This window comes from Sapajus apella, unplaced genomic scaffold, assembly GCF_009761245.1.
Source record: "Sapajus apella isolate SASKATOON/1434 unplaced genomic scaffold, GSC_monkey_1.0 scaffold40, whole genome shotgun sequence".
Taxonomy (NCBI): Eukaryota; Metazoa; Chordata; class Mammalia; order Primates; family Cebidae; genus Sapajus; species Sapajus apella.
In genome coordinates this window covers 22,031,726-22,103,814 of record NW_022436980.1, presented here as the reverse complement: position 1 = coordinate 22,103,814, position 72,089 = coordinate 22,031,726, and the positions used below count along the sequence as shown (strand labels likewise).

At 37.5% G+C, this 72,089-nt stretch overlaps 1 protein-coding gene and 1 pseudogene across 1 annotated transcript; both read left to right on the top strand.

Moving 5' to 3' along the window:
- The first annotated feature begins 39,582 nt into the window (after positions 1–39,582).
- LOC116565381 lies at positions 39,583–40,495 on the top strand (annotated as a pseudogene).
- A 15,704-nt stretch (positions 40,496–56,199) lies between these two features.
- Positions 56,200–57,171, top strand: LOC116565356 (olfactory receptor 5K3). Its single transcript, XM_032298911.1, has one exon. It carries the CDS (start codon positions 56,200–56,202, stop codon positions 57,169–57,171), a length of 972 nt encoding a protein of 323 aa, XP_032154802.1.
- The last annotated feature ends 14,918 nt before the right edge of the window (positions 57,172–72,089 follow it).

Below are 72,089 nucleotides of genomic sequence, written 5' to 3'. Positions count from 1 at the left end.
GCAGAAAGCAGAAAGTAGACCCCTTCCTGACACCTTACACTAAAATTAACTCCAGATGGATTAAAGACTTAAACATAAGACCTAACACCATAAAAACCCTAGAAGAAAATCTAAGCAAAACCATTCAGGACATAGGTGTAGGTAAGGAATATATGACCAAAACACCAAAAACATTGGCAACAAAAGCCAAAATAGACAAATGGGACCTAATCAAACTCCACAGCTTCTGCACAGCAAAAGAAACAGTCATTAGAGCGAATTGGCAACCAGCAGAATGAGAAAAAATTTTTGAAGTTTACTCATCTGTCAAAGGGCTGATATCCAGAATTTACAAAGAACTAAAACAGATTTACAAGAAAAAAACAAACAAGCCCATTCAAAAGTGGGCAAAGGACATGAACAGACACTTTACAAAAGAAGACATACATGAGGCCATCAAACATATGAAAAAATGCTCATCATCACTGGTCATCAGAGAAATGCAAATCAAAACTACACTGAGATACCATCTCACGCCAGTTAGAATGGTGATCATTAAAAAATCTGGAGACAACAGATGCTGGAGAGGATGTGGAAAAATAGGAACACTACTGCACTGTTGGTGGGATTGTAAATTAGTTCAACCGTGTGGAAGACAGTGTGGCAATTCCTCAAGGACCTAGAAATAGAAATTCTATTTGACCCAGCAATCCCATTACTGGGTATATATCCAAAGGATTACAAATCGTTCTACTATAAGGACACATGCACACGAATGTTCATTGCAGCACTGTTTACAATAGCAAAGACCTGGAACCAACCCAAATGCCCATCGACGATAGACTGGATAGGGAAAATGTGGCACATATACACCATGGAATATTATGCAGCCATTAAAAACGATGAGTTTGTGTCCTTTGTAGGGACATGGATGAACCTGGAAACCATCATTCTCAGCAAACTGACAGAAGAGCAGAAGATCAAACACCGCATGTTCTCACTCATAGGTGGGTGTTGAACAATGAGAACACATGAAACCAGGGAGGGGAGCACTACACACTGGGGTCAGTTGGGGGGAAATAGGGGAGGGACGGTGTTGGCTTGGGAGCTGCGGAGAGATAGCAAGGGGAGAAATGCCAGATGTAGGTGATGGGGAGGAAGGCAGCAAATCAGACTGCCACGTGTGTACCTATGCAACAACCTTGCATGTTCTTCACATGTACCCCAAAACCTAAAATGCAATAAAATAAATAAATGGGGGGAAAAAATAAAATAAAATAAATAAATAAAAGCATGGAGGTCTGTGAGGACCCTGACCAGAAAAAAAAAGAAAGAATATCAATATATCGAAGAGATATCTACACTCCCATGTTTATTGCTGCACTATTTACAATCACCAAGATTTGGCAGCAACCTAAGTGTCCATGAACAGACAACTGTATAAAACAAATGTGCTACATATACATAATGGAGTACTATTCAGCCATTAAAATGTGTGCTCTGGGGCTGCACATGGTGGCTCATGCCTGTAATCCCAGCACTTTGGGAGGCCGAGGCAGGCAGATCACAAGGTCAACAGATCGAGACCATCCTGGCCAACATGGTGAAACCCCGTCTCTACTAAAAATACAAAAAAATTAAGCAGGTATGGTGGCACCAACCTGTGGTTCCAGCTACTTGGGAGGCTGAGACCAAAGAATCGCTTGAACCCAGCAGGCAGAGGTTGCAGTGAGCCGAGATTGTACCACTACACTCCAGATTGACAACAGAGCAAGACTCCATCTCAAAAAAAAAAAAAAAATCCTTTTATTTGCAACAACATGGATGAAACTGGAGGTCATCATGTTAAGTAAAATAAGCCAAGCACAGACAGCCAGGCACAGATGAAACTGGAAGTCATTATGTAAAGCAAAATAAGCCAGGCACAGAAAGACAAACTTTCCATGTTCTCACTTATTTGTGGGAGCTAAAAATTAAAACATTGAACTAATGCAGATAAAGCAGAAGAATGATTACCAGAGGCTGGTAGGGATAGTAGGCAAAAAGAAGTGGTTATGGTTAATGCGTACATAAATACACTTAGGTAGAATAAATAAGATGTAGTATTTGATACCCCAACATTTGACTACAGTCAACAATAACTTATTGTACATTTAAAAATAACAAAGTGTAGAGCATCTGTACAGCAAAAGAAACCATCATTAGAGTGAATCAGCAACCAACAGAATGGGAAAACATTTTTGTAATCTACCCATATGACAAAGGGCTAATATCCAGAATCTACAAAGAACTAAAACAAATTTACAAGAAAAAAGCAAACAACCCCATTCAAAAGTGGGCAAAGGATATGAACAGACACTTTTCAAAAGAAGACATATATGAGGCCAACAAACATATGAAAAAATGCTCATCATCACTGGTCATCAGAGAAATGCAAATCAAAACTACATTGAGATACCATCTCACGCCAGTTAGAATGGCTATCATTAAAAAATCTGGAGACAACAGATGCTGGAGAGGATGTGGAGAAATAGGAACACTTTTACACTGTTGGTGGGAGTGTAAATTAGTTCAACCATTGTGGAAGAAGTGTGGCGATTCCTCAAGGACCTAGAAATAGAAATTCCATTTGACCCAGCAATCCCATTACTGGGTATACATCCAAAGGATTATAAGTCGTTCTATTGTAAGGACATGTGCACACGAATGTTCATTGCAGCACTGTTTACAATAGCAAAGACCTGGAACCAACCCAAATGCCCATCGATGATAGACTGGACAGGGAAAATGTGGCACATATACACCATGGAATATTATGCAGCCATCAAAAACGATGAGTTTGGGTTCTTTGTAGGGACATGGATGAACCTGGAAACCATCATTCTCAGCAAACTGACAGAAGAGCAGAAGATCAAACACCGCATGTTCTCACTCATAGGCGGGTGTTGAACAGTGAGAACACATGGACACAGGGAGGGGAGCACTACACACTGGGGTCAGTTGGAAGGAAATAGGGGAGGGGCGGTGGGGGGTGGGGAGTAGGGGAGAGATAGCAAGGGGAGAGATGCCAGATGTAGGTGATGGGGAGGAAGGCAGCAAATCACACTCCCACATGTGTACCTATGCAACAACCTTGCATGTTCTTCACATGTACCCCAAAACCTAAAATGCAATAAAATAAATAAATGGAAAAAAAAAAGCTGAGTTTAAAGCCTTGGGTCCTGATGCTTCTTACATGGAAATCTTTCTGATGATTTTATAAGAAAGACTCATTCTGTATCATAAATCACAACTCTGGTTAACACTTTTAGCTAAGTCATTTAAATATTAACTCTCCTATCCTCCCATCTGCTTCTTACTATTATTTTATTGATTATTTAATATATAGTGGAAATATGCAGAAAATACACCTTCACTACTCCAATACTATTTCCAGTACTTATGATATAATAAGTAACCCCAAACAAAATGAATTAAAGAATTCTCAATTATTTACTGATTTGGGATTATATGGAAGAAAACCTATTCCAAATAAAAATACATTTAACAACTGGAATTATCAGTACTGCTTATTATGTCCTGAGTAAGATTCAAAGATTTGGCTCAATTTTATTTTGCTAATAAAAATGGGGGCGAGAAAAAGTTGCTTTCAAGCAAAACCAGCAGAATTACTAGATAAAGTCTGTTCTAATTACTAATTACAATGATATCACAGTGGTAAATTACCTTTTAAATATGGAAAGAAGTTTCAGATAATGATAATAATAAACAACTGGCAGCTTGTAAAGTAAAATTTAAAGTCAGATCTCTCTTTCATACACAAATTCTGTCAGAAAATAAACCTTTGAATTAAAAAAGAATATTTCCAGAGTTGACACTTTAACACCAAATTTAATGATACAGGAGCTATAAAGAAATGATTTAGGCAGATAGTGCGGGTAAAGGAGTTCTCAGCAAGGCTTCTCTTTTAATAAAAAACAGCCCCCAAATAATTTGTTTTCCTTTTTTTTTTCTTTGAACATGAAGAAAAGGAGATCACTTAGACTGTATCCCCTTTATTCAGTGATTTCTTTTTTTTTTTTTTTTTTTTTAAGGCAAAAAAAAAAATTAAAAAAAAAAGAAAAAGAAAAAAAAAGAATAAAGGAAAGGAAGAAAGAGGAAGAGGAAGAGGGAGAGAGAACAGGGGTGTTGCTTCATTGCCTGGGCTGAAATGCAATCCAAAAATGGGTATGCCTGTAATTATGTTTAATAATAGAGACAGGAAGAAAATAATTAACAAGCAGCCAACCAATATTTCATTTAAACCTGTAAATACATGTGATGTAGTACTGATAAGAGTGTATGTTTTGTGTATTTAAAGTGGAGAGTTCTATGAATGTTAATTAAGTCTACTTGTTCCGGATCTGAGTTCAAGTCCTGCATATCGATGTTAACTTTCTGTCTCATTGATCTGTAAGTCTCCCACTATTATTGTGTGGGAGTCCAAGTCTCTTTATAAGTCTTATATATCTGGGTATTTTTGTATTGGGTGCATATAATTTGTTTTCCAACAAAGAGCAGCCTGAAGTATCAAGGTGCAAACATAGATAAGCAGCTTGGAAGCCTGCACAGGTCAATGCTGGCAGCTGTGCCAACAGGAATAGGCCACCTGGGGGCCAGGCATGTTCAACGTGGAGGCTCCATCTTCCCTTTTCTTTGCTTTTCTTTGTCACCGTGAACTCTGTAGTCAGGGAGTAGGCACTTTGTCACTTGACTCAAGCAGTCAGGGAATAGGCAGCATGGTGTCAGCCAGGTAGAGAATCTATTCACATAGTGAAAGATTAGGATGGGGCAGCCAGCTTCTTCGTGGGCTCTCCAAACAAAAAGCACACCTTGTCTGACCAGTCTCTGGTGCCCTGTGTAAATCAGACACTGCCTCCTCAAGCTCGTGTATCAAACTCTGTGCAGTTAACCACGAAACTGGCAACCCATTTTTCTTCGGGACCCCTCTCTGTGCAGAGAGCTCTTCTCTTCCTTTTGCCTATTAAACTTCTGCCCTTAACTTCACTTTGGTGTGTCCGCATCCTTGATTTTCTTGGCATGAGCCAAGGAACCTCAGTTATTACCCCAAACAAACAACACTGCCTCATTAGGATAAATATTTGTCACCAAGCCTTTGAGCCATCCCCTTTTTCCACTTCAGTCCTTCTTTGACACTTTCTCTCTCCCTCTCTGGCTTGTCTTTCCTGCACTTTTCCTTTTATGAGCCCACAAATTCTCTGCTGATTTCTCTTTTCTCTGCCTTGTTTTTCTTTTTACCTACCCAATTTCCCTATCCGCTTTTCTGTCCTCTTTCTCCTTTGGCTATGTTCCTCTCCTCTCTTCTGTTTTGAAAACTTTTATTAAATTGTTCTGTAGGAAATTCTTTTTCACATTTGTCTATGGACAGTAAAAAAAAAAGAATGCCAACTATCCTTCACATGTCTTGGAGCCTTCTGTTGCATTCTCCACTGTCTCTCATTTACTTTGAATGGTTCTCTGACCTTAACTCAAGTGCTCTCACTAACATCGCGAAAACTCTTTTAGTTTTCACACTCAGCGATCTCTGCTCACTCCTTGTCTTGCTATGACATTTCTTTTTTTTCTTTCTTTCTTTTTTTTTTTTTTTTTTTTTTTTTTTGGCATTTAGCCCTGTACTTTACTTTGTTCTTCTTGAGTATCCTTCCATCTTTATGTCTACAACTCTCGGCTTTCCGGTTTCCCTCCTGCTTTTCTGATCACTTCCTTCCGTATCCTTTCCTGGTCTCTTTCATGTCTCTCTTTTGTTTGAGCCAGGATTCTCAGTTACAACAGGAAATGAATTTATTATATGGAAATCTGTCCTAAATAGAAATGGTAAGGAATTTGGAGGACTGGCTGGAAAAGTAGGCAGAAACAGAAGGAAGCAAGACAGCCAGTCAATAGCTAAAATCATGTTCTAACACCTGCTGGATGAGGGCTGTTCTTACTGCTGCTGAACTTGGTGGCCTCCACTGCCGATGCCACCATTGCCAAAGTCAAGGAAGCATTAGCTGGAGTCTTGTCATTGCTGCCTTTGCTACCAAATTCTCTTTTGTTCCTGTACCTTTATCTTCTCTCTCCAAATTACAAAACTATGGAGGGTTAGTTTTTAAACCGCCTTTGCAGAAATTATAACAGTAAGAAAATTATAGCAGTGAAAGAGATCTGATCTGACCCACCTCCCATCAAGCTTTTCCCTTAATTATTCCTGGGCTTTTGGGCTGAACTAACTTTGACAGACATTTAGTTTATAGGTTAAATAATAATAGGCCTTCTCAAAAACTCAACAACCTTTGTAAATCTAAGGAAAGGCCGCCAGATTAGGGAAGAAGAGGAATCTGAATTCTTCTAAGGCGTAGACATAAATGACTCGAGATATCTTTTCAGGTTTTTTGCATGTCTGACACCCACGTCTCCACCTGGACTCACCAACCCCTCTCCTGTGGCCCCACCAGAAGTGATTCAATGCACAGGAAGGCAGCTTCGAACCCCCATGATCTCATCTCTGACCCTACAAATCAGCAGTAAACACCCATTACCTGGCCACCCCCACTCAGTACCCCCAAACTGCCTTTGAAAAACCCCTACCTATAGGCCTTGGGGAAAACTAATCTGGGTATTAACTTTGTCTCCCATGTGGTGCAGCTGGCCTTGTGTCTATTAAACTCTTCCTTTACTGCAACACCATTATCTCTTTGAATTGATTTTGTCTGTGCAGCAAGCAGGAAGAATTCCTCTGGCGGTTACAGTTTGATCAGCCAAACTCAGATCAAGTGTTTCACTCTAGGTGCAGGATAAATGTGAAAGTGTGTTTCTAGCTCTTTGATTTCTAGAACAGGTGGTAACTTCTGCCCACCACCAAGACACATGTAGAAGAAAAAGGGGTGGCTAATAATTCTAATAAATGAGGCATACACGTATTATCACCTCTTTAATACAACTTTCTTGAGTTTTTCCTTGTTCTTCTCTCTTCTTCGTGTACTCTCCAATTGCTAGGTCCTCCATAATGATGACTTCAACTACTCCAAACCAAGTCATCATTTCTAGTATGTTCTAGCAGACTCATACTACTAAGTTCATCTGACCTGGATATTCAGACGATTCTCCTTCCACAAATTAGCCAACGTATCTGAGCTCTCAATCAGCATTTTCAATGACCATCTCCCCTGCCCATGTAATTCTATTCTTCTTCATTGGTCACCCCTTATATATCCAAAATGTAATTAAGTCCTTAAGACACGACATTTTAAATTCTTTTGAATCTGTTGTCTTCTCCTCCTTATCACTCCTACAGTCATATCACACAAGGACTAAGCACTTTGCATGCATTTGAATTACTCGGGGAGCATGTTAAAAATGAAGACTTTTAGGCCTCATTATTGAACTACTGTTTTGACAGTAGTACCTCATAATCTATATTTTGCACAAAAAAGTTTCCATTTTATTCTGATATGTAGTCTTGTTTGAGACAATTGAACAGTAACTAACTTTCCTTGTTAGTATTCCTGATTCCAGTTTCCCCTTCCTAAAGCCTATTTGGCACAGTAAAAGGCATTTAATTTTTAAAAATTTAGGTTTTACCAAGGTAGCCAACTAGATGCAGCTGAAGTGCTGCTCCCACAGGAAGAGACAATGATTTCAACTACACCAACATAATTTGAACAGATATTTGCAGAGAAAATGACAAATGTGGATAGAAAAAAGACACAGTTGCTAAGCCTAAGAAGGGGAACTCCTCATGGGATGCCTGAACACTATAGCTGGTTCCCAGCCCAGAACAGCACCTGAGGAAGGGGTGAGTGAAGGGGCTGGCGCACTGCCCACTCTCACCATAGACCTCTGGGATCCTACTACAGGGGACCCCCATGCCCCCAAGGTGTGTGAGCTGAACAAGGGGGACCTCTCAGAGATTTAGATGGAGCAGGGCACAGGTTAGCTCCAGCAGAACCCAGCCATAAAAGCCCACCAGCCAGAGCTGCCTGTCTGCCTCTGAGAAAGTCTATCCCCAGGTAACCATTGAGAGAAGGCAGGCCCCGCTTCCCCATGGGCCTGGGGCACATCTGTTCTGCCTCCCAGGGCCCCTGCCTGGCTGCCCTGCAGGAGCATGTACACAGTGCAACCTCCGCTACCCAGCCTGGATCCTTTGCTCCACCTGAGTTCGTTCCAGCTGGGAGCCCTTGCCATGCCACACTTGGAATACAACCCTGAGCACCTAGAGGAGGGAGCTGAGAACAGGTCCTGGCACCCAAGGATGTGACGTGTGGCTCACACATGGCAAGTTGGACCCTGTGCTTTGCACTTGAATGGAGGAGGATCCCACACACTCTCAGAGACTGAGAGGGCTGAGTTGCACAGATTGGAAGGCTGGTGTGGGACCTAGCTGTGTCTGCCTCCACAGGGCTGGCCTGTCTCCCTACTTGGCCTCTCCCTAAGGGAGCCCCATGGCCTAAAAGACTTGACAACAACGAAAATCACGGGCACAGTGCCAGCAGTCGGAGGTGACTCCCCAAGGCTCATGAGCAGACCCGGTAAGGGGATCAGAGCCCTCCCCTTGCGCCACAGAACAGGTGCAAAACGTGAAGATACACGAGGAAACTGCCGGCCGGAGGCTATTTACTGTCTAGTGCCCTCGGGCGCCATCTGCTGGTTCACGTCACTAGCCACACCGCCAAAAATCATGACTAATTCTCCCCTCCCGAGGAACTAAGAGGAAGAATTCAACAACAGACGCCCTGTACAGAACCTTAGCCCTCTGAAAACTTCCAGAAACTAAGCAAACTGACTAATTCAGTTTATACCAAAATTAAAGGAATATCAGCACTTCCAGATGATAAAGAATTAGTGCATGAACTCTGGCAATTCAAAGAGCCAGAATGTCCCCTTACCTCCAAATGACATTACTATCTCCCCAGCAATGATTCTTATTCTGGTCTAAATGGTCTGAAATGACATACATGGAATTTAGCATCTGAGTGGCAAGGAAGCTCATCTAGATTGAGAGAACATTAAAACTCAATCCAAAGAAGCCAAGCAATCCAGATTCAAGAGCTGGATGATGAAATCCCCATTTTAAGAAGGACACAAAGTAAACTTCTGGAGCTGAAAATTTTACTATGAGAGTTTAATAATATAACTGAAAGTATTAACAGCGAAACAGATCAAGCTGAGGAAAGAATCTCAGAGCCCAAAGACTGTGTCTTTGAATCAACTCAGTCGGACAAAAATAAAGGAAAAATAATTAAGAAATATGAACAAGCTGGGCGCAGTGGCTCAAGCCTGTAATCCCAGCACTTTGGGAGGCCGAGGCGGGTGGATCGCGAGGTCAAGAGATCGAGACCATCCTGGTCAACACGGTGAAACCCCGTCTCTACTAAAAATACAAAAAATCAGCTGGGCATGGTGGCGTGTGCCTGTAATCCCAGCTACTCAGGAGGCTGAGGCAGGAGAATTGCCTGAACCCAGGAAGCGGAGGTTGCAGTGAGCCGAGATCGCGCCATTGCACTCCAGCCTGGGTAACAAGAGCGAAACTCCGTCCCAAAAAAAAAAAAAAAAAAAAAAAAGAAATAAAATCCTCTCTGACAAGCAAATACTGAGGTAATACGTTTAAACTAGACCAGCCCTACAAGAGATCGTTAAGCAAGCTGTAAACATGGATTTGAAAGAATGACACCTGTTACCACAAAAGCACACTTAAACACATAGCCCACAGGCACTGTAAATCAACTGCACAATAAAGTTAAATAGCAATCAGCTAACAACACAATGATAGGTTCAAAATCACACGTACCAATACTAACCTCAAATATAAATGTACTAAACACTCCACTTAAAAGACACAGAGTGGCAGGTTGAATTAAAAATCAGAATCCAACGCCTCTTGTCTTCAAGAGACCCACATCACAAGCAATGACACCAAAGGCTCACATTAAAAGGGCAGAGTAAGATATACCATGCAAACAGAAAACAAAAACAGAGCAGGAGTTGCTATTCTTATATCACGTAAAACAGACTTTAAACTGATAAAAATTAAGAAAGAGAACAAAGGGCATTGCATAATGATGAAGGGTACAAACCAATGAGAATTCTCACCTATTCAAAATATGTACACATCCAACATTGGAGTGCCTAGATTCATAAAAATCTTCTCCTTGGCCTCCAAAAGGCTTCAAAAATCACACAGCAACAGTGGGAAACTTCAGTACCCCCACTGAAAGTGTTAGATCATCAAGGCAAAAAGCAAATAAAGAAACTCTGGATTTAAACTCAAAACTTGACCAATTAGACCTAGCAGACATCTACAGAATACTACACCCAAAAACCACAGAATATACATTCTTCTCATCTGCACAGGGGACATATTGTAAGATCAACTATATACTCTGTCATAATACAAACCTCAATAAACTAAAAAAGAAATCATACAAAGTGCACTCCTGGACAACGATGCCATAAAAATATAAATCAATACTAAAAAGATCACTCAAAACTACACAAATACATGGAAGTTAAACAACTTAATCCTGAAAAACTACTGGGTGAACATCAAAATTAAAGCAGAAATAAGAAGTTCTTTAAAATAAACTAAAATAGGGACACAACTTACCAAAATCCCTGGGATGCATCCAAAAAGTTTATAACCTTAAATGCCTTCATCAAGAAGTCAGAAAGATTTCAAATTAACAATCTAACTTTGCATCTAACAGAATTAGAAAAACAAGAACAAGCCAACTCCAAAGACTGCACAAGAAAAGAAATAAGTAAAATTAGAGAACTTAATGAAATTTGAATGCAAAAATCCACACAAAAGATCAATGAAACCAAGAGTTCATTATTCAGATAAACAAATAAGCTTGATAGACGCCTAGCTAGATTAACAAAAAGACAGAGAAGATCTAAATAAGTACAATCAGAAACAACAAAGGTGATATTACAACTAATCCCACAGAAATACGAAAGACCCTCAGAGACTACCGTAAACAGCCCTATGTATGCAAATTAGAAAATCTAGAGGAAATGAGTAAATTCCTGACAGCACACAATCACTGAAGATTGAATCAGAAAAGACTGAAACCCTGAATAGACCAATATCAACTTCCAAAATTGAACAATAATAAAGAACCCACAAACCAAAAAAAAAGTCCTGGACCAGGTGGATTCACAGTGAAATTTACCAGATGTACAAAGAACTAATATCAATTCTACTTAAACTATTCCAAAAAAATGAGGAGGAAAGTCTCCTGTCTAACTCATTCTATGAACCCAACATCAGCCTGATACCAAAACCTTTCAGAGACACGATGAAAAAACAAAGCTTCAGACCAACCTCTCTCAAGAACATAGACACAAAAATTCTCAACAAAACACTAGCAAGCCAAATCCAGCAGCATATCAAAAAGTTAATACAACACAATTGAGTAGGCTTTATTTTTGGAATGCAAGTTTGGCTCAATATATGCCATTTAATAAATGCAATTCACCACATAAACAGAACCAAAAGCAAAAACCATATGATCATCTCAATAAATACAGAAAAAGCTTTCAATAAAATCCAACATCTCTTCATAATAAAAACCCTCAGCATATTTGGCAGGAAAGGAACGTACCTCAAAATGATAAGACTCATCTGTGAGAAACCCATAGCCAACATCATATTGAGTATGCAAAAGCTGAAACCATTCCCCTTAAAAACTGGAACAAGATAACAATGCCCACTCTCACCATTCCTATTCAACATTGTACTTGAAGTCCTAGAACAATCAAGCAAGAGAAAGAAATAAAAGATATTCAAATAGGAAAAGAAGTCAATATGTTTGCTGATGATGTGATTCCTTACCTAGAAAATCCTAAAGACTCTGCCAAAAGGCTTCTAGAATTGATCAATGACTTTACTAAAGTTTCAGGATACAAAATCCATGTACCAAAATCATAGCCCTTCTACACATCAACAACGTTGTGCTCTTGATTTCAGTTGTGTTCAGTAATATCAAGAACACAATTTCACTTATAATAGCCATATAGAAAATGAAATACCCAGGAATACAGCTAACCAAGGAGGTGAAAGATCTCTGCAAGGAGAACTACAATACACTGCTGAAAGAAATCAGAGATGACACAAATGGAAAAACATTCCATGCTTATGTATTGGAGGAATCAATGTCATAAAAATGGCCAAACTGCCCAAAGCAATTTACAAATTCGATGTTATTCCTATCAAACTACAAATGTTATTCTTCACAGAATTAGAAAAAAACCACTCAAAAATTCATATGGAACCAAGAAATAGCCCACGTGCTAAAGCAATCTTAAGCAAAGAGAACGAACTACTCAACTTCAAACTATGCTATAAACCAAAACAGTATCATTCTGTTACAAAAACAGGGACAGATCCATAGAACAGAATAGAAAATGCAGAAATAAAGCCAGACACCTACAACTATCTGATCTTTCTTTGACAAGACCCACAAAAAGCAATGGAGAAAAGATTACTGTTCAATAAATGGTGATGGGCCAGAGACATGCAGAAGATTGAAGCTGGAACCTTACCTTTCACTATATACAAAAATTAACTCAAAATGGATTAAGGATTAATGTAAGACCTCAAACTATAGAAATCCTGGAAGACAACCCAATAAGTAGTCTTCTTCACATAGGCCTTAGCAACCTCAATCCTGAAGCTATAGAGGATAAGGGTCTCCTTCAGGGCACACACAGAGCCTCAGCTCATTTATAGGATGCCTGAACTAGCAATTTGAATCCCTGAGCTCATTCTTTACTTTTACCACTCTCCAGTTGCGTTAGGAGAAAACAACCAATGTCATTGTATTTTGTTTATTTTCTAAAAATGTTTGAATGCATTGCATATACAGTCACACAGATCCTTGCTTCTTATGAAGGTTTGATTAGCCATATCCAATGTAGATATTTTGGGTATCTTTATTACTGGTTCACATCATGGTCTATCAATACTCTCCTTACTACTGGATATAAGGTAATTAGCACATGTAAATCTAACCAAATTAGAGAGCCGATTTTAGAACTCCCAAAGCAATTCAAAAACTCAGCCTTAAAGTTTTGTTCTTCTACAACCACTCTTGGTACCAAAATCTGTATTAGGTTTCTCCAGAGAAACAAAACTAATAGGACGGATGGATCAATAGAGGTATACTAGATAGATGGATGGATGGATGAATAGATAGATGATAGATAGATATATAGATAGATAGATAGATGGATGATAGACAGTTTTATTATAAGGTTTTGGCTAATGCAATTATGGAAGGTAAAATGTCCAGTGATCTGCTGTCTGCAATCTGGAGGCCCAGGAAAGCTAGTGGTGTAGTTTAAAGGCCTGACAGTTGGAGAGCCAATGGTGTTGATTCCAGTCCAGGTCTGATGGCCTGAAAACCAGGAGCACCAAGAGCAAGAGAAAATAGTCTCAACTCAAACAGCTGGACAGAATGAGTTCAACCTTCTGTCTTTTTGTTCCATTCAGCCCCGCGGTGAATTATACAATGATCACCCACATTGGGGAGAGCCAAGGGCTTTACTTAGTCTACCAATGCAAATGTGTCTTCTGTAAACGCTTTCACAGACACACCTAAAAATAATGTTTAATCAGATATCTCCACATTGCAGGGCCCAGTCATGTTCACACATAAAATTAACCATCACAGTGTTAAAGAGACTTCAAAGTGTCTGAGTTCATAATATTGGACAAGAAAGCAAAGCACAACTGTGTGCTGTGTACAAGAAGCTTTAAATGTAAAGAATAGGTTGAAAGTAAAAGAATGTGAAAAATTACGTTACCTAAACACTTAAAAAGAAATAAAGAAAACTAGAGTGGCTATATTATTAGCCAACTTTATGTAATGACATTTATAAAACATTCCACTCAATTACACCAAAACACATCATATTTTAAAGTACATAAGAAATATTTATTAAAATATAATAAATAATTGGATTTGGTGTGTTACTTGGGTGTACTTCTTTCATTTGAAATATTCCACTTCACTGCATTCTCTGTGGCACAAACTAAATTGGAGATATTTTTTAAAGCATGCAAGAAAATTTTAATTTGTTATTCCAATTCTTTCTCAAGAAAGAATCTCAAATTCATTATCCTCACTACAGAACAATAAATGACAAAAGTCAAGTTATTTCTCCCAAAGAAATTTACCTATTATCTTTTTTACTAATCAATGCTTTTAAACAAATAGTTTGTTGACTGCTGTATTCATTCTTTCTTTTTCCTTCCTTTTTTCTTTCCCTTTCTCTCCCCCCTTTTTTCCTATAAGCAGTTGCTACAAAGCTAACAAATTTATTTATACAGACTATTTGATAACTAGAGTTTTATACATTAATCAGATTCTTTTAATTGCATGTACTCATGCAACATTTGAAAACAAAACATGGAAGATTCCATCTTTCTCTCACAGTACAGGTGAATATAAAGACTTAGAAATTTCACAAAGATAAAAGGGTCTTGAATTTTTAGTGGATTTATATCCCACCCTGTAGCATACAAATGTCTTACCAACAAGTCTAGAGCAGTTGTTACTTCTTGTTTCCTATGACTAGTGAGTATATCATCAGTATAATAGGGAAAGGATATGAAAAGGTGCTTGCCATCACTGATCATCAGATAAATGCAAATTAAAGGCACATGTAATACCAGTCAGAAGGACTATTATTAATTAATCTATTGATAGATATACAGTGGAATACAATTTGGCTATAAAAAAGCATGACATCATGTCTTTTGTAGCAATATGGATGATACTGGAGACCATTACCTTAAGTGAAACAACTCAGACGAAGAAAGACAAATACTACATGCTCTCACAGGTAAGTGGAAGCTGAATAATGTGCACACATGGAATGTGTGGTGTGATAGACAGTGGATACTCAGAACTATGGGATAATCTTAGGGAAGTGGGTGACTAGAAATTATTTAATGAGTGCAATGTACATTATCCTGGTGATTTTTTTCTTTTTTTTTTTTTTTGAGACAGAGCTTTGCTCTTGTTGCTTAGGCTAGAGTGCAATGGCACAGTCTCGGGTCTTGACTCACTGCAGCCTCCACTCCCCAGGTTCGAGCAATTCTCCTGTCTCAGGCTCCTGAGTAGCTGGGATTACAGGCACCCAACATCACATCCAGCTAATTTTTTTTTTTTATTAGAGATGGGGTTTCACCATGTTAGCCAGGCTGGTCTCAAACTCCTGACCTCAAGTGTTCAACCCACCTCAGTCTTCCAAAGTGCTGGGATTACAGGTGTGAGCCACCACACCAGACACCATCCTGATTATCTTTACACACAACGCCTTGACTTTTCCACTACACAATTTATGCATGTAAAAAATTACACTTTTAACCCACAAATGTATACAAATAATAATAATAATAAAAAAGAACGAGACCTACAGCTAAAATCTAAAGCCACAATACCTCTAGAGGTAAGCAAGAGACTATCTTTAAGAACTGGGATTAAGTAAAAGTGTTTAGGCAGGACACAGAAAGCAATATCAATAAAAAAATAGATCATCAAAATGAAAATTTCTGTCTAGCAAAGCACTATTAAGAAAATGAATATTCAGGCCACAGATTGAGAAGAAATATTTGTAAAGCTATATCTGAGAAAAAAGATAGGTAAACAAAATATATCAATCAGGCAAGAAAAAGAAATAAAGGATATTCAATTAGTAAAAAAGGAAGTCAAATTTTCTCTATTTGCAGACGACAGGAAATCTGGTAGATAACTTTCGCATTAATAAGTAAGACATTGTTAGAGAAATAGGAATGCTTTTACACTGTTGGTGGGAATGTAAATTAGTTCAACCATTGTGGAAGACAGTGTGGTGATTCCTCAAAGATCTAGAAATAGAAATACCATTTGACCCAGCAATCCTATTACTGGGTGTATATCCAAAGGATTATAAATTATTCTACTATAAAGACACATGCACACCTATGTTTACTGTGGCACTGTTTACAATAGCAAAGACTTGAAACCAACCCAAATGGCCATCAGTGATAGACTGGATAAGAAAATGTGGCACATATATGCCAAGGAATACTATGCAGCCATAAAAAGGATGAGTTCATGTCCTTTACAGGGACATGGATGAAGCTGGAAACCACCATTCTCAGCAAACTGACACAAGAACAGAAAATCAAACACCACATGTTCTCACTCATAAGCGGTAGTTGAACAATGAGAACACATGGACACAGGAAGGGGAACAACACACACCATGGACTGTCAGGGAGTGGAGGACCAGGGGAGGAGTAGCAGGGGTTAGGGGAGGAATAGCACTAGGAGAAAACCTAATGTAGATGATGGGGTGATGATGTAGCAAACGACCATGGCATGTGTATACCTGTGCAACAAACCTGCAGGTTCTGGACATGTACCCCAAAACTTAAAGTACAATACAAAAAATAAATTTTAAAAAAGAAAAGAGTCATAGTCACTTTCTAATGCTTTTTACCCGCTAAAGATCCCTACTACGTTAAAAGTGAAAAGAAATCAAGGCTTTCATTCATGAAATTAAGAATAAAGTCTTCTTCCAGTTTCTTTCAATCTATTTATTATCTCAATGTTGGCTGTTAGAAGCTAGTTCCTATTTAATACTGATTTTTCATGTATTCTAAATATAAATAATAGCTTCAACAAACCTGATACAGAGAACACAGAGATTCTTATTTTATTATGAAATGAACGGGAGGGGCATCTTCATTTTAGGATACTGTTTCATTGAGAAATATTTTCGTCATTTCTGACTAAAATGACTAAATCACTAAAATATATTTTTTTGAGATTATCATCATTAGTCTTTGAAAAAGAATCCATTCACTGAGCGTCACTGGGGACAGTATCTCATTCACCTGTTAACCCAGGACATACACAGAAAATTGTATGTTCAAAATATCAGAGTGAATCTGGGAGTCTTCGCTAGAGACCTTATTAAAAGTTTGATGCTTAGAGACTGGGAATTAGGAAACTTCTGTAATTGTAAATATGTATTCATAATTTACATGCAATACTCAGCAGACATTGTTAGGGAATCAGTAGGGATTTCTTAGCAAAGGTAACTCTGCTATCATCAAACGAGAACACCATTTAAGTAATACTGATGAGACCCATGAGTCAATCTTGGCATGAAGGAAATAGGATTTCTTCTCTACTTGGGCACTATGCCAGACTGAATGCACATCCACACACCTTCCTCTGCTATCAAGCTCATTAGAGCAAGATGCTAGCGGTAATGGCTGTTCTCTGAAATTTCTTCTAACTCTACTCTGTTCATTCTAATTCTTAGCACTTATTCTTTTCCCCCACAATATCCAGCTCCATGCTCTATTGCACCCCTTGCTGGAGATCCTTTAGATGTGGTCGGGGATCCAACCAAATCTCCAGAGGAGTGGTCTCATTTTCCTTATCTGAATCCAAAGCTGATCACAGAGTACATTAATCGAAACGTGTATCAGTTCATTCTCAGTTACACCCCCACGTCCCAATCTTCCTGAACTAATTACATGCAAGAAATGGGCAGGGAAGCTGAATCCTCAATTACCAACTATGGCAAAATAGAGTGCTGAAGTACATAAACTTTAGGCCTAAACTCCTGGGTTTTGAAGTCTGACTCTGCCGCTCACTAACCACATAACCTTGGCCAAATCAGAAACTCTCTGTTCCTCTTTCTTCATTCGTAAATGGGGAGGGGGTGAGAATAATGCCATTAGCTGTAGAGTTCTGCTATGAAGATATACAAGGGTAACCGTTGTGAAATACTTAGCACAGAGTCTGGCAAATAAAGCCCAGTAAATGCTGGTCAGAACACTCTAATATTCTTAACAATACTGAAGCCTTCTTAAAAGCACACACCTATTCCAGGTCAGAGAAGAGGCTAATGACACATGTGCTTGGACTTACAGAATCTTTCATTACATAAAGATATTGAATGCCCTGGTGCATAAGCAGGTTCTTTTATGACTTTCTAGAACGTTGGAGCACTTTTTAAAATTTCAACTTTTATTTTATATACAGGAGGTACAAGTGCAGGTTTGCTACCTGTGGATATTATGCGATGCTGAGGTTCGGGGTATGAATCCCGTCACCTAGGTAGTGAGAAAGCACCTGATAGGTTAGCTTTTCAAATCATACGCCTCTCCTTCCCTCCCCCCAACACTGTTTTATTACTTGGATGGCATTTTGTCCATTTACCTGACAGCCCTGTTCTTCAGTGAGCCCTAGGTTCAGGTCGTCCCAAATGGGTTATAGCAGTGCCATCTCCAAGTCACTCTCAATAAATAAAATGTAATTTCCATTTAATATAAAAAATAAAAATTGTAAATATGATGCATACAAAACATATGTAAACAAAAAAACATAGCTTGGTGAATTATTAGAAAGTGAAAACTTATGTAATAATCTTAAATATCAAGACATGGAACATTTGGTGCCCTCTAAAACTGTGTGTATTTTTCAATTGCAGTTTCATTCCTCGCCTGATTATCTGCCAATAATTACATTTTTCTTTTCTCACTTCTGATTCTTACACATTTTACTTATTTTTCTTTTTTTCTTTTTGTCTTATTGAATTGACTAGAATGCTTAACACTGAAGTAATAAAAGCAGGCATCCTTGTGTCATTCCTGATCTCAAAAGGAAAAATTCAAAGTTTTACTATTCGGATGATATTTCCTGTAAGTCTTTCGTACTTAATTTTTGTTAAATAATTTATTTTCTATTAGAAGTTATTAACAATTATATCATGAAAGGTTATTAAGTGTCCAGTACGTTTTTGCTTGTTTTTTTTTTAAATTTATTAATAAGGCAAAGTATAGTAATATATTGTCAAACGCCAAAGCAGCCGTGGAAGAAACCATGTTGGTCATACTTTAGTTTTTGTATAATGCAAGATTCAGTTTGCTGATTTTTAAGTATTTTATGTTAATAAATGAGACTTTCTTGTAAATTTTCTCTCTCATGCCAGGTTTTGGAAACCTCAAAAAATTTGGGGGACTCTATTCTCTTTTTGCATTTCTGTTTCTGCCAGTTTCAGTTTTACAGTCTATGGAAAAAGGATTATAGATTTTCAAATGGCATCATGTTTCTCAGTTTAGAGATTTGCATTAGTAATTAAATTAGCTTGTTTTGCCTTGGTGGAGAGGGAATCATAGAGTTTACACCTTTCAGAAATTGATATTGACATCTGTTTTAGAGCTTCTATCGGCAGCCCCAAAGGCAAGGCTGCAAACCCCTCAGACATACAATATATTCCTCTAGAGATGACCAATGTCCTTTTGTCAGTGATCTATTCTTACTGGAATGTGTCCTGGACGTTATCCATTATAAAACAGGCATTTGAGGTGTTAGAATTATTTGATTTATTTTAGTGGTGAAAGCTGAATCCACCAAAGTACACTAACAGACTACTCATTTTCTCCTGAAGGAACTGTATCTAGCTTCAGTAGACTTATGAATCCAAAATCACACTAGATAAAAGGGTACAGCTCAATTATAGAGCATTTGATTGCAAAATCACACTGGTCAATGCTGAAAGCTGGGGGACATTGAGAGTCAGCATAAACATTTTGCCAAAGCCTCTAGTCTGCATGTACTGGGTTACTTTCCTTACAAAGTCATTTTGTATTAGGATCATATGGCCTAACAGGTTTTTGTTCTATGCTCAATTTAAATATAGATTTATGTTTGCTCCCTCTATGTATCTAAACTAATAAGAACCTCATATGTACTAACATATCCATGTACTAATGCAAAAATTCAAATAGTCACACAAAACATATGGCCCTTTTTATCAGTAAGGTTGCTAATAGTGAATTTGAAAGGTATCTCATGATTTCAGCCCTTAACTAATTGAGCTGGATTTTATATTTGAACTGGATTGAGAGATGATTTTCAGTTACTCAATTTATATATCAGGTTTGAAATCTAGTACTATCTTTAGGCCAAAGCTAGACAAAGACATCACGGGAAAGAAAAACTAAGGACCAATATTTACATTGGACATAATCACAAAAATCTTTCACAAAATACTAAGAAATTAAATCCAGCACTATTTACAGTACAAAACACCATGATGAACTGAGGCTTATCCCGGAAATGCAAGAACATTTAATATCTCAAAATCAAATCAATTAACATAATATACTAGTAAAATAAAGGCAAGAGACTATATTAATATCTTAGTAGATGCATTAAAGAGTATGTGACAAAATTCAACATATATTTATAATAAAAATTCTTAGCAAACTAAGAATAGAAGAAAACTATTCCTATAAAAAATATACAGCCAAGACCATACTTAATAGTAAAAAAGCAAATGATTTCTACCTAAGGTCAGAAATACGCTCATTACTTTTATTCACTACTGTACTCAAGATTCTAGTTAGTGCTGTAAGGCAAGGAAGAGGAACAAATATAGATTGAAAAGAAAAAAGTAAAACTATCTTTATTCACATATTACATAATTGCTTAAGTAGAAATTGTATAAGACATAATATATAAAACAAGTTTATGTCACAATACAGCATAAATGAAAAATCAACTATTTCTACATATTAGCAATAGAAAATGAAATTTAAAATAGAACTCTGTTTACAATATCATATAAAAGTAGAAGACATATTAGTATATTTAATAATAGATGTGCAAAACCTGGTACACTAAAAAGTACAAAAATTATTTATGAAAATCAAGTAATATCAAAATGAAAACTTTGAAAGACTTAATATTGTTGGCATGGCAGTTCTTGTGAAATTGATCTGTAGATTCAATGCATCCTGGCCAAATACCCAATGAGCTTTCTACAGAAGTAGAAAAACTGAATCTAAAATTTATATTCTATTTGATTTTAAGACTTACTCTAGAATTACAATTATCTTTGCTACTGCAATAAGTAAAAACACACCTTTCTTTATTGTACTTTAAGTTATGGGGTACATGTGCAGATCTTGCAGGATTGTTGCATAGGTACCCACATGCCATGGTGATTTGCTGGCTCCATCCCCATATCAGCTACATCAGGTATTTTTCCCAGTGTTTTCTCTCCCCAGCCTCCCAGCCCCATGCTGTCCATCCCCTAGCCCCTTGCCCCCAACCAGACCCCAGTGTGTGATGCTCCCTTCCTTGTGCCCATGTGTTCTCATTGTTCAACACCCACCTACAAGTGAGAAATGCGGTGTTTGGTTTTCTGTTCTTGTGTCAGTTTGCTGAGAATGATGGCTGCCAGATTCTTTCATGGCCCTGCAAAGGACAGGAATTCATCCTTTTTTATGGCTGCATAGTATTCCGTGGTGTATATGTGTCACATTTTCTTTGTCCAGTCTATCCTTGATGGGCATTTGACTTGGTTCCAGGTCTTTGCTATTATAAAGAATGCTGCAACGAACTTACATGCACTTATGTCTTTATGACAGAATGATTTATAATCCTTTGGATATATACCCAGTAATGGGATTGCTGGGTCAAATGTAATTTCTATTTCTAGGTCCTTGAGGAATCACCACACTGTCTCCCACAATGGTTGAACTAATTTACACTCCCACCAATGGTATAAAAGTGTTCCTATTTCTCCACATCCTCTCCAACATCTGTTGTCTCCAGATTTTTTAATGATTGCCATTCTAACAGGCATGAGATGGTATCTCAATGTGGTTTTGATTTGTATTTCTCTAATGATCAGTGATGATGGGCATTTTTTCATGTTTCTTGGCTGCATAAATGTCTTCTTTTGAAAGTGTCTTTTGATATCCATCACCCACTTTTGAATGGGTTTGTTTTTTCTGGTAAATCTGCTTTAGTTCTTTGTAGATTCTGGATATTAGCCCTTTGTCAGATGGGTAGATTGCAAAAAATTTTTCCCATTCTGTTGGTTGCTGGTTCACTCTAATGATTGTTTCTTTTGTCGTGCAGAAACTCTAGAGTTGTCTATTTTGGGTTTTGTTGCCAATGCTTTTGGTGTTTTAGTCATGAAGTCCTTGTCTATGCCTATGTCCTGAATGATATTGCCTAGGATTTCTTCTAGGGTTTTTATGGGAATCACACAAGGTTTTGAATGGAATACAATACCTTCCTGAAATAAATATACATTTACATTGTCAATTAATTTTTGACAAAGGCATCATGATAATTCAATAGAGAAAGGATACGTATTCCAATAAGTAGTACTGGGATAACTGAATATTCAGCTGGAAAAAAACAACTAACCTTGAAATTTTACTCGCCTCTGACCAAAAATGAATTCAAAATGGATAATGTTACCCTCATCTGATCACTATACATTGTATATATCAAATCATCACTATGTACTCCATAAATATGTACAATTACCAAGTGAAAAGCAAAAAAATAAATAATGAATGATAAATTCAAAAAACGTAGGAGCCCAAATCATAAAACTTTTAGAAGGCAATATAGTAGAATATCTTTGTGATGTTGTTAAGAAAATATTTTAAATAGGACATAAAAACATAAAAGAGAAGAGAAAAAATGTCAAGTTGGGTTAAATTGGACTTCATCAAAATAAAGCATTTTGTTGAAAGATTATGCTAAGCATATAAAAAATATAAAAAGTCAAGTCACAGATTCCAAAACATATATCTGACAATGAGCTCGTAACCCAATATATAGAAAATCTTTATAATCCAATAACAGAAGGCCAAATAAACAAAAACACATGAGCAAAAGAGTTGAACAGAAAAAATTCTTCATAAAAGAAGATAGATGAGAAGCCAAAAAGCACTTGAAAGTATCCTCAACACCTTGTTCATTAGGACTATGAAAAATTAGAACCACAATTAGATATCACTGTACACCCACCACAATGGCTAAAATTAAGGTTTGATGATAACAAGTGCTGACACTAATGTGGAGAAACTGAAATCTTCATACAATTCTGGAAATGCAAAAATAGGACAGCTACTTTGTAAAACAACTAGTCACTTAAGATGTATACTAGTCATGTACCACACAAACCAGCAATCCCACTTTTTGATGTGTTGCCAAGAAGAATGAAAGATTATTTCCACACAAAACCTTGCATCTATATGCAGATAATAGTCTTATTCATAGTAGCCCCAAATTAAAAACAACCAAAATATTCTTTCACCGGTAAGTGGATAAGCAAATTGTAGCATGCCACACATAGAATGGAATACTACTGTGGTAGTCAGAATCCAGTCAGGGCAGAGGAACCTCGCAGTAATTTTAATAGGGCATTTTTGCTAAGAAGAATCCCTAACTGATAACAGGAGGTTAACCTTTAAGAGAGGATAAAAGAGAATGCTTAAAAAATACCCTAGGGCTGTGGGACAGTTCCCAAGAGAGGAACAAACTTGGAAAGGATCTTCCTCAAGGCTGTGGATCTGGTCTCTCTGGAGAGTGTATGTCTGCTACCTACTGGATGGTGAAGAAGTTTGCTGGATTGTGCAGATCAGAGATTGTCAGCAACCTGTAATTGAGGCTAATGTGTCAAGAATTGCAGGCTAAGACCAGGAATGAGGAACCTTTCTTCCAGGGAGCTGGTGAACCAAAGAACCATACCTTGTGAGAAGGATATCACAGGCAAGGTTGACAACAAATGTTTCTGGATGGTGAGTGTAATTGCATGTCCATCATGCATGTCCCTGGAAAGTGTGCCATGGGAGCAAAAGCAGTAGCTCTGTATGCAGATAATAGTCCTTTTCATAATAGCCCCAAATTAAAAACAACCAAAGTATTCTTTCACTGGTACATGGATAAGCAAATTGTAGCATGCCACATACAATGGAATACTACTGTGGTAGTCAGAATCCAGTCAGAGCAGAGGAACCTACATCCAGTAAGAGAAGTCCTTTTCTCCTAGAGCATATTTAAAGTGTATTTTACTGGTAAAACTTAAGATTTTGCCAGCTGAGAAAGGAATGTTGACAGGGTTCAGCTCTAGTGTCACAAAACAGAGAAATTAAGGCAGAATTTGAAACTGAAAGGCCTAGTCCATGACTTTGGGTATTCGGCTTCCACGTGCACGTTACTATATGCATTTGGACAACTGTACAGCAATAAAGCAACACTGTATCTCTGCCTGACAAAATAGGAGAAGAGGTACCATCCCAAAAGTCATTGTATTTGTTGCCAGCTTTATTACTTACTCTTCAAATTCAATCATGGTCCCACTGAATATTCTTTTGCCTAAAGACTAAATGGGAAAGTTTTCTTCTAGCAACTTCTATGTAAAAGATCAATAAGAAAAACAGAAAGAAAATGATTAGCATATACAAATAAACACATAGGTAGAACACTGATATGGTTTGGCTGTGTCCCCACCCAAATCTCATATTGAATTCCCATGTGTTGTGGGAGGAACCTGATGGGAGGTGACTGAATCATGGAGGCAGGTCTTTCCCATGCAGTTCTCATGGTAATAAATAAGTCTCATGAGATCGGATGGTGTTAAAGAGAGGTGTTCCCCTGCACAATCTCTCTCATTTTTTGCCAGCCGCCATCCACGTATGATGTGATTTTCTCCTTGCCTTCTGCCATGATTGTGAGACTTTCCCAGCCACTTGAAGCTGTAAGTGCAATTAAACCTCTTTCTTTTGTAAATTGCTCATTCTGGCATACATCTTTCTCAGCAGCATGAAAACAACTAATACAAAACCTAGAGAGAAAATGGGTAAAGATATTAGCCTTCATTTCCGTCATTGGTCATGAGACTGAAGTTTATATCTACAGCCTTTTCCTTTCACTAACCATTCTAAGTCTCCCTTGCCATCAAACAAAACCTCAGCGAGTTGGAATTCTTTTCCTGGTGGAGTATTGTAAACCTTAATTTCTAAGGGGTCTAAGTCTTTAATAGCCATTCATTTATTTGGTCGCTGTAATATCACATTAAAATTTACTATAAGGAAGGAAATGCTATGAGCAGCCCCAGAGAATCCCATGTGTTTCAAAATGGCTATCTCTGTCTCCATGGCAGAGTAGCAATCCAATTTTCACTACTAAACAGGATCAATTGTTGAAGTCAGTAAAATAACCCTTTCAAGCCGGGCGCGGTGGCTCACGCCTATAATCCCAGCACTTTGGGAGGCCGAGGCGGGTGGATCACGAGGTCAAGAGATCGAGACCATCCGGGTCAACATGGTGAAACCCCGTCTCTACTAAAAATACAAAAAATTAGCTGGGCATGGTGGTGCGTGCCTGTAATCCTAGCTACTCAGGAGGCTGAGGCAGGAGAATTGCCTGAACCCAGGAGGCGGAGGTTGCGGTGAGCCGAGATCGTGCCATTGCACTCCAGCCTGGGTAACAAGAGCGAAACTCTGTCTCAAAAAAAAAAAAAATAACCCTTTCATTTACTTGTTTGTTCAGTAGCATGAGGAATCCAAAACTGTCAGTGTCTCAATTTCTAGTTCAATGGAAACACGAACTTCATCCCTGATGGAAGCATTTCCTTCTTGGAGACCAAGACCTCCAAATAGCAGAGCTTAGTTGCCAGAACAAAAATCCAAAATTCTCTGAGTAGCTTATTTGGGAAACCAGTGCAAAGACCTGCCCATTTGTGGTTCTATCCAATTATTTCTGGACTCATGTATTCTTGCTATGGGGAAATTGCACTATACAACAGAATTTAATTCAAAGAATGTAATCAATCATGTAAGACAGAATGTCATACTTTGAGGGTATTGTCTCCAATTTATTATGTAACTACATCTTCAGAATGAGTTAAATCTTTCATGTAGATCACTTGCTTCCAGGTAATGGAATAAAACAAGTTAATTTTATGGTAATGAGCCCCTTTCTATACTTCCTTGGAATTGCTTAATCATAAGAGGCTGTGGAGAAGAGGGAATGCTTACACACTGCTGGTGGGAATACATTAGTTCAGCCACTGTGGAAAGCAGTTTGGAGATTTCTCAAAGAACTTAAAACAGAACCTGCCATTTGACCAGCAAATCCCATTGAGGGGTATATCCCCAAAAGAAAAAAAAATAGGTCTACCAAAAAGACATATGCACTCATATGTTCATCACAGCACTATTCACAATAGCAAAGGCATAGATGCAACCTAGGCACCCACCAACAATGGATTGATAAGGAAAATGTACATATATACCATGGAATACTACACAGCTGTAAAAAATAACAAAATCGTGTATTTGCAGCAATGTGGATGTAACTGGAGGCCTCAGCATCAGACAGTATACCCACTTAACAAACCTGCATATGAATCCCCTGAATCAAAATAAAAGTTGAAATTATAAAAATAAATAAATAAAATAAAAATACAAAAAAATAGCATGCTTGTTTTACAACATTCAAATTATACAAACAGGTATAGACTAAAAACAGAAGGCTCTTCTTATATCTCCACATCTCCTTCTAACTCTATGGACAAAATTACTGTTAACATTATACTTTTCCAAATTTTGTATTATGTAGATAAATATATGATTTTATATTATTTATGTATATATTGTATGCATGTGTGCATGTGTATATATACATATATATATATATGTATATGTATATATATACACACACACACACCCCTTTAAACCCAAATTGGATCATATGCTATTGTTCAGTAGCTTGCTTTACTTACTGAACAGTACATCAAATATATCTTTCCAAGTGAGTTTATATAAATACTTTCATTTTATCTTTTATTGTAATAAATAAATATATTTAGTATTTTGAGGAATCCTCATACTGTTTTTCATAGTGGCTGCACCATTTTCAATTTCCACCAACCGTGCAAAAGTGTTTCCTTTATCTTCACATTCTTGCCAATACTTAAAAAACAGTCATCCTAAAAGGTTTAAGGTAATAGTGCAGTTTCGATTTTCATTTCCTTGAAATTGAGGACATTTTTATCTACCTGTTGGCCATTTGTATGTCCTCTTTGGAGAAATATGTTATTTCTCAATATTTTAAACAGGTTATTTGTTTTCTTCTGTTTTTGAGTTGAAGGAATTCCTTCAACCGATAGTTTGGATACTAACCCCTTATCTCTTATATGGTTCACAAATATTTCCTCCCATTCTGTAGGTTGACTTTTTATTCTTTTAATTGCTTGTTTTGATATGCAGAAACTTTTTTTTTAGTTTGATGTAGTCTCACTTTATTTTTGCTTTAGTTGTCTGTGCTTTCGGTGTCATAGCTAAGAAATCATTGCCAAGACCAATGTCATGAAGTTTTCCTGTGTTTTCTACTAGGAATTTTATAGTTTCTGGTCTTACATCTAAGTCCTAAATTCATTTTGAGTTGATTTTTGTGGATGGTTTAAGTTAATTGTTTTCTTAGTTGGGTTGTTTTTCAGAAAACCAACACTTAGTGCCTCAACCAGCACCCAGAAAAATCAGAAAATTGAACATGTAGTATGGTTCTTTTCTTCCTTCCCCAGGGAAAACCTGGGAGCTGGAGGCTTCTCCTTAATCATAATGCTGTTCCAGGGGCAGGAATTATGGCAAGAGGCTGCCTCAAACTTTCCTACTGGCTTCAATGTGGCAGTTTCATGCTTGCCTGGGCTACAGAAACCTCTCAACTAACATCATACTCAGTGGTGAAAAGTTATTCTTCTAATATTGGGAAAAAGAAAAGGATGCCCACTCTCTCGTCTTTTATTCAATATAGTATTAGTCCTAGTCAGAGCAATTAGGCAAGAAAAAGAAATAAAAAGCATCCCAATTAGAAAAGAAGTAAAATTACCTTTGTTTGCAGATGACATAATTATATAGTACAAAATCCTAAAGATGCTACTAAAAACCTTTTAGAGCTAATAAATGAACCCAGCAATCCCATTACTGGGTATATTTTCAAAGGGTTATAAAGCATTCTATTGGAAGGACGCATGTACACGAATGCTCATTATGTTCATTGCAGGCAATCCCATTACCGGGTATATATCCAAAGGATTATAAAGCATTCTGTTGTAAGGACACATGCACACGAATGTTCATTGCAGCGCTGTTTATAATAGCAAAGACTTGGAACCAACCCAAATGCCTATCGATGATAGGCTGGACAGGGAAAATGTGGCACATATACACCATAGAATACTATGCAGCCATAAAAACTGATAAGTTCATTTCCTTTGTAGGGACATGGATGAGCCTGGAAACCATCATTCTCAGCAAACTGACACAAGAGCAGAAAATCAAACACCACATGTTCTCACTCACAGGCAGGTGTTGAACAATGAGAACACATGGACACAGGGAGGGAAGCATCACACACTGGGGTCTATGGGGGGGGATCTAGGGGAGGGAAAGCAGGGAGTGGGGAGTTGGGGAGGGATAACATGGGGAGAAATGCCAGATATAGGTGATGGGAGGAAGGCAGCAAACCACACTGCCATGTGTGTACCTATGCAACAATCTTACATGTTCTTCAAATGTACCCCAAAACCAAAAATGCGATTATATATATATATATATATATATATATATGTATATATGAACTAATAAATGAATTCAGAAAGTGGCAGATTACGAAATCTACATAAAACATCAGCTGTATTTCTCTACACTAACAATAAACTATCTGAAAGGGAGATTCATAAATCTCTGGATTTCTTACAATGGAAATTAGTCTGTGTGTTGTTGCTGAATCGGAGTGTCCATGTGGAGGGTCTAGGGCTTCCTATTGTGCCCTCTTGCTGACATCCCATCAGACTGTGATTTCATTTAAGAGGCAAAGTCCTGTATATGCCAATTTATTTCCGAAAGCACTTTAGTGCACTCAGAATCTGTCTCACACCACAGTCTTTGAAGACACTATTGGCCAAATGAACTAGCCAGTTGGGTTTCCAAGGCACATGCTTCAGTTGCTACTAAAGGCGTTCACCTGATTAACTGTGCTATGAATTATCAGCCAGGCACAGTGAGTCATGCCTGTAGTCCCAGCACTTTGGGAAACTGAGGCAGGCAGATCTCCTGAGGTCAGGAATTCAAGACCAGCCTGGACAACATGGTGAAACCCATCTCTACCAAAAAGACAAGAATTAGCTGGGTGTCACCACAGGTAGTTCGGTGACTAGAGCAGAGAGAGGAAGTGCAAGAAAACTAGAGAAGCTCCATTGTCCTGCATTGTCTCTCTGGCGCCCTCTACTGTCAGAGCATATCATGGTGCCATCCAAAAAAGAAGATGTTTTCCCTGGCGCCAACTCCAACAAATTTGGTTGATAAAAGATAGTCGGACCAGGCAAGGAAAAATAACAAGCTGCTGATACATTCTACAGTATGGATGATTTTAAATGGGTAAGCTAAATAAGTAGCCAGACACAAGAGACTAAGAATCGTATGTTTCCATTTTTGTAAAATTCTAGAAAAGGCAAACCTATAGTGATAGACATGATTAACGGATGCCTGGAACCAGGTTAGGAGCAGAGACTGACTGCAAAGAGGCATTTGAGAGCTTTTTGAGATGATTTAAATTGTCCTAAAGTTTGTGGTAGTGGCGCAGCTACACACACAGTTTCTAAAACTTACCAAACTGTACTCTTAAGATGTTCAAATTTACTACACATAAATTATATCTCATTAAAGCCTCAAAAATAATTTCTAGTGCTTTTTGGTCTTCCCTAAGCTGCCTTATTTCTTTAAACTCTTCAGACTCATTAATTTCATTCTTTAAAATTTGACATGGCTGTTAATCTTTTCACCTGTCAGATTTGTTTACCAGCCTGTGTGCTCTCTAATAAGGATTAACTGTAAGACATCTACAAGCCTACCAGGGCCAATTCCTTTTTTTTTTTAAACATAAAGAATTTTAGAAATCAGACTCACTGATTAAAATCAGACTGCAGTTGCTACCAAAGGAGTTACTTTTTTATCCTCTAAGAATACACCACCAACACTGTCTTTCTATAATCAGATGGCCTGCCAGTGCTTTCCAGTGCAAAGTGTTTATTTTGTTGATATTCTCTGGTCTTTCCATGTATATAAAGCAAATCTTCTGGTTACTCATATTTTACTGAGAACCTGAATTGATAATTTACCAGGACATATATAACACACTTACAGACTAGCATGGCTTTTTTGACTGTAAGAGTCCTAAGTAAGAGAAAGATCCCAAATATTTATTGGCCAGGCAAGACAATAACTGATGCCTAGATGGAAAATTTGGAAAAAGTGTTGCTATAAGTTAGTCAGCTAGGTAAGATCCAACTGATTATTTTTGGTTAATCACATTTATTCATGAGACTTATTCTCTAGGTTATGCCTAAGCTAGATACAAAGTAGATTCCAAATGTCTCCTAGCATTAGTGATTGTCCTATGGAAATAAAAACTAAATGAGAAAGGCAACGGCTATATATTCACAGCTTGCTGTAGCAAGTGAGTCAACTACCATCACTTGTGCTTTGGCAGAGACTCAAATGCAGATAGAGCGGTGGAGAAAAGGGACTATTTCATGTGTGGCTTGATATGAGGCTGTTGCCATGGGAAAGCTGTAGCCATGTTAACTAGATTGGGGCAGCGTATATAATGTGACTGTTGAGGGGTGCATATTTAGTATTCTCTGGATCATCCTAAATTGGAAGTGGAAACAAAAATTAGAAAGCTGATATTTATTAATTAAGTCCTAGTCATTTCCAGGTGATCATTACAGAAGTTATTGTGTAGCTTCCTGAATTGTTACTAAAAATAGCAATCTAGTTTCCTGCCAGTCTGACTTATGGCTGGGTGACTTTCTAGGTTGTTTATTATAGCAAGGGGTTGGTTTCCTAGAAAGGTGACTGTAGGTTCAGGGTCAGAGTTCTATTTAACAAAAAATAACATATTATAGTGCTTAAGAGCACAGACTCTGGACTCTAGAATAAAACCCACTGGGTTCAAATACTGTTTTTTTCACTTACTAGGTAAGGAGCCTGAGGTAGTTTCTGAACATCTGTGTGCATTTGCTTCCTCATCTATAGAACTCAAATATAACAAAATATTTGTTATATTTTATATATTTATATATGTAATATATGTTATATTTTATATTTGTTATATTTCTATATATACAACATTTATATATATAATATATGTTATATTTTATATTTGTTATATTTCTATATATACATATATATATATATATAACATAGAACTCAAATATAACTTAAGCTTACTAACTCATTTAACCTTTATAGTAGTCCTGTAAAGGTTAAATGAGTTAGTAAGTTTAAGTTAGTACAAGAGTGCCTAGAGAAATGTAACTGTTTAATAAATGCCAACTATCATTATGTTCTACTCATTTATGATTTTACAAATTTAATTTAACTAAATGATAAAACGTTAAGAAGCCTAGGAGGGGCTTCATAACGACTGACTGAAGGCACCAGTCAGCAGCCTCTTTCAAAACAAATAACTAAAATAGCGAGTAGATAATTGCACTTCAAATCGTATATCTAAGAGATAATGCTGGAATTCAGCATGGAAGTGACCGGAAACACTTAAGGCACCAAAGAAGAGGGAGGCAAGGCAGTCAGCTTTGTCTGGAGAGGCCATGTATGACAGGTCCACAGCTAACATCATACTGAATGGGAAAAAGCTGAAAGTCTTTCCTCTAAGACCTGCAACAAGATAAGGATGTTCATTTTCAGTATTCCTCTTTAACATAATACTAAGACAAGCACATGTATCCAGGAACTTAAAATAAAAACTAAAATTAAAATTTTTTTAGAAACCCATGATACCAGAAGTCCTAGCCAGAGCAATAAGGCAAGAAAATGAAATAAAAGGCATCTATATTGGAAAAGAGGATGTCAAGCTGGCCTTCTTTGCAGATCACAGGATCTCATATTTAGAAAACCCTAAGACTTCACCAAAAGACACTTAGATGTGATAAAAAGTTCAGTGAAGTTGTAGGATACAAACTCAACAGACAAAAATTAGTAGCATTTCTATATACCAATAACAAACTAACTGAAAAAATATCAAGGGGGGAATATCATATACAATAGCTACAAAAAAACATAAAATACCTAGGAATAAATTTAACCAAGGAGACAAAAGATCTCTACAAAGAAAACCACAAAATACTGATGAAAGAAATTGAACAGTTCACAAGCAAATGAAAAGACACCTCATACTCATGGATTTTAAAAAACTAGTTATTATTAAAAATTACCATACTGCCAAAGCAAGCCACAAGTTAAATGCAATTCCTGTCAAAACACCAATAACATTTTTCATGAAAATAGAAAAAAAATCCTAAAATTTGTATGGAAGCAAAAAGAGCCCATATAGCCAAAGCAATCCTGAGACACACACACACACACACACACACACACACACACACACACACACACAATGTAAAACCTGGAGGCATCACATTACCAGACTTCAAAATATATTACAAGGCTACCATGTCTAAAGAACATGATATTGGTGTAAAAAGAAAAAAAAGAAAAAAGAAAAAAAAATAACAGACATACGGATGAATGGAGCGCCAAGAACATGCACTGGGAAAAGCACACCCTCTTCAATAAATGGTCCTGCGAAAACTGGATATCCATATTCAGGGGAATGAAAGTAAACCCCTCTCTCTCATCATATGCAAAAGTCAACTCAAAATGCATTAAAAACTTAAAGATAACACAAAGAAGAAAGCAAAGAAAAAACACTCCAGATCTAGGCTGAGATTTTTATGGCCAAAGCCCCAAAAGCACAGACAGTAAAACCAAAAATGGACAAATAGGTCACATCAAAGTGAAAAGCTTCTTTACAGCAAAGGAACCAATCAACGAAGTGAAGAGATAACCTGTTGAATGGGAGAATATATTTGCAAACTATTTATCCAACAAATAACTAATATCCAGAATGTACAAGAAACTAAAACAACCCTACAGAAATAAAAAATCCCATTAAAAAGTGGGCAAAGAATTTGAATAGACATCCTCAAAAGAAGGTGCACAAATGGCCAACAGGCGTATAAAATATGCTCAACATCACTAATCATCAAGGAAATTCAAATCAAAACCACAGTGAGAAACAATATTATCCTAGCTAGAATCGCCATTATCAGAAAGACAAAAATAATAGATACTGGCAAAAATGTAGAGAAAAGGGAAGTCTTATACACTGTTAGTGGGAATGTAAACTCAAACTGTTTTTCTTAGTGGGAAACAGCGTGGAGGTTTCTCAAAAAACTAAAAATAGAATTACCATACAACCCAGGAATCCCACAACCGGGCATTTTTCCAAAGACAAGAAAATCAGTGTATCAGAGGGATACCTACACCCTCATTTGTATTGAAGCACTATTAACAATAGGCATGGAATCAACCTACGTGTCCATTAATGGCTGAATGGTTAAATAAAATGTGGTATATTTATACAATGGAATAGCATTTGGTCATAAAAGGGAAATAAATTCTGTCCTTTGCAGTAACACAGATGGAACTGGAGGTCATTATGTTGAGTAAAATAAACCAGACACAGAGAAACAAATGTTGCATGTATTTATTCATATGTTAGAGCTAAAAAACTTTGATACTATAAAGGTAGAGAGTGTGATAGTCACCAGAGCCTGGAAAGGAAATGGGGGATGCAGGGGATGAAGAGAGGTTGACTAATGGGTAGTAACATATAGTCAGATAGAATGAATAAGTTCTAATGTTCAATAGTAGAATAGGGTGACTACAGTTGACAACAGTGTATTACATATTTCAAAAAAGCTAGAAATGAGGACTTGAAGTGCTCTTAACACATTGACATAAATGCTCTGGGTGATGGATATCCTAAAAATCCTGACTTGATCATTAAGTACTTTTTATGCATGTAAGAAAATATGACATGTATTCCATAACTATGTAAAAATATTATATATCAATAAAAATTTTAAAAGTTAAATAGGTTACTACTGAGGTTATTTAGTTAAAAGTGAAAATTAAAGCAATTTTTTCACTGGAGAAATGCTTATTCCTCCTTATTCAGTAAAAATATCTAAACTGGATTAAAAATAGTGGAAATAATGCAGAAAATCAATATGACAACAAAGCAAAATGTGTTTATTTATTATTAAAAACTGTTTCGTGATGAATCAATGAATAGAACAAGCAGGGGTATCACTCCAGTTGAAAATAACTATTTTCATCATGAATAGGCAAGGCACTACATCAAAGAAACTGACACCAGGAGTGCATGAAATGCATGTCACTGATATGATTAGTTTTAAAAGAAATAGGATCTTTAAAATATTAGAAACTCTATGATACCTTATAATGAGTGACCACATGCCAAACAAAGGTTCACTGGGAATCATGTCAATACTTAAAAGAATTGCTGAATTTAGGATGAATTATGTATTTTTCTTCTAATAAAAGATAGGTTTTCTAAATTTGGTAATCTGTTCTCTGATGATAAGTAGGTATTTAACAAATATTTTTAAATGATTAAAACCTTTATTGTGTCCTTTATTTTGAGATTTAACTAATTGAACTATAATTACTATCAGTATGAAATCATGCAACACAGATAAAATATTAAAACTATGTTTAGGATGTTTCTTTTTTTCCCCATTTATTTATTTTATTGCATTTTAGGTTTGGGGGTACATGTGAAGAACATGCAAGATTGTTGCATAGGTACACACGTGGCAGTGTGATTTGCTGCCTTCCTCCCCATCACCTACATCCGGCATTTCTCCCCTTGCTATCTCTCCCCAGCTCCCCACCCCCCACCGTCCCTCCCCTATTTCCCCCCAACTGACCCCAGTGTGTAGTGCTCCCCTCCCTGTGTCCATGTGTTCTCACTGTTCAACACCCGCCTATGAGTGAGAACATGCGGTGTTTGATCTTCTGCTCTTCTGTCAGTTTGCTGAGAATGATGGTTTCCAGGTTCATCCATGTCCCTACAAAGGACACAAACTCATCATTTTTGATGGCTGCATAATATTCCATGGTGTATATGTGCCACATTTTCCCTGTCCAGTCTATCATCGATGGGTATTTGGGTTGGTTTTTATATAGCCTCATATAATACTCTGGGGAAAATTATATAACATACCTAAAACTTTCATGTTTGCTTATATTTTAAAAACTTGGAAACAAAATGTGTATTCCACATATCTTAAGTGAAATTTTAACTTATTTTTCAAATGTAAAAATTCAACACTTTTTAATTTGCTTATAAAACAACTGATTGACATCAGAATATGGTAATTTACTGGTTAAGTATCAAGAAAGTTTTTTCTACATTAGTGACTAATATTTAAAACAAAGTCCCATAATTTTGTAAAAGTACGAAAGGATGTACTTTTAGTCTAAGGAGTTTGTGTGTGAGAAGAAAGAAGGAAAAGAGGATCAAATAGAAAACATGGAGAAAGAACAGCCAAAGATGTAGGAATAAACAGTTGTTAATCACAGAAGCCTGAGAAGCAAATTTGCTTCAGAGTGTCGTCAGTTGTGCCAAATCATATACTTGATTAAGATAATAATTGACAAAAAATGCTTTAGGTGTGATAACTAGGAGTTGAGTGGTGATCTTAGTGAAAGAGTGATGATGTGAACCTCCAACTCCTTCCTTTCATGAGCCCAGACTCTGGGTACTCTGGTGTACTCTCCATTTCCGAAATATGCTTTGTGCTTTCAAGTTCTCATGCTTTCACTTTTAATCATGCTGCTCCTTCAACCTGTAATTTTTTTGCCACACATTCTTCTTGCCTATTGAATTTTAATTTGTCCTTCAAGAATCATGAGAAATGTCATTTTGTATAATGTCTTCCCTTAGTTCTCTAAGTCCTTCTTTGTGTTCCTATATTCCTTGCTTGTATTTGTTTGTAACACTTAACACAGTCTGAGTTTCTCTATTATATCGTTGTATAAATGATTTTACCCTCTAGATTGGGAGCTCCCTGAGGGCAGGATTATTTCTTATCTATTCAGGTTTCTGCCCAACCTCACTCCTACCACATTCCCTCCTTGCCCACTGTCTGACTCCATGACTTCTCTATTAAGTCGCTCTATAATGTTGAAGTTAATTTAATTGAAATTTCTGCAACCAATTCAATAAGCATTCACCAAGGGCCTACATTATCTGGAACTATGAGGGGTTTGCAGTGTGGAAAACCAAACAGAAAATCAATCTATCTGAGAATAAACAAAACTTGCACATGAAGAACAGCTGAACGAACATAGAAGTGAAGCACAATTTAGAGCTCTTTGAATCACAAAAAAAAAAAAAAAAAAAAAAAAAAAAAAAAAAAAAAAAAAAAAAACAGTGATTATCTTGCAGATCTGAAAGTTGAGGATGTCTTCGAAACGAGAATCAGATCTCATAACAATTGAGTAGGATTTGGGTAGAAGAATAAACCAAAGAGGGCATTCCATGTGAAGAATAGATTCTGAGTAAATATTCTGGGGTCAAGTTTAAACTCTAGTGAATCAAGAAATAGACAAGTGATAGGCATGTCTCTGGAAATGGATAGTTAAAGGTGAATGGTAGAAAATAAAGTCTTAAGTGATGTAAGCCCTCTATATGGAGCCCTTGGAGTATCAAGATAAAGGACAAAAAATTGATTTGAAGACTAACGAGAAGCCAAAAATGTTTCTAATGCATAAAAGCATATCTACACACTAGAGAAAAGATGGGGATAGGAGGCCTAACAAAAAAGTTATCTTATGATTATGACGTCGATTATAGTAATAGTTTTGTGGATGTATACTTATCTCCCAATTTATCGAGTTGTATACGTTAAATGTGTATAGCTTTTTGCACATTAATCATACCTCGATTAAGTTTTTTAAGTTAACTTATGACACATAAGTGAAACTAGAAAACATATCGTCAGACTTGTTTCATAGACGAATATACAAGATATGGCCAGATTAATTTTGAGAGCAAAAGACAGGAATGCAATCCTGGGTTATCAAGCCACATGTTTGCCTCTTGTCCACAAATTTAAATATCTCTTCGAATCTCTGTTTAACTTCATCCCAACTGATCAATGTAAATCTTTTTCTCTCCATTATAGTTGTCAGGTAAACAGTGTGTGTGTGTGTGTGTGTGTGTGTGTGTGTGTGTAAGAGAGAGAGAAAGAGAGATTTCAAGTATGTGCAAAATCAAGATGAACCTTAAGCTGTTTTTAGTGATAGCTATTTTGATTTAACTTTTGAATTTCAAAATGCATCCATCTTTACATTCTGTTTTGATTTGCTGACGCTGGGGGAACCATGCCCATAGATTAAAGTCTCTGCAGAAACATTCTGATGCCAATGATGAGGAAATCCTTTTAGAATATAAAACTAACTTTGCCTGAGAGTTACATAATTATTATCACTGACTTATTGGTAGGGAGTGTCCTAGATTTGTATAATTTATTCCCAAATGATTTAAAAAACAATGTTTTTATTCTTAATTTTCCTACAAAGAAAAAACATCAGGTGACCAGTCAGCTACTGTAAGATGTTTCTCAGTGAACTCAAAACATAAGGACTGATTTCTAATTTATTTATATTATAGTATTAAAATGTAGAATATATGTTTTCTAAAATACTTCAGTATTCTTATTGTTTTTTAAATTTTAGCCACTTAATAATTTTCTTTGTCTCTAAAGTAAAGGCATTACAGAAAGCCATAAGGAGACACAGTAAGTGGATAAGTCTGACCTATTATTTGTTCAAAAGTACCATAATTTTGTCAGCAAATATACAGATAAGGCTGACAATGACCTGCACAATAATTCTGGGATGTATGATAAAACTAATTTTTGATTCAGTTAAAAAATTATATTTTACATTGGAGAAGAGTAAATGAGTTTTTACTAATTATATTCTGATATATCATCTTTATAAAATAATAATTGATAATAAAGTCCATTTTCCACCGTCCACATAATAAATATTTTCTGTCAATTTACCATTCAATGTTACTAAAATAATGATAAAAAGTAGAATTTTACATTTTTACCAAGTTTTTTCAAAATATTCTGAAGGATTTTTTAAAGTTATAGACCTAAAATGTAAAGGACAATTGATTGAATTGTGATAAAACTCCAGAAAAACTCATCATATTGTGTAAGTGAATAAAAAGAGGAATTTTAAATTTAGTGTAGAAAAAAGTGAGAAACAGAGAAAACCTAACCAAAATATGTTTTTAAAACAATGCACTGGCTGGGCACAATGGCTCACTCCTGTAATCCCAGCACTTTGGGAGGCTGTGGTGGGCAGATCACCTAAGGTCAGGAGTTCAAGACCAGCCAGACAAACATGGTGAAACCACATCTATACTGAAAATACAAAATTAGCCAGGCATGATGGTTCATGACTGTAATCCCAGCTACTCAGGAGGCTGAGACAGGAGAATTGCTTGAACCCAGGAGATGAAGTTTGCAGAGAGCCGAGACAGCGCCATTGCACTCCAGCCTGGGCAACAAGGGTGAAACTTAGTCTCAAAAAAACATGTACTTTGAATTAACTATTAGAGGCTTTTCTTTAAAATTGTGTATTTGGAGTATGCTGAGGCTAAATACTTTCAGAAACTTCTAGAAGAAAAGAAAGTTAATTTTATTATTCTTTAAAACTCATGTTGTTTCTGCACCTGAAATATTTTAATGTTCTTGTTGACAAATTATAATAACTATATAATAAATTTAGTTGATCATTAAACTCAAATAAATATATAGCCAGTTAGGAGTAAGTAATGACTTTATAAATTTAAATAAATTTAAAACTTAAGTAAATAGAGAAACTTCATGGAACTCACCAAAAATGAAGACACAGAACCTATGTTTTATGAGAGATGTTTGAGTGAATACAAAATAAGTATTTACCAGGAAGAACATTCACACTGTGAGTGGAAACATTGCCACCAAGTCTTACAATGTTAGACATGTACGTAAAACTCTTAAGACTAGAGACAGAAAGTATTAGGATAAGTGAATAATTAAGAATAACAACTCCTTGGGAAATTTGTCATACCATGATTGGAATAGTATCTAGAATATGTTTAAATGAACATAAAAATGATATTCTATTAAATTATTAGGAATACCTGTAGATGTTTCGTATTCTTATCCTCTCTAAGAAGATGAGTAGATATTTCTTAAAATATGTGTTGGTGACCTTATCTGGAAAGGGTTACTAAGCTAGCAAAAGCATTCTGCAAACTTACTGTGTTTCTATGCAATTTTTAAAATTTAGACGTTTAAAATGTCTAAAGAGTAATTCATTTTAAACAGCACATTGATCCAATGAGGTACCATTTAAAACTTGTTTATTTTTTTCCTGTAGGAAAAGATACCATAAGAAAATCTTTTAATTTTAGAAATGGAAAATTATATATACTGACCATACATTTTACATCAGTATAGGATAATTCATGCAGATAAAGCATTTCTGCTCTACGAATTCACACATATTTTCAGACAAGCCCTGTGTACACAATCCGTGATACACTTTTTCTCACTTGACCGACAGTGAGTGTGCTAGTGTTCAGAAGATGGCACAGGATGATTTGAAGAAGACATTCTTCCCTTTTGTATATAGGCAAATTAGAGCATGAGAATTAGAAACACTCTGCTTTAGCATCTCGATTAAATTTCTTTGCAATTTAGGTCTCAGCAGAGAAGCCAGGAATGGCTAAGGAAAATCACTCCTTGGCAGTTGAGTTTATCCTCATAGGATTTACAAATTATCCAAAGCTGAAGACACTTCTGTTTGTGGTGTTCTCTGCCATCTATCTGGTCACCATGGTGGGAATCTTGGTCTGCTGGCATTAATTTATGTAAAGCATTGCCTCCACACGCCAATGTACATCTTTCTGGGCAACCTGGCTGCGACACATTCCTGCTGTTCCTGTGCTGCTACCCCCAAGATGTTAGAGAATTTCTTTTCTGGGGATAGAATTATTTCCCTTTATGAATGTATGGTGGGATTTTATTTTCTTTGTCTTGCTGAAACCACAGACTGCTTTCTTCTGGTGGCAATGGCCTATGACTGCTATGTGATCATTTGCCACCCACTGCAGTACCACACCATGATGTCCAAGACACTCTGCATACAGATGACTGCAGGGGCCTTCATAGCTGGACACCTGCATTCCATGATTCATGTAGGGCTTCTATTAAGATTAACTTTCTGCAAGTCTAATAAAATTGACCACTTTTTTGTGATATTCTTCCACTGTATAGACTCGCCTGTACTTAGATTCTTATATCAATGAACTAATGATATATACATCTTTTCAATACCAATTCAAATCTGTACCATTGCTACTGTCTTTATCTCATATCTCTGCATTCTTCTATTTTCAAAATGAAACACAGAGAGGGAAGAGGTAAAGCATTTTCTATCTGTGTATCCCATTTTTTCTCTGTCTCAATATTTTACATTTGTCTTCTCATGTATATTCGACCATTTGAAGGAGATAAAGATATACCAGTGGCAATATTTTGTACAATAGTAATCCCATTACTAAGCCCTTTTATTTATAGTCTGAGACATAAGGAGGTGATAAATGTTCTGAAAAAGTACTGTGAGGAATTATAACATTCTTAAACAAACTTGCTCTATAGCAAATTTATTTTTAAATTTATTAAAATGTTTTCATAAATAGGGAATATTAAAAAATTAATATGTGATATTACACAAAATATAAGCCTCTAAATCATCAGGTTTGTTTGACAAACCTTTATCCAAATTCCACAACCAGAATAAATCGGGGAAACTCACTGGTAACTGTTATTACTACCTTTCATGACTCTCATAGAATTGTCAGAGTATTATCCCAAACCTCAATTAATCAACAAAGCATGAAAGTTAAATGTTTAAATGTGTAGAAGAGTCTTCTTTGATTAATGTTTCCTAGTTAATGGAAGACATTATATCCAATTCTGTGTAGAGTGTTTGAAATATCTAAAATTTCCTGGCAGAAAAGTGAAATGACAGTTTTCTTTCAGAAAACTGACCTGACAGACACATGTAGATTTCTTTAGAGTGGAAAGGACTAGCAGCAAACTAACTGCAGTAATCTTATTTAAAATAATGAAGTTTCATTTAGATAAGTATCCAAGAATGAAAATTAAAATGAAAAGGAACACAAACACATGCACATACAGGCAGACGCATGCACACACACACACACACGCACACACACAAACAGGCTCACCCACAAAATGTTCTGTTTTACAAAATAATTAACAGTGACTTATAACAAATCAGAAAAATTAGATTATGATCTACTTTAACCTGAAGCGTAACTAAGGTCCTTTTCATTCTTGAAGATATCAACCATGTTATTTGGTATGTATGTATTATAGAGCTGTAGTTTACATATTAAACATTCATTAAACATTTTTAAACATATTAATAATGATAGCATTTTGTTATATTTTTGAGTAATTGTGAGCTGTACCAATAGATTATGTGTTTATTCACCATTTTTACTTTTATGAGTTGTCATTTTTGCTTTGTCTTATTCCTTATTTATTTATATCACTGTTTACAGAGGAATGATATTACAACTCTTTGTGGCAAATAATTTCTCTGTGGGTTGATAGTCTTAGTATTTGTTTGTGATGTTTATAAACATTTTAATTTAATATACTCATGTTTACTGATTTTTTTCTGCGATCTCTTTCATGCATTTTGTCCAGAATTTCTTTTTTAATCCAAAGTCTACTATTAAGCAATACTTCTTTTTTTGATATTTTAAATTTTTGCAACTTGACTCTTGATTTTTCCTGGAATTTACTTAGTATATGGCATATTAAAGATATAAATTTATTTGTCTGTTTTCCTAACAACTATTTACAAACTAATTTAATTCACATAAACACTGAAGGAGAACAACTTTTATTTGTCTGTTTTCCTAAAAATTATTTACAAACTAATTTAATTCACATAAACACTCAAGGAGAACTTCTTCGGGAACCTGGCAAAATAAATTTAAATTTTTTTTTAATTCTAGATTTTTCTAGAAAATAAGTAAAAAAGGGTGATTTGATCCAAGATAGCTGAATAGGAGCCGCTCTGGAGTGCAGTTCTCAGAGAGAAGAATGCTGAGAGTGAGCGATCCCTGCATTTCCAAACGAGTTTTTACTGCCTACAGAATGGGAGATTCCCGGACTGAAAACCATGACAAGTTTCCAGCATGGCTGTTTCAGTTGGCGCTGTGGGTCTCTGCACAAAAACTCACAAAAATCTGGGTGGCCATTTCCACAGGTGCCTGGAATGCCTGAGATACAAAGCCACCCATTCAACTGAAGAAAAGGGGGCTGACACAGGGAGCCTGGTCATCTGGCTCAGCAGGTCCCACCACCAACAAAGACCAGCAATCTGAAACTCTCTGGTTTGAAAGTTTCACAGCTCTGGACCCAGGATGGTCCAGCTCAGTGGGAGGAAGGACATCAGCAATTACCAAGGCAGCCCACCACTATGAAGGCAGTCCTCCATTAGCAAGGCAGCCCACCATTACTGAGGCAATACACCTTTACTGAGACAGTCTGCCATTACCAATGCAGTCTGCCATTTCTGAGGCAGACCACCATTTCCTAGGCAGTTCTAACTATACCTCTGTAAACAAAACCACAAGGAAGTTCACACAGCAGCTGGGCAGAGTCCACAGCAGCTCAGCAATGCCTCTGCTGGCAGACTGTGGCTAGACTACTTTCTTGCTGGGCAAAGCATCTCTGAAAAAGGGTAGCAGCATGTCAGGAACTTAAAAATAAAGCCCTTAGGTGATCCAAGATGGCCGAGTAGGAGCAGCTCTGGATTGCGGCTCGCAGTGAGTGCATGGAGGGTGAGTGGTCACCACATTTCCAGAAGGATTTTTATTGCCTGCAGACCAGGAGATTCCAGGGTGGAGGAGTGCAACGGGTCTCCAGCATGGCTGTTTCAGCCAGTATGGCAGCTTGCCACTCAAAATACTCACATGTGTCCAGGCACCATTTCAGCTGGCCACTGGAGTGCCTGGGAGACAGAGTCACCCATTCAATTGATAAAAAGGAGACTAAAATAGGGAGCCAGGCCAGGAGATTCCTGGGTGAAAAAGTGCCACGAGTCTCCAGCATGACTGTTTCAGCTGGCACAGAGGCCCACCGCTCAAAAAACTCACACAGGTCCAGGCACCATTTCAGCTGGTGACTGGAGCACCTGGAAAACAGAGTCACCTATTCAACTGATAAAAGGGACTGAAACAGGGAGCCACACCAGGAGATTCCCTGGCAAAAAAGTGCCACGAGCCCCCAACACAGCTATTTCAGACAGTGTAGCCAGTCTCAGCACAAGAACTCACACAAATCCAGGTGCTATTTCAACTGGTGACTGGAAAGCCTGGGAGACAGAGTCACCCATTCAACTGAAAAAAAAAGGGGTTCTGAGGCAGGGAGCCAGATTACAGGCACAGCCGGTCTCAACCCCACAAAGACCAGCAATCTGAAACACTCTGGATTGAGAGTTTCACAGCAAGCACAGCTGAACCCGGGATTGTCCAGCTCTGTGGGGGAGGGACGTCTGCCATTACTGAGGCAGTCCACCGCTACTGAGGTAGTCTGCCATTGCTGAGGAGGTCCACCATTGCTGAAGCAGTCTGCCATTACCAAGGCAGCCCGCCATTGCTGAGGCAGTCCACCATTTCAGAGGTAGTCTGCCATTACAGAGGTAGGCCACCATTGTGGAGGCATTTCTAACTATACCCCTATAAACAGGACTGCAGGGAAGTTCACACGGCAGCTGAGCAGAGCCTATAGTAGATCAGCAACACCACTACTGGCAGACTGTGACTAGGCTGCCTCCTTGCTGGGCAGGGCAGCCCTGAAAAAAGGCAGCAGCATGACAGAAACTTATCAATAAAGCCCTACCTCCCCAGGACGGAGCACCTGGGAAAAAAAAGACTGTTATGAGTTCTGCTGAGGCAGACTTAAACATACCTGCCCAGCAGCTCTGAATGGAACAATGGAGCTCACAGCTCAGCACTTGAGCTCCTATAAGGACAGACTGTCTCCTCAAGCAGCACCCTGATGCCTGTATATCCAAAGAGTCACTTCATAAAGGAGAGCTCAGACTGACATCTGGCAGGTATCCTTCTGGGACAAGATAGCAGAAGAAGAAACTGGCAGTAACCCTCACTGTTCTGCAAACTGCTGCAGTTGAGTCTCAGGCAAGGAGGGTCTGGAGTGGACCTCCAGCATTCCTACAGCAGAGGGACCTGACTGTCAGAAGGAAAACAAAGAAACAGAAAGAAATAACTTCATCATCAACAAACTGAATGTCCACTCAGAGACCCCATCTGAAAGTCAACAACTACAAATACCACAGGTAAATAAATCCACAAAGATGGGAAGAATCAAGTGCAAAAAGGATGAAACCCCCAAAACCAGAATGCCTCTCCTCCTCCAAGGGATCACAACTCCTCACCAGCAAGGGAACAAGGCTGGATGGAGAATAAGTCTGATGAATTGACAGAAACAGGCTTCAGAAGGTGGGTAACACCAAATTTCTCTAGCTAAAAGAACATGTTCTTACCCAGGGCAAAGAAACTAAGAACCTTGAAAAAATGTTTGATGAAATGCTAACGAGAACAAACAACTTAGAGAAGTTTGTAAATGATTTGATGGAGCTGGAAAACACAACATGAGAACTTCGCAAAGCATACACAAGTTTCAACAGCCAAAACGACCAAGCAGAAGAAAGCCTATCAGAGATTGAAGATCAACTCAATGAAATAAAATGAGAAGGCAATATTAGAGAAAAAAGAATAAAAAGAAACGAACAAAGCCTCCAAGAAATATGGGATTATGTGAAAAGACCTAATCTAAGTTTGATAGGTGTACCTGAATGTGACAGAGAGAATTAATACAAGCTGGAAAATATTCATCAGGATATTATCCAGGAGAACTTCCTCAACCAAATGAGGCGGGCCAACATTCAAGTCCAGGAAATACAGAGAACACCACAAAGATATTCCTCAAGAAAAGCAACCCCAAGGCACATAATTGCCAGGTTCACCAGGGTAGAAGTGAAGGAAAAAATGTTAAAGGCAGCCAGAAAGAAAGGTTGGGTTACCCACAAAGGGAAGCCCAACAGACTCACAGTGGATCTCTCAGCAGAAACCCTACAAGCCAGAAGAGAGTGGGGGCCAATATTCAACATCCTTAAAGAGAAGAACTTTCAAACTAGAATTTCATATCCAGCCAAACTAAGCTTCACAAGCAAAGGAGAAATAAAATCTTTTATGAAAAAGCAATTGCTGGGAGAATTCATCACCATGAATTCTTTACAATAGCTCCTAAAAGAATCACTAAATATAGAATGAAACAGCCAGTACTAGCCAATTCAAAAATGTACCAAATGGTAAAGACCATTGACATAATGAAGGAAATGCGTCAACTAACGGGCAAATCATCCAGGTAGCATCAACATTGCAGGATCAAATTCATGCATTACCCTTAAATGTAAATGGGCTAAATGCCCCAATCGAAAAACATGGACTGGCAAATTGGATACAAAATCAAGACCCATCAGTGTGTTGTATTCAGGATACCCATCTCATGTGCAAGGATACACAAAAGCTCAAAATAAAGAGATGGAGGAAGATTTACCAAGCAAATGAGAGCAAAAAAATGAAGGAGTTGCAATCCTGGTCTCTGATAAAATAGACTTCAAACCAACAAAGATCAAAAGAGACAAAGAAGGGCATTACATAATGATGAAAAGATCAATGCAACAAGAAGAGCTAAAGATCCTAAATATATACACACCCAATACAGAAGCAACCAGATGCATAAAGCCAGCTCTTAATGACCTTTAAAGAGACTTAGACTCCCATACAATAATAGCAGAAGACTTTAACACTCCACTGTCAATATTAGACAGATCAACAAGACAGAAAATTAACAAGGATATCCAGGACTTGAACTTAGATCTAGACCAAGCAAACCTAATAGACATCTACAGAACTGTCCACCCCAAATCCGGAGAATATGCATTCTTCTCAGCACCACATCACATCTACTCTAAAATTGACCACATAATTGGAAGTAAATCACTCTTCAGCAAATGCAAAAGAATGGAAATCATAACAGACTTTCAGACTATAGTGCAATCAAATTAGAATTCAGGATTAAGAAACTAACTCAGAACTGCACAACTTCATGGAAACTAAACAACTGACTCCCGGTTGTTGACTGGATAAACAATGAAATGAAGGCAGAAATAAAGATGTTCTTTGAAACTAATGAGAACAAATACACAACATACCAGAATCTCTGGGACACCACTTAAAGCAATGTCTAGAGGAAAATATATAGCAATAAATTACCACATGAGAAGCAAAGAAAGATCTAAAATTAACACCTATCATCAAAATTGAAAGAGCTAGAGGAGCAAGATCAAAAAAACTCAAAATCTAGCAGAAGACAAGAAACAACTAAGATCAGACCAAAACTGAAGGAGATAAAGACACAAAAAAAAAACCTTCAAAAAATCAATAAATCCCTTCATTATCCCTGCCCACCCTCCCACCAGATATAGGTGATGCTGGGATGAAGGCAGCAAACCACCTTGCCATGTATGTACCTGTGCAAGAATCCTGCATGATCTGCATATGTACCCCAGAACCTAAATTACAATTTTAAAAAATCAATAAATCCAGAAGCTGGTATTTGAAAATATCAACAACATGGACAGACTGCTAGCCAGATTAATAAAAAAGAAAAGATAGAAATACATACAATAAAAATGATAAAGGGGATATCACCACAGAAATACAAACCACCATCAGAGATTACTACAAACAACTCTATGCACATAAACCAGTAAAACTGGAAGAAACGGATAAATTCCTACACACTTGCACCCTCCCAAGCCTAAACCAGGAGGAAGTTGAAACCCTGAATAGACAAATTACAAGGTCTGAAGTTGGGGAAGCTGAGGTAGCAATTAATAGCCTACCACCCAAAAAAAGCCCAGGTCCAGATGGGGTCACAGTGAAATTCTACCAGACATGCAAAGAGGAACTGGTAGCATTCCTACTGAAACTATTCCAAACAATACAAAAAGAGGGAATCCTCCCCAAATCATTTTATGAGGCCAACATCATACTGATACCAAAACATAGCAAAGACTCAACAAGAACAGAAAACTTCAGGCCAATATCCATGATGAACATAGATACAAAAATCTTCAATAAAATACTGGCAAACTGATTGCAACAGCACATCAAAAAGCTTATCCCTCACGATCAAGTAGGCTTCATACTGGGGATGCAAGTCTAGTTTAACATATGCAAGTCTATAAATGTAATCCACCACATAAACAGAACTAAAGACAAAAACCACATGATCATCTCCATAGATGCAGAGAAGGCCTTTGACAAAATTCAACAGCCCTTTATGCTAAAAGCTCTCAATACGCTAGGCATTGATGGAATGCATCTCAAAATAATAAAAGCTATTTACGACAAACCCACAGCCAAAATTATACTGAATGAGCAAAAATGGAAGCATTCCCTTTGAAATCTCTCACTAGGCAAGGATACCCTCTCTCACTATTCCTATTCAATATATTATTGGAAGTTCTAGCCAGAGCAATCAGGCAAGAAAAAGAAATAAAGGTTGTTCAATAAGGAAAGGAGGAAGTATAATTGTCTCTATTTACAGATGACATGATTGTATATCTAGAAGACCCCATCATCTCAACCCAAAATCTCCTGAAACTGATAAGCAACTTGAGCAAAGTCTCAGGATACAAAATCATTGTGCAGAAATCACAAGCATTCCTATACACGAACAGACTTAAAGGGAGCCAAATCAAGAGTGAACTCCCATTAATAATTGCTACAAAGAGAATAAAATACCTAGGAATACAACTAACAAATGATGTAAAGGACCTCTTCAAGGAGAACTACAAACCACTGCTCAAGAAAATAAGAGAGAACACGAACAGATGGAAAAACGTTCCATGCTCATGGTTAGGAAGAATCAATATTGTGAAAATGGCCATACTGCCCAAAGTAATTTACAGATTCAATGCTATCCCCATCAAGCTACCAATGACCTTCTTCACAGAAATGGAAAAAAAAAAAAAACCTTAAACATCACATGGAACCAAAAGTGAGCCCAAATAACCAAGACAATCCTAAGCAAAAAGAAAAAAGCTGGAGGCATCACGCTACCTGACTTCAAACTATACTACAAGGCTACAATAATCAAAACAGCATGGTACTGGTACAAAAACAGAGATATAGACCAATGGAACAGAATAGAGGCCTCAGAGGCAATGCCACACATCTACAACCATCTGATCTTTGACAAATCTCACAAAAACAAGCAATGGGGAAAGGATTCCCTGTTTAATAAATATAATTGGGAAAACTGGCTAGCAGTGTGCATAAAGCAGAAACTGGATGTCTTCCTGACACCTTACACTAAAATTAATTCCAGATGGATTAAAGACTTAAACATAAGACCTAACACCATAAAACTCTAGAAGAAAATCTAAGCAAAACCATTCAGGACATAGACATAGGCAAGGACTTCATGACCAAAATGCCAAAAGCATTGGCAACAAAAGCCAAAATAGACAAATGGGATCTAATTAAACTCCAAAGCTTCTGTAAAGCAAAAGAAACAATCATTAGAGTGAACCAGCAACCAACAGAATGGGAAAAAATTTTTGCAATCTACCCATCTGACAAAGGGCTTATATCCAGAATCTACAAAGAACTAAAGCAGATTTGCAAGAATAAAACAAACAAACCCATTCAAAAGTGGGTGAAGGATATGAACAGACACATTTCCAAAGAAGACATTTATGAGACCAACAAAGATACGAAAAAGTGCTCTTCATCTCTGGTCATTAGAGAAATGCAAATCAAAACAACAGTGAGATATCAGCTCACGCCAGTAGAATGGCGATCATTAAAAAATCTGGAGACAACAGATGCTGGAGAGGATGTGGAGAAACAGGAACACTTTTACTCTGTTGGTAGGAGTGTAAATTAGTTCAACCATTGTGGAAGACAGTGTGGCGATTCCTCAAGGACCTAGAAATAGAAATTCCATTGACCCAGCAATTCCATTACTGGGTATCTGTCCAAAGGATTATCAATCATTCTGTTACAAAGACACATGCACACGTATGTTCACTGTGGCACTATTTACAATAGCAAATACCTGGAACCAATGCAAATGCCCATCGATGGTAGACTGGACCAGGAAATTGTGGCACATATACACGATGGAATAATATGCAGCCATAAAAAATGATGAGTTTGTGTCCTTTGTGGGGACATGAATGAATCTGGTAACCATCATTCTCAGCAACTGACACTAGAACAGAAAATCAAACACCACATGTTCTCACTCATAGGTGGTTGTCGAACAATAAGAACACACGGACACAGGGAGGGGGGCATCACACACTGGGGTCTGTTGGGGTGACTAGGGGAGGGACAGCGGGGGATAGGGAGGTTGGGGAGGGATAACATGGGGACAAATGCCAGATCTAGGTGACAGGGGGATGAAGGCAGCAAACCACATTGCCATGTATGTACCTATGCAGCAATTCTTCATGATCTGCACACGTATACCAGAATCTAAAGTACAAAAATAAATAAAAATAAATAAATATATACACCAAAAAAAAGAAAACAAGTAAAAAATAGATGTTATGTGTTATATACAGTAAAATTCCAATAAGCAAAACAGTTTGGTTTTAAATCAAGGATCAATAAACGAATCAACAAAAGAAATCAGATTGTTCAAAAGTAAACTTCCATATGAAATTAGAATAGCATCACAAATAACAAAGAATAAAAAGATTGTTTGGTAGCCCTGGGACAATTGGGTAACTATCTCTTTCGTTTGTGTTAAAATTTATATCTCCCTGTCGTATATATATATATATGAAACTATGAAAAATGAAGGAAATACAAATATTTTGTCTACATATATAAAAATATATGTAGACAAAATATTTGTATTTCCTTCATTTTTCATAGTTTGATTTTTAATATCTACCACCTAATTTGGATTTATTTTATAGTGTTATAACATGATAATTAAAATTTGATTTATGACTAACCAGTAGTTTCAGAAGCATTTATTGACAAACTCTTCCCTTACTGATTTCTTATGCCTCGTTATTTTTACATGTACACCCATACACTCACACATACACAGAGAGGTCTATTTCCAGCCTGTTTGCACAACAAAAACAAGACATTCTAGTTCCTACACTTCTGTCGCAGAAGGGAAGATGGACATTTTAAAAGGCAACCAAACTAAAAAGCTATAAGCTATGATTGGAGAAGACTCTTCTGCTTCTTCCCAAAGACTATTGTTAAGGTTCTATGACATTTATACATAAAGTATCTATTCACTCTATTCCTTCTTTCTATGTTACCTCATCTATTTTTCCACTTGTAATGCCTTCAACATGAAGATGGTCCAAAATGTATATTTCCAGCTCTGATATCCTCCCTACTCTCCAGACTCATATGTGCAACTGTCTACTTCACATAATTTCCTGAATGTTGCAAAGACATCCCAAATTCAACATGATCAAGGCACAAGTCTTGAATTTCCCCCTAAACATGGCCCTCCCCTGGTCTTCTTCATTATGATGGTTACATTCTCTAACCAGTTGGGCAAGGCAGAAATTAAGAGAATCCCACACAACTCGCTCTCCTATCACAACCAAACTTTCATAATATCTGTCAACTCAGTCTCTGAAATCTATCTTAAATGTGCCGAGTCTCTCCACTTACACTACCTGCACAAAATTTCCTCTCTGACCTGAACAAGACCAAGAGCTTCAAACTTGTCTCCATGCTTTTGCTTCTTTTATTTCTTTTTCAATATATATTTATAAATGCAATTAAAATATAGTACTAAAAGGTGACATCCAAAAACTAGTCTCTTGCCCACCATGACTTATGTGTTTCGTCCCCAACAACCTTCTAATTTTTTAACCTTCTAATTTTTAAGCGATTTCTCTGAAAATTTAGCCTTCCATTTCTTAGTATCAGCTTTAGACATATTAACCAAGTTTCCATTATGGTAAATGAATATTAAGTTATTTATTAAACACCTCCCATTTCCTTTATCCTTGATGATATAATATAATTTTCTTTTTTTTTTTTTTTTTGGAGATGGAGTCTCACTCTGTTGCCCAGGCTGGAGTGTAGCAGTGCAATCTCGGCTCACTGCAACCTCTGCTTCCCGGGATCAAGTGATTCTCCTGCCTCAGCCTCCCAAATAGCTGGGACTACAGGTGCACACCACTGCACCAGCTAACTTTTTGTATATGTTTTAGAGATGGAGTTTCACCATATTAGCCATGCTGGTCTCGAACTCCTGACCTCAAGTGATCCACTTGCTTTGGCCTCCCAAACTGCTGGGATTACAGGTGTGAGACACAGTACCCAGCCCCAACATAAGTTTTTATAATTCAATAATCACTTTTTAGGAAGGACATGCAAATATAAGAGCTAATATACCGGGCTTATATTTCTTTTTCTTTACACCTGCAAATGTTTTTAAGTTAATAAATCTTTATATTCCCATTTGCTCACTCACATCCATTATGTGTCCCTCAGATATCTTCCTTCAAAATCAACCATATTAAATAAACATTTTTTTTTTCATCCTGGAGATCTCTTTTCTGGTGGCCTCCACCCTCCTGCTCCAGGCTAGACAGTTTGAGCTACACCTAATGTTCACGCATCTGAGACTTTTATTTGTTTATTTCCTGTGTTAGATAACTCAGTATTCAAGCTCTCCATCTTTCTCTTAATTGTTCATTCCCTCATTTTGATGACTGTTCTTGGCAATTTTTTTTTCACATTTGACTAATAATTTGATTTGTTTAAATTTAAAATTCTATATTAAAAATAATTTTTCTTCTGAACTCTGAAGTTATGCTTCCTTTATATTCTAACATGATCTGTTGCTTTGGAGAAATTGCATGTTATTCTGATTCCCATTCTGTTGCTTACCTGGAAACATTTAGAATATTTTCTTTATCTCCGACTTTATTAAATATCAAAAAGAAAAACTTTAGCAATGTTATCATCAATTTTTCTACATATTGGTGGGTTCTTATTTCACTCCTTCTTCCCTGCTTAGCTGTCTCTTCTTTTCCTTTCCCTTGCCTTGTCTTCTCTTCCTCTTTTCTTTCTTCCCTTCCTTCTTTTTTCTCTCTAAAAATTTAAAGTTTTACTTCCTTAATTAAAGCAATCCTGAGGGTACAAAGCAGATATAATTTATATAGAAATAATCCTACTTATTTTGTAAAGTTTATCTCAAATGACACTTCCATTGAGAGATCTTTTTTTATTCCTCAGGTCACTATGCACTTTCTTCTTTATATTTTTATTAAATTTATTTACCCTTTTTTAGGCAGAGCATGGTGGCTCATGCCTTTAATCCCAGCACTTTGGGAGGCTGAAGCAGGAGAATCACTTGAATCCAGGAGGCATATGTTGCAGGTAGCCAAGATCATGCTACTGCACTCTAGCCTGGGAGATGCAGTGAGACTCAATTTCAAAAAATAAAATAAAATAAAATAAAACAGTTATACTCTAGTTAGCAATCTATATGTCTTTCTTCCCAACTAGATTATGAGCTTCTTGTCAGGAGCCATTTTTGTCTAAGAAGTTCTTATCCCCACCCTGTTCATGCCCTAGTTCCCTTATGTCAATTGTCTTTTTTCCAGTGCCCTGTATGTTGTAAATACTTAATAAAGGGAAAACAGAACTGAAATTTTTAGCAATCAATGTAGTAAGTATGAATCCAGGATCTGAGGATCCAGCTCAGTTTGCTATGAAGTGCCCAAAAGATTTATTAACTTATCTGTGATTTGAAGATATTTATCAAGATGTACACAATCATGGGACATACTACTCACACCTTATTAAGTGACAAGCAGGTAAGTATTGTGTATTTCAAGAAGAGGAAAAATCAATTTGATTTCAAAGATTAGGAAAGGCTGCAAGAAAAAGATCTTTGAACTCAACTCTTAAGATAGAAAAAGGGAGAAGTTGTTATAGTTAAGAGAAATATTACTAGCAACTTAATTGAAGCAAATGCACAAAGAACAGGGAAGGAATGCACATGGCCAAGTTTGCTGAGACAAGGAGGAGAAAACAAGTTGATGATAAGATACAGAAAATGCTGAGATATCTAGAACACCAAAATAAGAAAAATTGATTTGGTTTGAAAAGTAATAGGGGATTTGATAAATTCTTGAGGAATGCAATATTATTTTTTCTCTTTCATTCAGCAAGTCCTCAATTAGCACTAAAGAGTGCCAGACACTAGTTAAGATATTTGAAACACGGAACTGAATATGTCAAGGAAACCCCTTCCCTTTAAACCTGTATCCTAATGATGGTGATGAGACAGCAGTGACTGATTATAGATGTCCTAACAGATATATAGTACATTGAAGAGTAAAGTGTGAAGAAGGAAATAGCTGGGTAAAGGACAGCTGGTACCAACAGAAAAGACAGTAGAGCAATCTCAGTAACTGATATGAAGAACCAAATAATATCAAAGTTTCCCTGAGGGCATTGCAGGATGTGGGGACAATTTCACCTTGCAGAGTGAAGAAGTTGATGACCTTGGCTGAATTTTCTACACTTTCTTGGGTCCTCTTTAAATATTAATTACATTCTACAAAGCATATTAGTCCCACTTCTCCCAGTAACAGGGCAAACCAGCCCAGACTATTTGCTGTCTGTTTTATATTTTATGTTCAGAATAGTGAATAAAATTGTAAACATGAGATCAATTTCATATGGATCAGCAAGATGATCATCAAACAGACTTTAGTGAAGGTCATTTGTTTTTACCTCATTATCTCACAGGGCATCTTTAATTAATTTCAAGTGGTTTATGTGTTTTTAGGACTGAGTATCTCCACAGAAAAACACTGATGTCAGTGCAGAGAAATCCCTTTAGGGTTTGGTGAGAACTTTAACTTTGCAGTGTAACAGATATAATTATCAACACTGACCTACTAGTAGTCTCCTAGATTTTCATTATTTTAATCCCAACTGTTTTAGAGGCCAAGGTTTATATTCTTTAATTCTATTAAAATTACATCATAAAGCAAACAATGCACTGCTACAAAGCTCATCTCAGTGAAATCTAGGTAAGAGAAGTGTAGTAAATTATTTTTACATCTAATTTTAGGAATCATAAATATTTACATCTCTGAATTATTTAGTATATTTTATTGTTCTTAAATTTCAGCTTTTTTCTTTATTTATTTTTTATTGCATTTTAGGTTTGGGGTACATGTGAAGAACATACAAGATTGTTGCATAGGTACACACATGGCAGTGTGATTTGCTGCCTTCCTCCGCATCACCCATATCTCAGCTTTTTCTAATCTTTCTAGTGCTTTTCAAAATTGAATGCTATGAAGAACTAGGATGAGATGCAATATTGCAATATGTCTGATTTTCTGATTATAAGATAGAATTTAAAAACACATAGGTAAAGTTAGGAAGAAATTATGCTAAATAATTTGGCATGTACATTGAAAGTTATTGCTTCCTTAACTGACTACATGGCTTACATTTAATATTTTAAAACTAATAAAATATTCAGCCTGTGCTTTTGTTTTGATATTTTGATTTAAAAATATAAGTCTATTTTGACTACAGAACTTATATGATTCAAAGTATCAGTCAGTATGTCTTAATGTATCACTATGTAGGGACAGGAAATAGCCTTTTAAAGCAAAACAAAATTTGACTTCAAAAATCCTGCTAAGATTTAAAGGTTTTCTTTTTTTCCTGTTAGAAACCTATAGTATAAATGTAAGCTTGCTTTTATTTAGTACCTCTTAGTCTGCTATAGTATGCTTGAGAAAATCTTATATAATTTTGTGAAGGAACAGAAAAATGTAGAAAACAGTCAATTTATTTTTTTATTGCATTTTAGGTTTTGGGGTACATGTGAAGAACATGCAAGATTGTTGCATAGGTACACACATGGCAGTGTGATTTGCTGCCTTCCTCCCCATCACCTACATCTGGCATTTCTCCCCATGCTGTCTCTCCCCAACTCCCCACTCCCACTGTCCCTCCCCTATTTCCACCCAACATACCCCACTGTGTGATGCTCCCCTCCCTGTGTCCATAGAGAAGAGAAAGACACATAAATTTTTATGTGATTATTTTATGTATTTCTTGGTTGACTTTTCTTTAAAGGTAATAGTCTCTGCAGAAACCAAGAATCATTAAGGATCATTGGTAGAATTCATAAAGCAACTTTACTCATTCTGGGTCATCCGGGTGGAGTTAAGATTGAAATTAATACTGCCTTTTCCCCCTTAGCATTTTACAGCTCTTGTCACAGAAGTGTAAGTCACAATTAACATCAAAATGCTTACAATATAATAAGTAAATTGTACAGACATATTTTAAAAAACAATGTATATATAGGCAAGAAATTCTGAGTTGTGTCGAGTACATGAGAGGCTCCACCTTTCAGAAAACGGAAATCTCTGTGACCTGGGGCAATTAGTTAAAACTTTAAGTAGCATTATATAAAAATTATTCCTTATCAAAAAGAAGAAGGATTTAGGCATTTAAATAAAATCAACAGGAATAACATGGACAGAGTAGATGTTTATGAAAATGGGTGTGACAATGGGGAAAGGAATGAGATGCAGTTTGTAAAACATAAATTTAACATATCTGTTGCATGCTTTCTAAAAGCATTCAGTTCTCTGGAAAAACATAAAAACTATTTTCTTGGAGAAGTGTGTGTGTGTGTGTACACACATAGCACCATATAATATATATGTTCTATATTATATGACATATATTATATTATACATGTATTATAAATTTGTTTCAAGGATCTTCAATACAAAACTGACAGTGAAATTATTTGGGAACAATGAACCAAATATGGGTTCTCCAGTTTTTCAAGCTATCCTTGCATGAATTCATAAAGATGAGCCATTTCCACTTTAAGCATCTTCCCTGTAATTATCAAACTATCCTTGTGAATCCGAAGGGTCAGAACTTGAGGTCATAGACACTGATGCTTTAGGAGAACAAATATCCCTAGAAGCACATGAGGATATATTTAGAAACAGCAGAGGAAATATGACAAAGAAATTCCTCTGCCTGTTGTTAAAAGGAAAAAAATGAAGGAAAAATAATATGCTCTCAATTACAATCGGTTACAATATTGTATCTCCTAATTCATACCTCAACAGACAAGGTGGAGATGAATGAGGACAATCACTCCTTGACAGCTGAGTTTATCCTCACAGGATTTACATATCACCCAAAGATGAAGACCCTTCTGTTTGTAGTGTTCTTTGCCATCTATCTGATCACTATGGTGGGGAATATTGGTTTGGTGGCATTGATTTATACAGAGCATCGTCTTCACACACCAATGTACATCTTTCTGGGCAACCTGGCTATGATGGATTCCTGCTGTTCCACTGCTATTACCCCCAAGATGTTAGAGAACTTATTTTCTGAGAATAAAAGGATTTCCCTGTATGAATGTATGGCACAATTTTATTTTCTCTGTCTTGCTGAAACTACAGACTGCTTTCTTCTGGCGGCAATGGCCTATGACCGCTATGTGGCCATATGCAGCCCACTGCAGTACCACACCATGATGTCCAAGACACTCTGCATTCAGATGACCACAGGAGCCTACATAGCTGGAAACCTGCATCCCATGATTGAAGTAGGGCTTCTGTTGAGGTTAACTTTCTGTGGGTCTCATCAAATCAAACACTTTTTCTGTGATGTTCTTCCAATGTATAGACTTTCTTGTGTTGACCCTTATATCAATGAATTGGTGTTATTTATCTTAGCAGGGTCAATTCAAATCTTTACTATTACCATAGTCGTAGTCTCTTATTTCTATATCCTTTTCACAATATTTACAATGAAATCCAAAGAGGGAAGGGGCAAAGCTTTATCTACTTGTGCATCCCACTTTCTCTCTGTGTCAATATTCTATGGTTCCCTTCTCTTCATGTATGCTCGACCAGGTGCAGTTAATGAAGGGGATAAAGATATACCTGTTGCTATATTTTATACTTTAGTTATTCCTTTATTAAACCCTTTTATTTATAGCCTAAGAAATACGGAAGTAATAAATGTTATGAGAAAAATTATGAGGAAGAGAAAATTTTGTAACATTCTGAAACAAGTGTCATCCCTTCTGGAAAATTGATTACAACTTGATAATACTTTATTTTAAATCGAGGGAGAGTGAGAAATTGGACAAGGCCACTTTGAATACAAAATATTAAATTATTAAAAATAATTGTATATGAGTCCAAAATGTTCAGAAAGAAAAAATTCCTGTAAAATATAACTCAAAATCTAAGCAACTGGGGTTCATCAAAAGTCAACTAAATTATTCATGAGGTCTCAGACTGTGTCCGTGTGTAATTAGTTACAATTTTCAGCAAATCCAACAAATACTAGGAATAAATGTCAGTACTGATAATAGTAGTATGCATTTACTATCGGCAAATTTCTGGAATCTTAAGGCATAATTTTACAAACTCAGGCAAATTCCAAGTTCTCAGATAGCAGTTCCTACTTAAGCAGAATCATCTGAGAAGTAACTTGCCTGTTTGAATTTGATTCTAATTTTTTCTGAGTTATTTCAAAAGATTACTTGGAAAAGTTATTCATGCAAAATATGTATCCTCTAATCAATAATATTTTCATATTTAGTGTTAGTCATTTTATATTCTTAAGTTCTATGAAATAGAGTGTCTGTATTCATTTCTTTTCCCTTTCTGTAATACCATAATTTTTTTAATGCATTTCTGGGCGCGGCACAGTGGTTCATATCTGTAATCCCAGCACTTTGAGAGGGTGCTGAAGTGGATAACCCGAGGTCAGGAGTTTTGAACCAGCCTGGCCAACATATTGAAACCTCATCTCTGCTCAAAATATTTTTAAAATTAGCCAGGCATGGTGCGTGCCTGTAATCCCACCTACCCAGGAAGCCGAAGCAGGAGAATCACTTGAACCCCAGAGGCGGAGGTTGCAGTGAGCCGAGATCTGGCCACTGCACTCCAGCTTGGGTGGCAGAGTGAGATTCCTTCTCAAAAAAAAAAAGTGTATTTCTGTGTCATTCACTCTCAACTCTTAGTAACACTGAATCTCAGGCAGCTGTTGACAGAAGAATTTGTGACTTATATAAAGCCAGTGAGACAGAAAAGATGATTTTTTTCTAAAAAATGAGTTTTCTTATTTTAAAAGAGATCCACAAAACACAGTCTTTCTCTCTCTGAATGTTATGGTGTATGGATGTGAAATCTAGCAGAGCCAACCATTTCACCATCAAGAGAGAAACCAGCCTGGGGATGTAGTCAATACTCAAATGAGGGCATAACTGAGGAAATCAGACAGAAATAAACCCAAAATCTTTGGAGTGAACCTCTTCTGATTGTATAATCCAATAAACCTTCTTATATTTTAAGTTTTTTTGGCAAAGGTGTTTTATTCATGACGAATAAATAACGAATACATTCATGCTCCTTGCCTGTCACTCATATGTGTCTCTTTATTTTCTATTTTAAATTAATCCTCAGGTGGTTTATAGTTTTCAAATAACTTTTCAGTGGTATCCATTTTACTGTTTAACAAATTTATTAGGCGTTTTATTCTTATTACTATTTTAATTCCAGACAACCCTACTTTAAAAAATTGAGGGACAGAAATTTCTTGTCTACAGAAACACAATAGTAGAGCTCAGGAATCAAACCCAGACTATCTGACTCCAGAATTCATGGTCTTAACCACTAAGTCATACTGTGCATAGTACAAACTAATAGTAGCAAGAGATGAAACGTTTTAAAAATCTAAGCTGTGAAGTGGGCAGAGAAATAGGGCAGAGATTCAAAAGAGATATGGATCAAAGACGTTTACCTCCAAATTTATTTTGAAAAATTTCAAACCTTCCGGGAAGTTGAGAAAAGTATATGATTAATATTCATATACTTCTTTAAGCCAATTAAGCATTCAAACAATTGTTAACAATTATTGAAAAATTGTTAACATTTTACAATACTTGCCTATCACCAAATGTGTATATAGGTATGTAATACCTACGTACCTGCTTATAATACATATATACATTAATGTAATACAAATGTACATATATTACATGTTCATATGGATAGTTATATAAATAATACATATAACATAAATATATACATACAATACATATATACATACATTTAATACATATATATGTTGATACATTTTTTAATAATCAAAACATCTAAAATAGGGCACTGGCTTGTTATCAGCAGTTCCATCAACCTGCACTACTTTGATTGTAAATTATTGATGGACTCACAGCAATAACAAAACTTTAAGATGCAAATCGTTCTACTATAAGGACACGTGTACACGAATGTTCATTGCAGCACTGTTTACAATAGCAAAGACCTGGAACCAACCCAAATGCCCTTCGACGATAGACTGGATAGGGAAAATGTGGCACATATACACCATGGAATATTATGCAGCCATCAAAAACGATGAGTTTGGGTCCTTTGTAGGGACATGGATGAACCTGGAAACCATCATTCTCAGCAAACTGACAGAAGAGCAGAAGATCAAACACCGCATGTTCTCACTCATAGGCGGGTGTTGAACAATGAGAACACATGGACACAGGGAGGGGAGCACTACACACTGGGGTCAGTTGGGGGGAAATAGGGGAGGGATGGTGGGGGGTGGGAAGCTGGGGAGAGATAGCAAGGGGAGAAATGCCAGATGTAGGTGATGGGGAGGAAGACAGCGAATCACACTGCCACGTGTGTTCCTATGCAACAATTTTGCATGTTCTTCACATGTACCCCAAAACCTAAAATGCAATAAAATAAATAAATGGGAAAGAAAAAAAAAAAAAACTGAAGCACTTTTGTCATAATAATAATGTGCACACACATCATTCTTGGTAGTCAATTCAGTTACCGAAACATTTTAAATTTTATTTGAAAACATCTTGTGCATGTGAATCTTTTTCAACTGTTAATTTTTTAACTATTCCTACTTAAAATTCAGCACCAAAATTGAGAGATGCTCTCAGTGTGAAATACCCAATAGAATTTAAGATAAGCATGAAAAATTTCATTTTCAATTCTGTATTGAAATGTTCATATGTTGAGTAGATTGGTTTAAATGAGATACATTATTAAGCATAATCTCATCCGTTTCTTTATACCTGTATTAATGTGACTACTAGAAAATGTATCACTATATGTGTCTTTTGCTATATTTCTATTGAAGCACTACAGGCCACTGTAACTCTGAATGACATGGGGATTCATTGGAGGGTTTCCAGTGAAAGAACAATAAGAATTATGCTTTCATTTTATTTTTTTAATAAATTATTTTGAATACTCATCATTTACAGCTTTCAAATAAATTAATATTTAAATTGATGTATACTATAAATGAAGCAGATAATAGGGATTCCAAGCATCTAAACAATGTTTGTTTTTTAATTAAATATGCAAATCTGAAAGAAAAAATAATTTTCTGAGAAATTGCTATCTTGCTAAATTGCTATCTTGCTAAATTGCTATCTTGCTAGTTAGCAGGACAAAAGTTAAAGTGCAAAGTACAAAGTTTATTCAGGACTGTTGCCATCCGGGCAGGAAAAAAACCCAGTGTAGAACTGGGCTTCATTCCAAATGCAGCAGGAAGAAGCGAAATCTTACAGCCAAGAAGCAGGGGGTGGTCAGTGGATGAAAAATTATTAAGAAAATATAGCAACTTTAGGGGGAATTCTGGTTGAACTAATCTAAAAGGATTTATTTATTCTTTTATTTATTTATAGTTGGGATAAATCACTTTGTCACCCATGCTGAAATGCAGTGGTATGATCACAGTCACTGCGGCCTTGATCTTTTGGGCTGAAGCAATCCTCCCACTTCAACCTCCCAAGTAGCTGAAACTACAGGTGCATGCCACCATGCCTGGCTAATTTTTTTATTTTTGGTGGAGATAGGGTTTTGCTATGTTGCCCAAGGAGTTTTAAACTCCTGGACTCAAGCAATGCTCCCACCGTGACCTCCCAAAATTACGAAATTACAGGTGTGAGCAACTGCACCTGAATCCTAACAGGATTTTTTGCTGAGGGCAAGCCAGAGTGATCAGATACCAAGAATGGGAAGTGAATAATTTTGATCAGATATAGAAGATTATCGGGTATTGAGGATGGGGGATTCTTGCTAAACTGTCTCTCTGCATTATTTACTAAAACTAGATTTTACAAGAAAGTACACAAATGGGTGTAAGAAAAGGTTCAGAAGCCTGACTATAGTTTATTCAAGGGAAAAAGAGGCATTCTTTCCTCAAGCTCATTTCTCCTCCAGTTTGTTCATTTATGACCAGCAAAGCCATCTGTTGGTACCTGTTAAAGGTTGTTAATTGTGTTGTGAGACCATTGAGACATTTAATGAGAGGGATATCCATGAAGAAAAACAGAAAGATAAATATTAGAGGCTGCTCTGCTGGGTTTTTTTTTCTTCCAAGAAGGAAGATTAGAAGCAGTGTTAGCACACCTCTCCCACTTGAAAGGACAGAATAGCATGTAGAGATTTATACTGTGAACTTTTTTCAAGAAGCAACACAGGAACTTAACAAGAAAGCTGAAAGAAGCACAGATTCTTTGAAAGAAGTGGCAGGCTACAGCCTACCTTGTGAGATAGCCAAAAAACTCTAAATCCCCTGTGGAAGACAGTGTGGTGATTTCTCAAGGATCTAGAAATAGAAATTCCATTTGACCCAGTAATCCCATTACTGAGTATATACCCAAAGAACTATAAATTTTTCTACTATAAAGACACATGCACACGTATGTTCATTGCAGCCCTGTGTACAATAGCAAAGACCTGGAACCAACCTAAATGCCCATCAATGATAGACTGGACAAAAAAAATGTGGCACATATACACCATGGAATACTATGCAGCCATAAAAAACGATGAGTTCGTGTCCTTTGTAGGGACTTGGATGAATCTGGAAACCATCATTCTCAGCAAACTGACACAAGAACAGAAAGCCAAACACTGCATGTTCTCACTCATAGTTGGGTGTTGAACAATGAGAACACGTGGACTCAGGGAGGGGAGCATCACACACTGGGGGCAGTTGCGGGGGTATGGGAGAGACAGTGGGGGTGGGGAGGGAGCGGAGATTGGGGAGGGATAACATGGGGAGAAATGCCAGATACAGTATGCACCTAAAATAAAATAAGTCAATTTAAAAAAAAAAACAAAAAAACTCTAAGTCCCCAAATTGTGAGAAGGGAAGAGGCTGCCTCCAGGATACACATCCCCACAGGGAAGCTGAAATCCAGGCCATGGTGGAAGGCCTTAGCCTTACCCAGCACTGGGACTGATTTAGGGAATAGTGAGAAATATAAAAGTAGAAGCAGAAGTAGAAAATACCTTACAGGCATTCCCAGTCTCTAGCATGGAGTGAGGGAAGCCATTCTTTAATATATCTCACTGGGACTCAGGGAAGTCATCCAAGTAGCCCAGGCAGTGGCCACAGGTTAAAAGAAGTCCTCAACTGAATTTTGGGATATAATATTGAGTAGGAGCAAACTCCCTTGGCCAGAACCCAGGGGACAAGTGGGAAGTACACTGCAGCCACGAGTGCAGAAGACAGGCTGCCAAGACTGCCCCTGGATCTTAGGTCAGTGCTGCTACCAGAACACTTCAGGAGTGAAAACAGCTTTTTCAACTGTGTGGGATCTAGGTGAGGCTTACTGCCACCTGCCACTCTCCACTCCCTGTGAAAACTCTCCTGTGCAACAGAGACAGTTATACTCACCTCTGGAGCATTACCCTAACAGCCTGATAAATGCCCTCTGACCCCTAAAGAGGCTGCTGCTTGCCCCTCATGTGAAGAGTGACAGCACAGATCAGCCTGATCCAGCCCCAACCTGGCTGTGCTTCTCCACCCTCCCTGGTAGTGTAACACAAATGACAGAAACATTTGGGAGCTTTAAGGTCCTGCCTGTCACTTGAGAAACCAGAATATTTCCTCCGGGCAAAGTAGAGCAAGCTCAAATTCTGCCATTATTACAGAAGCTGGTACTCTTTTGCAAGTGCCACCTCCTGGCTGGAGACCAGTCAACACAGCCCATTACAGCATCTCCAGATAGAATAACACTGTATCCAGAAAGAAAAATACTGGTATGTAACCTCAGCTATCACCATTCCCTGAAATACTCTGGCTAACCAGGAGGTCCTGAGTCTGTCCACATGCCTAGTTCACTACCATTATAATCAACCTTCAAGAAACACAGTGCAATAAGGCTATCTATAATCAAGGAATGTCACAGAGTCTACATCACTCCCCTGCCACTTTCATCAGAGCCAGTAGTGGTACCAACTGCTGTGGGTCTGAGGACAGGTAACATCACCGGAACCCTTGCAGACATTCCCCAGCACCAGCCTGGAGTGTAGCAGCCCCACTGGGTGGCTAAACACAGAAGAACAATCACTGTAGCCTGGATCTCAGAAACTCCTACTCCTAGGGTATGGGGGAGAGCACCACATCAATGGAACACCCCACGGGACAAAAGAATCTGTTCTTCTGGGTGGATATCTGTCTCAAAAGGCAACAATGTTGACTCCCCTGGTCAACTATTTTTTTTTTTTCTGTAATTCCATCTGTGTTCTCTGTTGAGAACTTTGTTTTCTTTGCTTCATGTTCTTCATGGTATGTAGGAACTTCTTCATTATGAACATAGACAATCAGTTCAAAAGTAAGTGTAGGCAGTCTTGGCATTGCTTGGTTCCAATATGCACAAATTACATACTAGTCGAACACAGATGGAATTGTGTCATAAACACAATGCATTTAATAAGATCCAGCATCCCTCTATGATAAAAAAAAAAAACCCTCAATAAACTAGTTATATCAGGTAATTGCTGTTTTGCATTTAAAGTAATGGCAAAAAGTACAAATTACTTTTGCACCAATCTAACAGAAGAGACTTACCTCCAAAGTGGTAAGTCATTGATTTAAGAGCAGCTGTGATGTTGTCCATGGCCATGATGAATTGCTTGAGGAATGACTAAATGATTCCATTGTTGAGTCTAACTTTTTCAGCCGGGTGGTAGATTCCTAGGAATAGTACCCAAAGGGTGGCAAACATTTCTGAAAGTGTAATGAGATCATGAAAGGAACTTGGCCTTGTTCTATAGCTGTTTTTCCTAAATTATCTCCTTAGGAACTGAGATCAGCTACAAAAATAACTCTGAGGTTCTGAACACCTCTTTTTTTTCCCAATAGTGAGAATTAGGTAAACTGGATAGGGTGGGTGATTGTTCAATATAAGAAGAAAATTGTGGAAAGCCAAGCAACATAAAAGGATTAGTAAAATTGGTGAGATAACACAATCTGGTTCCGCAGGTCAGTAACAGTCAATAAGCATAGGTTCTACAGACAAAATAAGAAGCATCAGGAGCTACCAAAGGGTCATAAAAATAATTATGTGATATCTGAGGGTGACAATAGGATACAAATTTTGAGAGTGTAGAAAGGGCTTATTGGATGTTGTCTACATGCAGTTGACTCGGGTCAGGGAAATTAGGCTGGGGGGAGGAATGGGAATATTTCTATTTACATTATGAATATCCTGGGAATCTGTAGTGGCTTGGAGCCTTTATATTAGACTTAGTGACAACTAGATAAATGTAAGGACAAATACTCATTGCCAAAATGAGGACTGCTTTATTGGATCACAGCAGCTCTGGGGAAATAGGTGAGTTGAACTGGAAAGGAACAACCTGCCCTCACCATGGACCTCTGGAATCTCAGCAGGAGGACACCCATTAAAAAGTGGCAGGGACAGCAAGCCAGCTGAGGTAAAGGCCAGAAGGTTTGGTTCAGCATCCTCTGTAGCAGAGCATGGCCAGGGAGATCCATCCCCCTAGGCTAGACTTGCTCCTATAGGTGACTTTAGACCTACAGGAACAGTTAAGCCTAATATCTACAGAGCAGCCTTGCCTCAGATGGGACTGGTTTGATCTGAGCACCCCTTGGTCTGCTGGACTCTCCCAGGGCCACAGCCTGGCCATGTCTGCTTGCAGGGCAGTCTCAGGTGCACTGGGGACCTACATTATGGCTTCTCTGCTAGTGGACTGTGCTTAACCAGTGGAGCACCCCAGTGAGGTGGCCGCTATGGCCACACACCAGTCTGTGCATTCCCTTCCCATACTGCAGCTTCCCGCAGGCCCACAGCAACTCCCTACGTCACTTTGTGGCACATGTCTGAACAGGCAGGTTTTGCTTTCATTGCCCCACCAGCACATTGAAGTGCAGTTTTCCTCTCCACTACCAACCACCACTGCAGATGGAGCCTCGGCAGGCTCAGAGGCAGAAAACCATTGCTGCACCAACACCCTGCACTTGTACTAACACTGCAAATAGAACCACAGATCCTCCCTCAACCTGAGTGATTACTCCTGCTTTTAGGGCACAGAGAAGGCACCCAGATTTGTACCCATGAGCACACTTGCCCCCAAGCCAACACCACTTTCAATGCAACCATGCACACTGTAATGCTAAGGAGAGGCTCCCCACCCACCCTCCACCCAGTCGCATTTCCTCTTCCACTCTGGTAAGCACCTGCAGGGAAGCAGGCAACCCAGTACCCACTAGTACTCTGTCACAGCAGCACTTCAGCAACCCCCTAACCCCCACCCCCAACCAATTACAATGGATTTGAAACCTTGAAGAGCCAAAGTTTGGGCCATATACTAGTCCTCCAGAGTTAGAGCACACAGTTCAGGAGTTGGGAGGTGAGCACTGGCCCCTAAAATCACCAAGAAATGAAGCCAGTTAGCTGAATCCACCTTATACCACAGTCAAACCCTGAAGATTATCAAATAGTATAAAAGGAAAAATAGACATCTAAAGGCCAGCAATTTCAAAGATTAAAGGTAAATAAGCCTACAAAGATGAAAAAGAATCAACACAAAAATGCTCAAAATTCAAAAAGCCAGAGTGCCTTCTTTTCTCCAAATTATCACATCACCTCTCCAGCAAGGTTCTGAACCAGACTGAGATGGCTGCAATGACAGAAATGAATTCAGAATACACATAGGAAAGAAGATCATTGAGCTACAGGAGTACCCTAAAATTCAATGCAAGGAAGCTAAAACCTCATGATAAAACAATGCAGAAGGTGACAGACAAAATAGATAGTGTAGGAAAAAAAAATGTAACTGGCCTGAAAAACACATTACAATAATTTATTAATACAATCACAAGCATTAATCACAGAATAGACCAAGCAGAGAGAAGAATCTTAGAAATTGAAGACTGGCTTTCAGAAATAAGATAGAGAAGAATATATTTTAAAAGAATAAAAAGAAACACACTAAACCTCAAAGAAATATGGAATTATGTAAAGAAGCCAAAACTATGACTTGTTGGTGTCCCTAAAAGAGATGGGAAGAATGGAAGCAACTTGCAAAACATATTCCAGGATATCATCCATGAGAAATTCTCCAATCCAGCTAGATCAGCTAGACAGGCTCATCCCAAAGACACATAATCATCTCTAAGATCAAAATGAAATAAAATATATTAAAGGCAGCTATAGAGAAAGGTCAGGTCACCTACAAAGAGTAGCCCTTCAAAATAACAGTGGACCTCTCAGCTGAAACCCTACAAGCAAGAAGAGATTGGGGGCCAGTATCAACACTTTTTTTCTTTTTTTTATTGCATTTTAGTTTTGGGGGTACATGTGAAGAACATGCACTATTGTTGCATAGGTACACACATGGCAGTGTGATTTACTGCCTTCCTCCCATCACCTATATCTGGCATTTCTCCCCATGCTATCTCTCCCCACCGCCCCACTCCACCCTCCCTCCCCCATTTCCCCCCAACAGACCCCAGTGTGTAGTGCCCCCCCCGTGTCCATGTGTTCTCATTGTTCAACACCCACCTATGAGTGACAACATGCGGTGTTTGATTTTCTGCTCTTGTGTCAGTTTGCTGAGAATGATGGTTTCCAGGTTTATCCATGTTCCTACAAAGGACATGAACTCATCATTTTTGATGGCTGCATAATATTCCATGGTGTATATGTGCCACATTTTCCCTGTCCAGTCTATCATCGATGGGCATTTAGATTGGTTCCAGGTCTTTGCTATCGTAAACAGTGCTGCAATGAACATTTGTGTGCATGTGTCATTATAGTAAAGTGATTTATAATCCTTTGGATATATGCCCAGTAATGGGATTGCTGGGTCAAATGGAATTTCTATTTCTAGGTCCTTAAGGAATTGCCACACTGTCTTCCACAATGGTTGAACTAATTGACACTCCCATCAACAGTGTGAAACTGTTCCTATTTCTCCATATCCTCTCCAGCATCTGTTGTCTCCAGATTTTTTAATGACTGCCATTCTAACTGGCGTGAGATGGTATCTCAATGTAGTTTTGATTTGCATTTCTCTGATGACCAGTGATGATGAGCATTTTTTCATATGTTTGTTGGCCTCATGTACGTCTTCTTTTGTAAAGTGTCTGTTCATATCCTTTGCCCACTTTTGAATGGGCTTGTTTGTTTTTTTCTCGTAGATCTGTTTTAGTTCTTTGTAAATTCTGGATATCAGCCCTTTGTCAGATGGGTAGACTGCAAAAATTTTTTCTTATTCTATTGGTTGCTGATTCACTCTAATGACTGTTTCTTTTGCCGTGCAGAAGCTGTGGAGTTTGATTAGGTCCCATTTGTCTATTTTGGCCTTTGTTGCCAATGCTTTTGGTGTTTTGGTCATGAAGTCCTTGCCTAAACAGCATGGTACTGGTACCAACACAGAGATATAGACCAATGGGACAGAATAGAGGTCTCGGAGGCAATGCAACATATCTACAACCATCTGATCTTTGACAAACCTGAAAAAAACAAGCAATGGGGAAAGGATTCCCTGTTTAATAAATGGTGTTGGGATAACTGGCTAGCCATGTGCAGAAAGCAGAAACTGGACCCCTTCCTGACACCTTACACTAAAATTAACTCCAGATGGATTAAAGACTTAAACATAAGACCTAACACCATAAAAACTCTAGAAGAAAATCTAGGTAAAACCATTCAGGACATAGGCATAGGCAAGGACTTCATGATCAACATTTTTTAAAAAGAGAAATTACAATCCAGAATTTCATATCCAGTCAAACTAAGCTTCATAAGAGAAGAAAAAATAAGATTACTTTCAAATAAGCAAATTCTGAGGGAATTCTTTACCACCAGACCTGCCTTACAAGAGCTCCTGAAGAAAGCATTACATATGGAAAAGAAAGGCCATTACCACCCACCAGGAAAACACATTGAAGTACAAAAATTAGTGACACTGTAAAGCAATAACATTAAGAAGTCTGCAAAATAACCAGCTAATATCATCATGGAAAGGTCAAATCCACACATATCAATCCTAACCTTGAATGTAAATGGGTGAAATGCCCCAATTAAAAGACACAGAGTGTCAAGATGGAGAAAGAACCAAGACCCACTGTTTTGCTGTCTTCAAGAGACCAATCTCATATGCAATAACACACACAGGCTCAAAACGATGGGAGGAAAATCTACCATGCCAATGGGAAACAGGAAAAAAAGGAGGGTTGCAATCCTAGTTTCTCAAAAAGCAGACTTTAAACCAATAAATATCAAAAAAGACAAAAAAGGGCATTACATAATAGTATTCAATTCAACAATACCACCCAACTAACCTAAATATCTGTAGACCCAACATGGGAGCACTCAGACTTATAAAGCAAGTGCTTGCAGGCCTTTGAAGAGACCTAGACTCTCACACAATAATAATGGGAGACTTTAACATCTCATTGACAATAAATATTATACATATCATTAAGACAGAAAATTAACAACCATCAAGACAGAAAAATAACAAAAATATTCATGACTCAAACTCAGCACTAAATCAAATGGACATGATAGATATATACAGAATTCTCCACCCAGAAGCAACAGAGTATTCATTATTCTCATCACCACGTGGCACATACTCTAAAGTAGATAACATAATCAGAAGTAAAAAACCCCTCAACAAATGCAAAAGAACTAAAATCATAACAATTTCTTAGAAATCAAGACTAAGAAAGTCATTCAAAAGAATACAATTACATGGAAATTGAATAACCTGCTCTTGAAGTACTTTGGGGTCCAGAAATTAAGGCAGAATTCAAAAAGTTCTTCAAAACTAATGAAAACAAAGACATAGTGTACCAGAATCTCTGGGACACAGCTAAGACCGTGCTAAGAGATAAATTTATAGCACTAAATGACCATATCAAATGTTAGAAAGTTCTCAAGTTAAAAATCTATCATTATAACTAAAAGAAATAGAGAACCAAGAACAAATAAATCCCAAAGCTAGCAGAAGATAAGAATAACTAAAATCAGAGCTGAACTGAAGGAAATTTAGACAGACAAAAAAAAAATCAAAAAAGCAATGAATCCAGGAGGTGATTTTTTTGAAAAAATTAATAAAATAGCTAGCTAGATTCAGAAAGAAAAAAGAAAATATTCAAATAAACACAATGAGAAACAAAAGGTGGATATTACCACTGACCCCACAGAAACGGAAACAAACATCAGTGAATATAATGAACAGCCCCATGCATATAAACTAGAAAATCTAGAAGAAATTGACAAATTTTTGGACATATACACCCTCCCAAGTATGACCCAGGAAGAAATTGAATCTCTGAACCGACAAATAACAAGGTCCAAGATCAAGTCAGTAATAAATAGTCTACCAATCAAAAAAAAACCTAAGACCAGTTGGATTCACAGCTGAATTCTACTAGATGTACAAAGAAGAACTAGTATCATTCCTGCTGAAACTAGTGCAGGAATGAAAATGAGAAGAAGAGAAACAAAACTTCAGGCTAATATTCTTGATGAAAATTGGTGCAAAAATCCTTAACAAAATACTGGCAAACCAAATACAGCAGCGTATAAAAAAACTTATCTACCACAATCAAGATTTCATCCCTGGGATGCAAGACTGCTTCAACATATACAAATCAATAAATATGATTCATCATATAAACATAACTAAAGACAAAAATGCATGATTATCTCAATAGATACAGAAAAGGTTTTTGATAAAATTCAACATCTTTTTTGTTAAAAACTTCCAAGAAACTGGATATTGAAGGAAAATACCTCAAAATAATAAAAGCCATCTATGAAAAGCCCACCAATAATATCATACTGAAGGGGAAAATGCTAGAAGCATTACCCTTGAAAATTGGCACTAGACAAAGATGCCCACTCTCACCACTACTATTCAACATAGTATTAGAAGTCCTGGATAGAACAACCAGAAAAAAGAAAGAAAGAAAGAAAGAAAGAAGGAAAGAAAGAAAGAAAGAAAGAAAGAAAGAAAGAAAGAAAGAAAGAAAGCACATCCAAACAGGAAGAGAAGAAATCCAGCTATCACTGTTTGCAGACTGCATGATTCTGTTTCAAGAAAACCCCATAGTCTCAGCCCAAAAGCTTTTTTAGTTGATAAACAACTTCAACAAAGTCCCAGGATACGAAATCAATGTATAAAAATCACTAGCATTCCTATAAATCAATAGTCAATAGCCAAATCAGAATGCAATCTCATTCAAAATTGCCACAAAAAGAATAGGTATAACCAGGGAGGTAAAACATCTCTACAATGAGAAATTTAAAAACAAAACAAAACACTGCTCAAAGAAATAAGAGATGATAAATTCTTGAAGATGGCTGATTAGGAGCAGCTCAGGATTGCAGCTCCGACAAGAGTGTGGTGGCTGAATGGATGCCACATTTCCAGACAGATTTTATTGCCTACAGACCAGGAGATTCCCAGGCGGAGGAGCCCCATGGGTTGCCCTCGTGGCTCTTTTGGCTGGCGCGGGGGGTCTCCACACAAAATACACAGGTCCAGGCACCATTTTAGCTGGTGATTGGAGTGCCTGGGAGACAGTCACCCATTCAACTGATAAAAGGGGTACTGAAAGAAGGAGCCAGACCACGAGATTCCCAGGCAAAAAAGCACCATATATCTCTGTGCAGCTGTTTCAGCCAGCACAGTGGGTTGCCACAAGGGAAATCACACAGATCCTGGCACCTTTTCAACAAGCAATTGGAACGCCTGGGAGACAGAATCATCCATTCAACTGATGAAAAGGGGACTGAAACAGGGAGCCAGACCAGGAGATTCCTAGGCAAAAAAGCACCACAAATCCCCAATGCAGCTGTTTCAGCTGGCACAGTGGGTCGCTGCTCAGGAAATCACACAGATCTGGATGCCTTTTCAACAGGTAGCTAGAATGCCTGGAAGACAGAGTCGCCCATTCAACTGAAAAAAAGGGGACTGAAACAGGGAGCCAGGCCAGGAGATTCCCAGGTGAAAAGGCACCATGAGCCCCCAGTGCAGCTGTTTCAGCTGGCTCAGCAGGCCTCTGCACAAAATCTCACACAAATCCAGGTGCTTTTTCAACTGGCTACTAGAACGGCTGGGAGACAAGAGTCACCCATTCAACTGAAAAAAAAGGGGACTGAAACAGGGAGCTAGGCCAGGAGATTCCCCAGCAAAAATGCCCCACAAGTCTCCAGCGGCATTTTCAGATGGCACAGCGGGTCTACACACAAGAAATCACGCAAATCTGCACACCATTTCAACTGGTGACTGGGATGCCTGGGAGACAGAGTCACCCATTCAACTGGAAAAAAAAAGGGGTCTGAGGCAGAAAGCCAGGTGATCAGGCTCGGCTGGCCCTGCCACCACAAAAAACAGCAATCTGAAATGCTCTGGATTGAGAGTTTCACAGCAAGCACAGCTGAATCCGGGATGGTCCAGTTCTATGGGGGAGAGGTGTCTGCCATTACTGAGGCAATCCACCACTACTGAGGTAGGCCACCATGCTGACGCAGCCCTCCATTGCTGAGGGAGTCCACCATTACAGAGAGAGTCTGCCATTAAAGAAGTGGGCCATCATTGTCGAGGCAGTTCTAACTATACCCCTATAAACAGGACTGCAGGGAAGTTCACATGGCATCTAGGTGGAGCCCACAGCAGCTCAGCA

Bases quoted from the DNA above. Each gene is read 5' to 3' on its own strand.
- LOC116565356 (XM_032298911.1), top strand. From the start codon at position 56,200: ATGAATGAGGACAATCACTCCTTGACAGCTGAGTTTATCCTCACAGGA.